Here is a 60,948-nt window from a genome sequence, read left to right on the forward strand (position 1 = left end):
CAAAATCATCAATTTTCCCTATTTTCTAACGACGTGAAAATTTACTTTAAAATTAAAATGGTTGCGTTGTCAGTAGCTCACATTTTAAAATTAATAAAAAAATAAAAATCATTGATATAGTGTAACCTTTTAAATGTCTCATTTTTGTTCTCTTCCAACGCACCTTGTCTGAGAAAAAGGAGAAGTTGTGAGCCTCTCCCCTGTTAGAAAGCACATGCTATCGTGACCCAGTCACCACCCACGGAGGACTCCAGTAAAGTCGTTGTTGCTGCTCTACTCATGGAGTTCTTACTCCTGTTCTCCATCAACCACAAAAAGCTTCCCCAGAAGAAATCGAACCAGAGGCGCGACCACCCGGGAAGAAGAAGGCATCGCGCCTGCGCCTCCAATATTGCTAGAGCTTAATGGAAACATAACCTTTCGTTGCGCGACAACGCAGCCATCGTGACGGAGATGGGACAATTGTGACTCCCGAAGCAGTCATCGCAGCGGCAACTCCTCCATACGAGATCGAAACGATGGTTGCACAAAGGTTTCACAGAGTTTTCAGTCGTGAGAGAGGGTGATTCGAAATTGAAATTGTTTCTTAATTAGTGTTATTGATTGGGGCTTTTTTTAATTATAATGCATCAATTGATTAGAACTTAACTCCATAATTGATTGGTAGCGCCATCTGTAATCACAGGTGCGTACGTGTCAGTGATGGTAGAGCATGAGCAGAGAAGCGGCACGAAGGAGAATATAAGCTACAAAGTTAAGGTGATTTTTAAATTAACTAGTGCTATACCCGTGCGTACGCACGGGTGCTGTGTATTTTTCTTTCTTTTTTTTTAAAATTTTGTAAAATAAAAAAATATTAATTATATTTGTAGTAAATAATTATTTTATACATATATCATTGTATAATATTTTTATTTATACGAATAATAAATATTAGAGTTAGATATTATTAGAAATAGGATTGATCAATGTAATTTTAATTTTTATTGTTATAGTTTTCAATGAAATAATTTAAAATTGGTTATAAATAACTTTAGATTTTCTAATAGATTATTTTAAAATTACTTACAAATAATTATATATATTTTGTTAGATGGAATAACAAAATATTATGTTTTTTTAATTGTTTACAAATAAATAAATTGGTTACAAATAATATTATAGTTATTATTATTATTGTCATATTTATGTATTAAAATGTTGTATGGTTATTGGTTACTATAATCTTTGGAGGAATATATTAATTAAAAGTTTAAATATAGTTGCAAAAGTGAAGAAATATTTTTTTTTTCTGTGCACTAAAAATTTCCAAAATTCGTTATAGGGATTTCATTTGGAAAAAATAATTTTATTTCCAAAATTCGTTATTGTGATTTCATCTTGGAAAAATAAGTTTGCTTGTATATAATATGAAAGTGCATGCGATTGGAAGACGACCGTTAATTCAATATTTATATAATTATTGTTATATTTAAATAAAAAAATTATATTAAGTGTTATAATTATGTATAATTATATATAATATCTAAATAAATAATTTGATAATATCTAGATGTAAATTTATTTGCTTTAAATTATAAAATTGATTAGTGATGTGTAATTAAACCATAAAAAAGTTGAGGTAGAGTTTACACTTTTTCATATAAAAACAAATATATATATATATATATATATATATAAAAGATATTTTAGAAATCATAACAAAATAATAAGAAGAATAACAATCACAATAATGATAATGATAATTATTATAATACTAATACAAAATAATAATACTAATATTTACACTAATACTACTAATAATAATAATTCAAATAATAATAATAATATTATGGATCCTGTAAAAAAAGAACAATAGTATGAAAATAATTAAATAATTAATCACAAGTATTCTTAGTAATAAATAATATTTATTTAAGAAAAATAATAATAATAATAATAATAATAATAATAATAATAATAATTTTTAATAATAATACTAATGTAATACCATTAATAATAATAAGTAGATGTTGGTATTGATATATATGCATGTGTACGGCTATTATTATTTTTTTTAAATTATATTAAGAAAATTAATATAATTATAAATTATATGATATTTTTTTACTAATATATAATCAAAGAATGAATGTTAATTGTGCGCACATATACGTATATATAACTTGTAATTTAATTATATGTCTTAGCCTATGAAATTATTTTTTAAAGTATACTTTGTATGATCTATATAATATTTTATGATTAGATTAGATAAATTAAAGTTAACTTCTTTGTACCTAAATCCTGTGCAAATGATTCTAAGAAAATTTCTCTGGTCAAATGTCAAAAAAATTTCTTCGATCAAATTTTATCTCGCAAAACAAAAACATTTTACATCCATATCTATCTTTTAAGTGTAATTATTACTTAGAATGTCAGGAAAATATAATAATTTTGAAAAACATGTGACTTTGTCACTTTTCTTAGTAAAATTTTTTTATTACGTAATTTAAATACACTTTATTGTGCTATAATTAGACTTTTATATTGTGATAAGTTAATCTTGAATAAAGTGTAAGTTTTTTTATTTTTGTTTTTCTCTATCATGACTTTAGTGTATTTTGCCATGATTCTGTTATTTTTTATTTTTTACTTTAACAAATATTCCATGTGATAATAAAGGAAATATAATTTCATTATGATATTTTATTTGAGACTATAATTTTATATAATTTACTATTAAATTTAAATAAAAAATATTGTAGCAAAAATTAAATATTAAATTTAAAATTTATTTATGAATTTATAAATATTAAAATAAAAATTTAAATAGAATCGAATATGTTATCCTAATTTAACTATCAGTATTATTTATATAACTTTTGCTATGTTGGCATTTTGACACGTCTCCTAATATTTCTAAGACTATTTATAATTAATGATATATAAGAATAGTTTAAACATATTAGTTTATTAGTAACAACAATATTAATAATACTAATAATAATATTATTAAGGCTAATTCTAATTTCAAATAAAATGTATACATATATGGATTGTTGTTAAATTAAGATGTAAACATATTATACAATACAATAAAATTGATGTTTACATTTTTCAATAGAAGCATATACAGATATAAACCTATAAACAATTTAAACCAGAGAAAGATGTTTAATTATTGATTTAATTATTTAGTTTTATTTTATTTTTGTCTTTAATTATTTTAGGGTTTAATTTAATTTTTCATTTTTTTTAAAAATGATATTTGATCCACATATTATTTTCGATTTAATTCAGTCCTCTTCTTTTTTTTAAAATATCCTATTTTATCTTTTTTGAATTTAAGATCAAATTATTAATTGAGTTTAATTATAATTTATATATATATATATTAAATTATTTTTTTAAAATTTATACATCAAATTACTTTAAAAAATTTGAGTATTTATGTGAAATATTAAGAATAATATAATTTTAGTATTTAAATGAAGTAATTTGATATATAAATTATACAAAATTAGTTTAACATGTATACATGATTATATATAAGCTTAATTATATTATTATATTAAGTGTTATTTTTATATTTGATTATAAATACAATATTTAATTTTAGAATAACAATATAAGAAAGTTAAATTTTAAATTTTGTGTATATTTTTATAATAATAGTCATTTAACTATAAATAAGTATTTTTCTAACATCTATTTCTTAATATTAAAGTAGTAAATTATATTAATCTTAGTAGTCATTTACAATATTTTGTTGATTTACTTGTAATTGATGCCATTAATTGATGAATGGGTGAAAATTGATGATTAAGATATTTTAGTTTCTTAAAATACTTTTAATGAATTATTATTGTGTAGTTATGGTTGGATTATTATTCTTTATTTATTATATTGTTTATTAAACCAATATTAAATAAAAAATGTGTTTCCTAAGATATTATTGCACTTATTGTTTGGTAGACCAATATTAAATAAAAAATGTGTTTGGTAAGGTATTATTGCACGGATCAATTTTTTCTGTTTTGTTTGAACGTAAGGTTAAGAAAATTATTATAATAATTATTATTTTTAAATAAATAATTTATTTATATAATTATAGTTAAGTGTAATATTTGTGTAATTATATATATATATATATATATATATATATATAATATCTAAAAAATTTCTTATTATGAATATCGTACAAAATGATAATACATAATATTAAAATATTAAAATAATTAATCATAGGTATTTTTGGTAATAAAATACTTTTAAAAAAAGAATATTATTTTATACTACTCTTTTAAATGAAAATAATAAAGTGTATATTATTATTCTTTTTTCTGAATGATTAAGATTAAAAAATAACATTTGAATATGACTTTGTTTAAATTTTAAAATTGACATATATGATCAAATTTTTAAATTAAATTTTTTAGTTAAATATTATATTAAATGAAATACTTTAGTTTTTTATTTATTTGTAAATTTATGACAAAAAAAAAATAATGTTACTGTATTAATTTAGTTTGTAAATATATTACAAAAAGATATTTAGAAATAGAGAAAAAAAAACCAAAAAATATTTTTAAGAATGAAAAGATAAGACAAGACAAATAAATGTAAGTAACAGATCATCTAATAATACAAAATTTAAACTATTTAAAATATCGTTGCATCATAGATCAATACTACAAATAATAAATAATGATAACACTATAACTTAATATTTGACAATGAGTTTGTTTTAAATTATAAATTTGACATTATAATTGATTAGTGTTATGTAGTAAAATAATATTATTATATGATTAAAATTTATAAATAAACTTTTGAGTTATATATTATATTGAAATGAAGGATGTATATGTGAGTTATCGTTAAAGTAAGATGTAGGTATGCAATATGATTTTTTGCAAAACAAATATAACACAAAAAGTTAATAGTAAAATTTTTTTAAATAGAGAATAATTAAAAATGTATTGACACATATGGAATCAGAAAAATATAAAATTAAACTTAAAATATTTTAAATAAAATAACATGTAAACGTAATAAAATCTAAATATATTGTGAAATGGATGGGATTCCTAATAAAAAAGTTAGAGTATCATGATTTTGATACTTCTTTATATTTAGAGGCCTTTGTTGTTTTTTTTTATAATTTTTGTTTTGAGAAAATTGTATTATTGTTATTACATTTATATAAATGCATTATATATATAATATTATTATATATAATATGTAGGTGTAATATAGAAATAAAAAGTTGAATAGTATAAAATAGAATTAAATAATTGTATTATTATATGCATTTTTAAATGTAAACATTTTGCATATTAAAATATATAATAATAATTAAGTAGATAAGAATTTAAGAAATTATTTTATATGATGTTGACATAAATAAATAATTGAAATGATTATTTCTTGTGATTAAAAGTTAAAAATAATAATTAAATATTTGTATTGTATTCTAAAAGCTAATTACATGTTTGACTAAGGAATTTTGAATATTATTTTTAAATTATTTGAATTGAATAGTGTTAGAAAATGATTACTTAAATAATACTAATAATAATATAAATATGAAATAATATAATAATAATTATTAAATCAATAATAATACTAAGACAATATATAAAATAATTAATATTAATAAGAGATCAACAATTATAATAACAATAATAAATAATAGATAAAAGGTAAGGAGTAAAAATAGTATGGGTTGAGGCACACATAACGCTATCCTTAGAGAGAAAATGCTCCTACTGCACATGGCTAAACAAATATAGCAATACACAATCATATGTGTTTCTTATCATATGCGTTTCTCTCCCAAGATACAACAACCCGTCAGATCGATCGAGTGCAACGAAGGATCTCCGAACCTTATGAACACCACTGTCTTAAAGATAATATAGAGTAGAAAAGAAGAACATTTCAGAGAAAACTCTAGTGTTTGTTGTCTTTGTTGTTGTTGTTGTCTCTTTTTCCATGCACCTAGGTGGTATTTATAGGTAGCAAAAAGAGACAAATGAGTAAAGAGTAATAAGAATATAGTCGTTAGCCATAAAAACCATTAACCTATAAATTAAAGGTTATAAACACATGAGTAACAGTAGAATTTTTATTTTAATTATTTTATTTTTTAAATTATATTAAAATATTTCTAACAATCCCCCACATAATTTAAAAAAATAAAACAAAAATATATTATCTTTTAAAACAAAATATTGTAGTTCAGTGTAAGGAACCTTCCGGGTCTGACCCTTACACCTAGTGCTTATAAACTTCCACCCGGGAAAATGCAGAGACTTGATTGTCTTGAATTACATCCCCTATGGTCAGGTTTTAGTAAATAACACATACAATATCGGTGTTCATTATATGTTCTAATTAGTGGGTGCATGTTACGGCCTTGTGCATGTATCTTGTTTCATGAGTGTCACTTAGAGACTTGCCTATGTCTCACAATGGCGGTCCACCATCACACTCACTAGGTAAACCCTCAAAGGGTGGTTTGTGACTCACACCCCTACAATAATTGTCATTGGGTTTATTAAGAGGTATTTTATAAAATAAGCACATACCTCAACCATTAGGTTTATTAAGAGGTATTTTATAAAATAAGCATAATAATGCACATACCTCAACCTAATTATTGCCACAATTTATAGTACACCTCGCCATAGGAATGAGACATAAAATTTAATGAAATTATTTGGTGTACTTTAGTCAACAACAACTTCGTTGTTACACATTGAACTCCATTCCATGGGATCGTCATTCATGTGGAGATGGGTGTCCATTGTTGCAACTAATTTATGGGCTATAGTCTCATTCCCCTCAACGACTCAAATATTTATTGTTGATGCATCAACCCTTTGATAAACAGATCTGCAATATTTCTTTTTGACCTGACAAAGTCAAGAGAGATAACCATGAGTAATTAAGTTTCTAATACATTTGTCTCTCATCATTATATGTCAATTATTCATTGACATTTTTTACTAAAAACTTTAAATATATCAATTTGATTAACAGGATGCATTGAAAATAGAAATAAATTATGCTTGACAAAAGAACAACTTTTTAACATATTTCCATGATAGTGCACCTCCATCTAAGGTTAAAACATATCTATAACCAATAGGTGATATTGTGCCACCAGAATCAATATCCAATTTACATTAATATATATCATTCAATAATCTCAAGAAATTGGACATATTGTCACAACTAGAAAAAACAAAAATAATATTATCATTAGATGACAAAACAGTACTAGAGGTATCACAAACAAATTTAGTCAATTTATCATTTGAAGGAAACATCTCTAGATATTTATCGGTATAAATAACCAAAGATTTTTTTTATTAAAAGGTATATTAACTTTTACAAGACACCCCCACACTTTGAAATATTTTAAATGTGGTTCTTTTTTCTTTCATAACTCATAACAAGTTTTATCATAATCTTTTGTGTTCAAAATATGGTAAGCTGAATACACAGTTTCACCCTATATGATTTCATAGGCAAAGACAAGCTAGAACTTGAAGCATAACATTTACCATATAAAAAAAATATTTTTTTTTCTTTCGTTGCACTATATTTAACACTATATGAAGATGTTACATAATGAATAATATCATGAATTTCACATAAAAACACTCATTTATAATGACATGTATCATCACTTCTCTATTCAATTAATTTTGTACCTCAAAATTTTATAATTTGAATTATCTCTAACCATAACACATGTCTAGAAATAATAATCTTATTGCACTTGGAAACCACTTCATAACCTTGTTGAGCACAAGAAATTTTCTAAATATCAGAAACATGAAAAGCTCTTTTTTTTTTTTTTAAATAATTGCTGGAAGACAAGTTTAGTTTTTACTTGACCATCCCTTCAATTTTTGTATGAAGATTTCTTCTTTTATCAGCATTTACATGATCTTAAACATGATATCAATTAAAATAATTCATTTTAATTTCATGTCATAAACAATAAATTTGAATTCATAAATTTGATAAATATTATATTTATCATCGGTCTTTTTTTTTTCATATCAATATCAAGATAATTTTTTTTTTTTTGCAAATGCAAAGTTTCACAACTCAATAATATTTTTAGTATGGCAAACATTTCACAATTATTTTCATACAAAACACTTAAAATATATACATGATATAAAATATCTTTATCAATGGTAAGAGTAGACAATATTAAATTATAAATTAATATAACAACATAAGCATGAGCTATAGACATCACAAAAAAATTATTCAATGAGCAAGAAATTTCATTTATACATAATTTCATTTATTGTTATCAATAGGAGTAGAACAATTATACGCATCAACTTTTAGGCTTAGTTGAGGATGATTTAATTATAACCATAATAAACACATTAGTTCATAAAATGTGCTTTCAGTCTTCAACTCTATATTGTTTTTAATTGTAGAAATGAATACAGATGAGTAATCAAACAAATCTAAATAATAAGATAATATTTTTCTTTCTAAGAATTAGAAAATGATTACTCAAATAATACTAATAATAATATAAATATGAAATAATATAATAATAATTATTAAATCAATAATAATACTAAGACAATATATAAAACAATTAATATTAATCAGAGATCAACAATTATAATAACAATAATAAATAATAGATAAAAGGTAAGGAGTAGAAATAGCCTGGGTTGAGGCACGCATAGCGCTATCCTTAGAGAGAAAATGCCCCTACTGCACATGGCTAAACAAATATATCAATACACAATCATATGTGTTTCTTATCATATGCGTTTCTCTCCCAAGATACAATAACCCGTCAGATCGATCGAGTGCAGCAGCGAAGGATCTCCGAACCTTATGAACACCACTGTCGTACAGATAATATAGAGTAGAAAAGAAGAACATTTCAGAGAAAACTCTAGTGTTTGTTGTTGTTGTTTCTTTACCCATGCATCTAGGTGGTATTTATAGGTAGCAAAAGGAGACAAAGGAGTAAAGAGTAATAAAAATATATCCGTTAGCCATAAAAACTATTAATCCATAAATTAAAGGTTTATAAACACATGAGTAACAGTAGGATTTTTATTTTAATTATTTTATTTTTTAAATTATATTAAAATATTTCTAACAAATAGTTATATTATAATTGTTTTTAAAATTTATAATTATTTTTTATATATTATTTCTTATAAATAGAATAGTTATACCAATTTCAATTTTTAAGTTGAAACAGTCTAACTAAAGACTTTTTTTAGATGTGAGAATGGTTGGTGTGCATTTGTGCAGATTTGTGCAAATGTGAGTTTCTCTGGCTTATCTACTTTATTATTATTGTTAGCCGGAATACTTTATACATAAATTAATCTTATATTATAGGACCAGTAATGGTAAAAACACAGTATTTGATAAAATTTCAACGTGGAACAAATAAATATCTATGATGCACACTCACTTTTTTTATTAAGTATAATATTATTGTTACTATTAATATATTTTATCGTCACAATCAAATACTTTAATTATTTTAATGGTTATATTAAATTATTACTTTTTATTCAACTAAAGGTCTCAGATTATAATTTTTAATTTCTGTGTCAAATATTTTTAATTAAATTTTTATCTGAACCTTTTCAATCAAGACATGACCACAAGTTATATACAAGTATAATTATATAGTTATAAAAAATAATAGTATTTAAATCACTTAATTCTGTAAATAAAGTGATTTAGTATGTAAATAATTTTTTTGAAATATTAATATTCAAAATTAATTGAAATATATACTGCAAGTAAAAGACATAATAAAATTTATAGATAAAATATATTACATATATATAAATATAAAATTATTTAAAGTACATTAAAGAAAATTATTTACATTTTAGAGAAACATGAGTCTGCGATGGAATTTTCAATACCATTGTTTTCATGCAATAAAATTTTGAAAAACAGACCTCCTACAACATTCTTTTCTACCGTCAAAGTCATTATGAGAGAATAATCAGTGTCACTAGCCAAATCCAACATTAGAATATCGTTACTCAGTACAACACTTGAGGGTGAGTGTTTTTGCTTTGCGTACATAGTTTTCAAAAGGAACATCAATACCAGTTTCAAGTTTAAGTAATTGATTAAACTAATCACTTGATTAGAAAAATTGATTAAAGTAATTACCTCGACAATTATTTGTACATCAATGTTCACCATCCTAAATGCTTCTGCTTTGCCACTGATTCTTACTTCATTGTACTTTTGGCACCCCACATAAATTTGGTAATTGCTACTTTCCCATTGATAATAATATTAACAATACCAATAACAATAATAATAAAAATAATAATAATAAATTTACTAAAATTACAGGTATTAATAATAATACTATTACTATGATTAATTGAAATAATATACTAATACAAATAGTGCTAGCATTTATGTCACCTCAATACTAGTTGAATTCAAACTTACTGTCTTAACCATGTTCTATTCAGAATTTTTGTCTAATCAAGAATCATGTATTGTTTAGAATCATGTATTTTTTAATAACAACAACTTCTTCCGTTTACTTTTGAATATTGCATTTCTTAAAAAAGTTTATTTTTTTATAAACTATCACGTTCAAAATTCAACAAAGTTCAACACAACGTAATTAATCTTTTCTTTTTCATTATTTCACCTAATATTTAATTAGTTTACACATTGTTATCAATAAAGGAAAATAATTAAAAATAATTTGGTTAAAAATATTGGAACTCTTGCTTTTTTTTTTAAATGAAATAATTATTTATCATCTGATCAAACCAAACATTAAACTATCTCTTCATTAAACTATCTCTTCATTATCTGATAATTTGGCTTTTGGTTGCTTACTTACATTACATTTTCTTTAACCTTTTCTCTTTCACATATTTTTTAATTATTCCAGAATTCAAATGGTAAAACACACATTAAATAATTATTTATCATTTAATTAAACAAACACATAAAACACACACATATAAAATAAAGGAATGATAAACATGATTGCTTGTATTATTAATCATCACTCCATTATTAAGTTCATCAACAACTTGATCAAACTACATACTCATTCATTCAAATTTGATAACTTGAAAGAAAAAGAAAAACTTAAGTGCTACTGAATAGGTAGAGGGTTCTATGGACATTTATATTTGTTGCCATGAGTCAACGTATCAATGTATCATTTGACACACTTTTCTTTATTTATATAAGTTCCAAGAGGAACATAATAATTATTTCAGTTAGCAATTAAAAAGAATGCCATTAATAAACAAAGGTTCTCTCACATGCATCATGAGATGTGAGAATGACTAACATTGTTAAATGTGCTTTAGATCAGGATTTTCTTTGACCACAAACAAATTTGATAAGTACTTCTGACTAATATATAATTTCAAACATAAGGTAGCTTGTGTCTTTATTCTTAAACATAATTAACCAATTCTAATCCATGTCATTTGAAAGTACACCAACCAAAATACATTAAAATAAGGTGACAAAAGTCCTGCCATTCAATAACAATAGGCCCTGCAGAGGTTATCTGACAGACATACCCTTAATTGACTTCATTCAATTATCCCCACACTGATTCTGAATTCTCCTATCAAGGCATTTATCATGCTGAACATCTTCTTGGAGCTTCAGATTGATTGCCAAGTCAATGTCAGCTACCACTTCCAATATTTCTTGCACAACAAAACATAAGCTAAATTTTGAGTACTCTATAATTTAGAGTTTTACATTGCTTATGTGAAGCAAGAATAACAAAATAGAACAGTTGTAACTTAAACACATAAAAGGGTGAAAAGGTAGAAGGCAATAGAATTAAAGTCTTCAAAAAGTCTATAAAGTGCTTTATTCACAACAATCATGAAGAGAAAAAAGCATCAAGTTAGTTTCTGGTTTTAATCAAAAAGTAATCAATTGGGGAGACGTCATTCCTCACCTAGAATTGGGAGCCATTCAACTTGTTTTCATGAATTCATGTATGTACATCTTCATTGGAATTCCATTTTTTCCAACTGCAATAGAGGTTGTATGACTGCCAGATGAAGATGCACAACACCATCATCCTTTCCTCGCACTGCAATCTGCACCATAATCTGAACCATAGAAATGACCAACCTTTAGTCATTATGAGAAGAACTCTTTTGACCGAAAGTATATTAGAAATGACCTATCTTTAGTCATTATGAGAAGAACTCATTTGACAGGAACTATGATGCACCACAAAAATAATGAACAAATTGGTTTACTTTAACCTTTACATAATGCATAAACTGAAAAACACTAATCATTACCAGAGGTAGAAAAGCCCGAATTAACGCACAGTAAAACTAAATTTGAGGTAGAAAAGTTAGGAGCGCAAATATAGAAAAAAAGTGCAATAAAATTTTAAAATAAAAAATTAGTAATAGAGGTGCATAAAACTTTGGATTAATAAGCAAAATAGAAATAAAACTAACAGTATATTTGAAAAATATGCCTACATTGGAACCTAATCTGGGATGAATCACTCCCATAATATTGAGGAATCTTTGGCATTTTGATATTTAACCACTGAGAGCTTGTCAAGAGTTTATATATACTTCTAGAATCAGTTGTAATTGTAATAATTAGTTACAACTGATTAGAAACATAAACACAACAAAAGTAGTACCAAATGCATAAAACCTATGCATAACTATTGGCTTGTAAAACCAACAATAAACCAAATTATAGTCCATGAGTAGTACCAAATGCTTCCAGTATTTTAGATATCTCAAATGATCACTTTTGTAGGAATACACTACGTTAAAAGCACTAAACGAAGTAGCAATACAACCAACACACAAAGCCTGCAACATTTCAATATTGAAATATACTGATGTTGTTATTGTGAAAAAGTCAAGATTTAAAGTAAGTTCATGCCCACTAATACCCTTGCATTAAACAACACGTGGAATTAAAGTATAATATCATCCTTTCCTCCGAGACTTGTCAACAGATGATGCAGAATTGCCAACATTCAGCTACTTCTTCCATTGGGATTTTAGTAATTTCTAAACACCACATGACCATGCATTTGATGTTGCACCACCATAACCCCTATTATTAACAAACTGAAGAGCAATTAAGATGTATAAAAAGATATATAAGAAACCATTAGATATCGCAAAGATATTGAGATGTATAAGGAACCATTACTAAAATGTCTTATTCCTATGACTGATATACTGCTATACATAGTTAGTGAGAAAATGCGCCACAACTTATTCATACGAAATCAACAAAACTACTTATTTCTTATTAAGGTCGCTCTTCACTTTATTCGAACACATCCCGTGTTTCCTCCAATATCAGTTTCTACTTGGAACTTTACAACTAATCTTGAAACATCCTCTGAATCTGCCATCCAACCAAGTTTTAACTAAACCAAATGAAACCTTAAATTCAATTAAGACCCAAATCATTAGCTTATATGAAACTCAAGTGGTTTCAAATCAAATGGTTTCAAATCTAAACAAATGCACGAATCACACAACTTCTCAAGCAATTACATTTCTAAAATAATAGTTACAGATTAGAAAATCACATTCAATAATTATACATACTAACTCCCAATTAAATCACTAAAGCTAATTCAATACCTCCAGCACATAGAAACTCCAAAATCCAATATCCCACTGGCTAACAAAATGCATCAATATCGAATGTCATGAATCAAACTTCAAGAAAAAACTGTACAATTGACAACCCAATCACGAATCGAAACACCCACAATTTGGTCTCAACAACCTATGACAAAAACCAATAGATTTAAATAACTAAAACATTTATCCCAAATTTTTACAGTTCCATCCCTACCTTGGCTACACATATACAAAATAATGAATATCGATAAAGCAAAAATATACTTAGATACTCAAACAGAACCAGGGGAGATCAAGTAGAAAGGATGCACCTGGCAAATTTATTGGTTCCGAGGGAAAAAACACAAGCAACAACAACAATACCATGTGCAACACTATGTAACCTACAGTATAAAATTAATTTGTATCATGGATCATAATTTCTGAAAATGAATGATATTCTTCACAAATATGAATGCCCAAAAATCATAAGAACCAAGCACCATGCAGATGACATAATAAAATACATATAAGATGAAAGTTACCACTTTGAAGCTTCCTCCACAAACTCTAATTTCCAGAAAATTTGAATCTGCAGCACAAGAGAAACAGGAACGTGAGTAGTACACTTAACCTAGGCCATCAATCCATTGCATTAATCAAAAGCTAATAAAAAAAAGGAATACATAAATTATGCTCTCCATTCAACATCAGAAACTCATATTTCAATTTCAAACTAATTAGTAGCCTTACCATCAATTAAATCAAACATACATTCAATAAATTTTCAGGATCTCGTTTCAAATATCTCGAAACATTCAACCCTTCAATTACATAAATCCATCAGCCTCAATCAATTCAAATTTAGTACCAAAATACCCAAAAATTAAACAAAATCATCAATTTTCACTAAATGTATTATAAAACCTAAAACACTTACCATTAAACTTCAGACGAACACCAATGTAACCATAAAAAACAGCTGTAGAAAACATTAGCACATACAGAAAAATGAAACAAAATCACAAACCCTAAAAAAATACCTTTTAGGGAAAAGTTATAGCTAGTATTCCACCTTTCTCAACAAAGTCCTATAACAATAATAGAAAGAGAAAAATCACAAGAAAAATGTAGAAGTAGAATCCACAAATCTCTACACTAATGTAAATTCACACACATACGAACAAAAATAAACACTAAAAATTATAATCATAATCAAACAGAGCTCTCGAAAAAAAAATGTATCCTTTTACTAAAAGAAAACATTGTATTTGTTTCTGATCAAGAAAACCGTAGAACAAAAATACAAACACCAATTAATAATACAAAATAAAAAGGATTTTTAGAGAAGCCAACTTAATAAATGATTTTCTGTAGCCAAAAATAAATCTTATTGGATCCAAAAACTTCAAAAATGAAAAAAAATAATCGTACGCACCAACTTGATAATAGTCGACGATCTTGATAGTCAATGATCTTCTTGGCATCGATTAAGGCATCATAGTAGTTTTGAAGGGAATCAAACTCATGATAAAACCCTACACCATCAACGAAGAAGTACCCAAGTTTAGCAGAAAACAAAAAAACACAAAAAGTGAAGTGAGGGTGAGTGAAGCAAAACCCTAAACAGTGAAGTGGGGGTGGTTAAGACCAGACGAATAGAAACCTTGTCAACGCACCACTGAAATCGACGAACAAAACATCGCTAATGCACCACCAAAATCGAAAATCCACACCACTACCCTTTCTTCCAAGTGCACGAACCACACCAAACGCAATTTCAGTGCACTCTGTTGGCTTCAATGACAATTTCAAATGGAGAAATGTAGCAGATAAATCCATAATCTTCCATTTTGAAAAGAAGTAGATATACGTCAATCAATCATAGAAGAGAATTGAGTAGCAAAGATGAGCGGGAAACGAAATTTTACAATAAACCCATTGATTAGAATGAAAAGCTTCAGGATTATGGGGGTAAAACTGAAACTAAATTCATGGACTGAAAAAAGGCAAAAACCAACTTCAGCATGAGGAAAAAGACAATAAAACCAAAGAATGGGACACGTGTAAACAATTTAGATTGGGGTGTTTGGGTAATATCCCTAGTTTGTTTTTTTAGTTTTTAAGTAAATTCTAAAAGGCGTGGACTAATACAACAATTTTAATTTTAAAATAAATTAAAGAAAAAATTGGAAATTTATTTGCCATGTGATAAATTTTAATGAATTTTAAAAGATAGAGATTAAAATCAATATTTTTATAAAATTTAAGAACCAAATAGTACACAAGTGTCATCATATCATACGTAAACTTCTTTTATTATTTAGCATATCATTCCATATTTTCAAGTGTCACCAACTTTTTCTTAAATATAATAAAGAAATATATTTTAAAGTAATAATAAAAATAACGTTTTTATAATAAATTCAAAACAAAAAATATATAAAATTAAAAATAATATTTTTTTTTTACTTTTTTAAAATATCTATGACGAATGGTGTCATTTGATATCATTCCAAATAATGGTTTGAGTACTCACTCACGTCATTTTAATATTCATTCCATTATTTTCAAAAATATAAAAGTATCAATGTAAAAGTTTTCAAAATTAAAATTATCAACATTTAAACAATTTTTCAACAAGAGTTACAATATTCATTATCATTGTTTTCAAAAATACAAAAGTATCATACATGTAAAAGTTTTCAAAGTTAAAAATTATCGATATTTAAATAAATTTTCAACAAAAATTACGTATAAGCGTTGGGTCTAAAAATTAAAAAAAAAATATTTTTGTGTTTTTTATGGCTTCATTTATATATATATATATATATATATATATATATATATATATATATATATATATATATATATATATATATATATATATATATATATATATATATATATATATATGTATATTACTCCTCTAGTCTCATTTTATTTGATGCTTAAGATTTTGAAACTTATATTTTAACCAAAATCTGTTACTGGAAACTTATTAGTTCAAAGAAAATACAAAAATAGCAAATCAAACTAAACTCACCAAGTGTGTACTAAATCTAAAACAACAAATTATCATAGCTATACAAATAAAAATCATTTAAGTCTAATATCTAGTAATTAAAATTCAATATAACAAATCTAAGAGTTTGAAACATCAAAGAAAGAAAATAGAATCTAAAAACATTACTTTGTGAGGTGAAAAACAACCAGCCAAAGTAATGATAGCAATGTAAGAATACACTACCCGAAAAACGATCCTAAAATCAACAATTAGACCTACAAAAACCCAATTTAAAAAAGAAAAAGAAAAAAGAAAACTGATAAAACAACAAATCTAATCAATGGTGAACACAACAATAGAGTTAGCATAAACTATAGCATAAACTAGATTTAAACTCAAAGTCTACAAATAAGGAATAAAAGCAAATCAACATTATAACAATGAAGAAAATTAAAATTGAAAACACCAAGACTAAATTAGTGAGAACAAAAGTCTTCTTTCACACCATCGCAAAAATGGATTAATTAGTGAATTTTAGAAACAAATAACACACCTAAAAACAAATCATATCGTCTCAACTCAGTAAAACATTCACAAAGACTTTCACCTCCATTCGACAAACTTTTACCTCCAACACCACACCACTCCTTCTTCACCTTCTCCAAAATGATGAACTATGATAAAACATAACTCACCTTCAATAAACCTTTAATGTAGAAGAGGGATTCTAAAAAACTAATGATTTCGAGACTATTCAATAAGGGTTATGGTAGATTCCTTACCTTATTGGTGTTATTGAACCTCAAACCTCAACAATGACTACAATGTGCATTGGGGATGGAAGCACAACTTCAAAAAGGGATGAAAACATGAGTTGGAAATGGAGAAAATGAAATGGAAGAGGGAAATTTTGTTTTACTTTACTCTTTCAATAACAATCCATTTCACCTACTTTTTTAATTACAACACCTCATATTACTTTGTGTTAACTGAACATCCATAATATTTATTTTTTGTTGTAAAATAACACTAATAATGGAGAAAAGAAGAGAAGGAATAATAGATAATAAGAGAATAAGGAGCAACCTTTTTTGTCTATCTTATTACTGATAGAAAGAGTCTTATTTGTAGATACAACATATAACCCATAAAGGATATGGATACAAATCAAATAGTCAATACAAATATTTATATAAAGAGCAATGAATCATATGACGATCAATCATATGAGTAACCGTATCAAATCAATGAATGACCTTAATTCATAACACTCCCCCTTGGGTGTCCATTGATAAGAGAATGTGTCTCGTTAAAATCTTACTAGAAAAAATCCTTTGGGATAAAAACCTAGTGAAGGAAAAATAGTACATTATTATATTTTTCGCCCTCATGTAAACTTACATCATTAAGATGACAAAGTCTAATCTTGTGAACCAATTGCTCAAAAGTTCTTCTTGGCAAAGACTTTATAAATAGACCTGTCAGATTTTCACATGAATGAATCTTTTGGATATCTATATCATCCTTTCAAGTGAACAATACACTATTGTCTTCATATATGGTTGTTGATTCCATCTTTGTCGGGGATAATCACAAGTTTCTTACACATGTTGAAATTATAGACCTTAAACACATTCACAACTTACCTGATGGAGACGTGACAATGAGTAAAGGCAAGGATCCACTTGAAGAATTTGGGGGACCAATGACAAGGACTAGAGTAAGGAAAGCAAAGGAAGCTCTTCAACAAGTGTAGTCCATATTATTTGAATACAAGCCTAAGTTTCAATGAGAGAAGACCAAGTTTGTGAATTGCATTATGGCCCAAATGGAGAATGACTAATGCATCACTTTGCTGCAATTTCTAAGTAATTAGTTTGTTAAAATAATGGTCCAATCCTTTGTAAAATTAGCTGACCAAATTATGTTTTGGGTTAACTAATTAATGGGCTTTAATTTTACTTTATTTTGAAGTTGTAATAAGGGCCTATTGGCAACTTAAGAATCAACCTTTGGGAGATCAAGAGGATGCATAGCTGAATGCTTTTGGGATGACTTTTGGGTTGCCAAAATTTTAGTTACAATCAACCACTAAGTAGTGGGATCATTAATAGCTTAAGTGGGATGTAATTATAATTTATGGGTCTTTTGTAATTCTAATGGTTAAAACTTCTATATAAGCTGAAGCATTTTTATCAATGAAAAAAGTTTAGTTTTGTTCAAAAATTATCTCTTCTATCTTAGTGAGAGTGATTCTCTTAAATTCTTGAGTGATTCAAGAACCCATTGGCTATATTAAAGGACTTCCCAATCCTTTGTGTGTTGCCTCTCTTGGAAAGAGTGATTCTTTCCTTTCACCTTTTCATATTCACCTTTTCTTCTTTCTTCACCTAAATTCATAAAAAAAAAACATTCTGCCCAAACTTATCTTATAGTCATAACTCTCGTTCCACTCACCCAAAATTAGTGTTTCTTAAGCCAAAATTATATTTTAGAACGTGAACTTTCACCCTGTTTTGGAATCCCGTCAATTAGAGTTCTACAACCTAAGATAGTGACGTTTCTACATTACTGGCCAGATCGGAACTTCAAACTTTTTTCTAATCGATCTTTTCACTAAGTTTCCAAGTTTCCTACAAGGTTCTAACCCTAAAGATCCTAAGTCAGTCCTAATGCAAATGGGTTCACATCATTACCTCATGTAATAATAAAAATTATGTATGATTAGACAATATTGTTGTTATGGTTATTTCATATATCATCATGAAATCATTGTGCTACCACATGTGAACAAATATCCTTGTTGTGATCAACCATTGTGACATTGTGAGGATATGTAAAATAACATGCATATGCATAACCTATTAGGTTTATTTCTGAATCATTTGGATAAATTAAGCTCATATCCGTAGTACCTTTAAGGTAACAAAGTATATATTTTACTCCAATCAATTGTCTTCTTGTAGTTGAAGAATTATATCTTGCTTAATAAATTTACAACAAATGCAATATCAGAACAAGTATAATTAGCAAGATACATTAATGTTCCTGTGACACTAAGATATGGTACTTCTGGACCAAGAAGATCTTCATCATTTCTTTAGGTCTAAGGAGAGGCTTTATCAACATCTAACGACCTCACAACTATTGTAGTGCATAATGGATGTGACTTGTCTATTTAGAACCTTTTAAACACCTTAAATATATAAGCCTCTTGATGTATAAAAACATCTTTAGTTAAATAATCAATTTATAATCTCAAACAAAACTTTGCCCTTCAAAAATCTTTCATCTCAAATTCTTTCTTTTATCAATCAATTGCCTTTGTGAGCTCATTAGGAGTTCCAACGATATTTATGTTATCTACATAAACAATAATTATGGCAAATTTATTTTCTAATATTTTCATATAAATACAAGGACAATAAGATCTTTTCTATATCATTCTTTGAACAAGTACTCAATAAGACGGTTATACCACACACGTCCTGATTGCTTTAATCAATAAAAGAGCTTGTTCAATTTTATTGAATAACCCTCTTTAGAACTTACCTTGTTAGGCAAATAAAATCCTTCAAGGATTTTCATATAAATATCATTCTCAAGAGAACCGTACAAATAAGCTGTAACATCATCCATTAGATGTAAATGCAAATCTTGTTGTGCAACTAGGATAATCAAATATTGCAATGTTGTTGCATCCAATACTAGTGAATATGTCTTTTCATAATTCAATATCAATTTTGTGAAAAACCTTAAGCAACCAAGTATGCTTTGTATATAACAATTTCATCATTCTTAATTTGTTTTTGCACAAAAATCCATATGTACCCAACGGGTTTCACACCCTTAGGTGTGCGAACTATATTTTCAAAAACCTTTCGTTTAGCAAGCAAATCTAATTATGCTTCTTTGCATATTTTCATTTTTGGCCAATCATTTCTTTGTCGACAATCTTCAATGATCATTAGTTCTTGATCCTCATTGGCACTCATAACATTCATCGTTAGATTGTATGCAAAAATCTCGTCAATGTTGACTTCATTTTGGTTCCATATTATATGATTCTTGACATAATTTATTAAGATCTCATCATTTTCAACAATATCAGGTACTTTAGGTTCTTCTGGAATCAAATCATTAATTATATCAAATGAATCTTTTGGGATTTCCACCTTTTCGATTAGGTCATCTTGCATTTTAGCCCCCTTCCTCATTCAAGAGTTTTTATCTTTGGAACCAATAGGTCTATCACACTTCAAGCGTGTCTTTGGAACTAACAGGCGTGTTATGAATTAATATCAATTATCTTCAAAGCATTAACAGTTGGTATTAGTTACCCTTTTTCTGTCAGTAAAACATAAGATAATTGATTGACTGATTTTATAAATGAATTATTCTTTGAACTTCTAGTTTACATTGTTTTGTATGAGGATCAAGACGAGATAATGATAATTCATTCCAACCAATATCTTTTTACAATTGTTTTCTTTCTCCCATAATGTTGGAAAAACTTATTCATCAAAGTGATAGTCAAAAAGTTGAATTGTAAATAAGTATCTTGTTGGTAGTTCAAGATATTTTATTATTGAGGGAGAATCATATCCAACATATATTCTCAATCGTCTTTGAGGACCCATCATAGTCCCTTTTGGTGGGAAAATTGGAACATATACACCACACGCAAAAATTCTTACATGAGAATATTAGGTCATTAACCAAAAACCAACTACATAATAGGGTATTTGTGACAACTTATTGGCTTGATACAAATCAATAATGCAACATACAAAATTGCATATCCCTAAGTAGCCATTGGAATATTAGCTCTCATAAGTAATGGTCTTGTGACCAAGTTTAGACATTTTAGTAATGATTCCGCAAGTCTATTTTAAGTATAAACATATGCTACTAGATGCTCAACTTCAAATTCAATTGAGATACAATACTCATGAAAAGCATGAGATGTAATTTAACCAGTATTATCAAAACATATTTTCTTAATCGGATAATCTGGGAAGTGAGATCTTAATTGTACTAATAATTTTGCAAATACTTGATTGCGAGTTGATAATAAACAAATATGTGATCATCTAGTTGATGCATAAATTAAAACCATGAAATATTTAGATGATCAACATAGTGGGTGTTGTGACGATAAAATAAATTCTATTTAATTATTATTATTATTATTATTATTATTATTATTATTATTTCCTACAATATAATTATAAAATTTAAAGGCAAAATTATACGATGATACCTAATTATACTTAAGATATTCACACACACACATATACATAAATATATATATATATATATATATATATATATATATATATTTAAAATACTGTATGCATCTTATATCTACATCGTTTAGTACATCTTATATTCCTTACACTACAAGAGGAAGAAGTGTTATTTATTTATAGTTTCCCCCTCATATACTGGTTTTCAAACAGGTGGAGGGAAAAGGTTATGGATAGGGTTCACTTGGATTGTTGGGGGTAAATAGAAGATAACTTTGATTTGTCCTACGATGACAATCAAAGCGTTTGGAGCAAAGATGAAAGTAATAGTAGAGTTTCTCGTTCCCTAAAATGTTACAGAATTATTCACTGCATTGGTTTGCCGTGCATTCCTCGGGAAAACAGCCACAATGTCGGCGAAGAAGGGATCATGAATGTTGGGAGTAGCCATCTATGATATGGTTATAAAATTTTGTTTTTCACACACAATCATAAAATAGGGAACTGAGACAAATATCACATAAAAAAATACAGCATATCATAATAAAATAAAATGAAATGAAAATTCTTTCAAATCCATAAAACTAAATTTTTATTATACTTTTATAAAGATGTTGATTAATTTTGTAGTGACTAGTCAAAATAAATGAGCTCATGGCCAACAAAGGAACTCAAAAACATCTCATCTTGAGTAATACTAATTCGTTTAAATCTCCAAGGTCATACCTCCAACTACAATAATCAAATCTTTATTTATCATAAATTTTATTTCACTATTAAACCATATAATTATATAAATAAAATAAAAAGATAGGATCAATGAATAATTAAAATAAATAAAAATGATCAGTACGTAACTAGAGATAAATATAAATAAGTAAATGAGATTTTAAATATCAATTGAGTAAATAGGACCAGTGCATAACTAGAGATGAATATAAATAAATAAATAAGAACGAGAACTAAATATAAATTAGAATGAGGTTAGGGATACCTCACTTATAGAGATAAAAAAATAATTATGAAAATAATCAAAGTAAATAAAATGATAGATGTCTCATCCCCTTACCTTAATTATTGTGAAAGATATATCCCAAAGCTTTGTGAACATTTCAGCTTTCTTCTTCTTTTATTTTCTTCACTGCCAATTTTATAATCACAAACTCCTCTTCTCCCTTTTTTTTCTTTGATCTTACTGTCTTGTTTTCCTTTCACAATCACCACTCCTATTTATACTACATACATAATCATTATGTTTAGTTCATTTGGTTAGAAAACACTGTTCAATTTTTTTTCTTCTTTCAAATTCTCGTTACTGTTGTTTCTTATAGATTAAGCTCTCCATTTCTTTTCTACCTTGTAATTGCGTTAAATCTCAAATGCATTGATAACGCTGTCGTTGACGTGTTCAAATTAATACTACTAAGCTATAGCAACTTCAGTATTGCTAAGATAGTAGTCAACAAAATAGAAAGGGTAAAGTAACCCAAAGTCGTCTCCCAACGAACACAGAATTGATTTTAAACAAATTAGTTCTTATAAAAACTATGCAAAAGAGTTAATCAAATGAAACAAGGAATAAAGAAATAAAATTTGAAAAAGATAAAAAAATAAAAAGATAAAAAAAACAATGATAAAGAAAAATAGATTGATTCTATTGCTTTTTCAAAATAGATCCATCATCGGTTATCTAAAGATTATTGCTCAATTAATTATTGTTGTAGATTTACAAATTAATCAATGTAAAGTCTCAATTAATTTGTTGGCGTTCTAACTTTTAACCAAAGTACAGTCTCAATTAAAAGTGAGAACTTTTAGATTATCCACAGTAAATTCAACCAAAATACAGTCTCAATCAAATTTTACTATGCCTAATCATGTCTATTCTTTTATCTCCTCATCAAATAAAAAGCTTAATTAATCAAAGTAAAGTCTCAATTAATTTTAGTTAGAGTAAATACCTTTAATCAAAGTAAAGTCTCAATTATTGGTAAAAACTCATTCAATCACATGAAAGTTTCTAAATAAAATCAAAGTAAAGTCTCAATTAAATTTAAAAATCCCTTGACTCATATGATCAACATGCATATAGATTTAAAATCATTATTTTTTATGTGATTCAAAGATAAAAGACATATATGAATGAAAACCTCAACAATAATAAAAAGAACAAAGAAATTATTTCATTCTAACCTTAGAATCCATAATGAAATTACAATGGAATCAACCCAAGAAGTTTAACAATCCATAGAATGCAAAAGTAAAATAAAAATAGAAAGAATAATAGAGAGAGAAAGGAAACAAAATTAGGCCCCCTTAAAGGGTTCCTAAACTCCGAAATCCCGAGCTTGTTCCTTTTTCTGCTTCTCCCTAGGTCTCTTTATATAGGAATTGGACTGAGTTTTTCTGTTGCTAAAACCTCTCTAATATCTTTTAAAATAAAGATAAAGATAAATATTCAAAGATATTTGGAGAGGTATAGACTATTTAACAAATATAGTTGGTTAAGAATTTATGATATAATTAAATAAATTAATTATTTAAAGATATCTGATAAATTATCACCAAATAATATTTTTATTAATTTTCTAAATAGCCCATTTTCAATTCTGTAGTCTAGTTTTGCAGAGAGATCCAAAAATATCAATATTTGTAGTTAAACCCCTCTTATTTGACCAGTCTTTGACAATATTTGAATATTTGACCAGAATTGACTATTTGACCAGGTTTGACCAGTTTGACTGTGCAATAGCAGACTGACACGTGGCAGCTCCTTCTCTCTCCAGAATTAGGGTTTCACTCTCACACTCTTCTCCAACAAAGGTGCTGCGTGATGACGGCTGCAGTTGCCGTTTTCCGACGACGAAGGCACGGTGGTGGAGGCGCAGATCTGTGTTGAAGAATGCAGTGCAGATGCGGTAATGGAGGCGTGCCAGTTTGCTTCGCGGAGGTGTGACAGTTTCCATGGCTGTTCACGGTGGTGTGTTGTGCAAAGATGGAGGTGTTACTACTGCACCGCGAACGTGGACGAAGATGGAGGTGCTATGCGTGAAGATCTGGTCGTGGGAAGAAGAAGATGGTGCGTTGCAGATGCAGCGTGACCGGAACTGGTGCAGGTGCTGTTTCGACGTTGACGGCGCAACTTCAGTGAAGGTTCGCATGGTGGCCAACGGTGCTGCAGTGGTGGCTCGCCAAGCATGGTGTTGGTGGCTGCTCGCCTTCACGTTTTCTGGTTCAGATGCACGATGGTTCGTGGTTTCTGGTAAACTTCAGGCATGATGAAAGACGCAGCTGCTCTGACGACGTGCGGCGCAGTGGCTGCCGGTGGCGGACCTGATGGAAGCTGTTAGGGTTTCCAAGAGAAGAAGTTAGTGTTGAAGATGATGACGTGGCATGCCCTGATTGGTTCACATGCATATGCAAGGATTATGCCCACGTGGCTTCTTTTGGTTGGTCAACTCAATTAGTGGAGGATTGCCACATGGCACCATTTTAGTGAATGGAGTCTAAGTGGTAGGAGAGGTGCAACTTAGTAAAAACTAGGGGTGCAGAATTGGTTTTTGGTGAGACCCATTTAGAAAGAGGGGAGTGTATAAGTAAAAATTGGGGTACAGAAGTGATTTTTCCAAAACTTGCTAATTTCAGCCTTATTTAAAAGTGTTATGTAACTCCAATCCATTTATTTTCCCACCTTGAATGAGCTTAATCTTAGTTTCAGCTGCATCAACAAACGTTAAAATATCCAAAAATAATTTATGCAGCTAAAAATCACTTTTTAAGACATTTTTATCACACAAGCTCAAATAGCCTAATTATCAAAACTGTCAATTAAATCACTCTTTAAACATACAAATTCAATTAAATACCCAGAATTAATGAGGGCAAAAATACGTACTCATCATGCATTTATTGGCATCTTATCTAATTCCGTTACGTGGAGCAATGAGCAAATAATTGTGGTGAGGGATTTCTTTTTCTCTTTTTTTCTCTCTTTTTTTTTATTACATAACAATATGTCAGTTTACCTATTATTATATACATGCATACAAGTTTATCCATAATAAATATATATACATACTTACGTAACTTAACTTATATATTGTATTTACTTTTGTTCTATTATTATAATAAAAATATTCTTTCTTATTAACATTCTAAAATATTTAATATATTTCTTATAAAATCATCAATTATTTGTATATTTTGGATATTTATAATCTTTACATTCATATGTTCATAATTTGTTATAATAGATATATTATTATTTTTAATTATATATATATATATATATATAGAGAGAGAGAGAGAGAGAGAGATTAATTATAGATACATACTAAAATGCTTATAAATAAAGTAATACATTATTTATTGATTTATGGATGTTACAGGTGTATTGGACCACAAATATCACCCTGTATTTGTTTTGAAAATGAGATTGAATCATTTCTAATTTTTCTGGTGATAGTATTAATATCAACTTTCCTTTGTGAACATATAGTACATGAGAACTCATTGGGAAGTTTTTTTTTTACTCTTAAGTGGATGTCCACATGAGTTTTCAACTATTTTTCGCATCATGATATTTCCAGGATGACCTAACCAATCATACCCAACAAGAAATTCATTTCTATTTGTAAGCTTCTGGCTTATAATGACATGCGTCTCAATTGCATTAATATATGTGTAGTACAAACCATAAGGGAAAAATGATAATTTCTATAATACACATTTATATACGATTCAATTTGAGTGATATAAAGATATTCGATATCTCATTCATTGTTTGTCTTAATATGATATTCATTTAGACGAATATCCTTGAAACTTAATAAGTTTCTATTAGACTTAGGAAAATAAAATGCATTTTTAATATGCAATCTTGTACTTCTTGGTAGAAGTACAATAGTTCTTATGGAGCCTTCAATTATATTTATAGTACCAGAAATAGTACTAACATTGACTTCTCACATTACCAAACAAGAGAAAAATTTATTACTCTTGAGAATTGTATGAGTTGTTGCATTATTAATAAGATGCATATACTCATCATTGGTGCTAGTGTCAACATTCACTCTTCATATAAACATAAATATCAATATTAGATAATATTATCTAAGAGGAGAAGAAGAAAAAAAATATTTCGAGAATTTTATTGATCAAGAGAAACTTATATATAAGCAACATGAAACATGAAACAAATATAAAGCATTGTCCTAAAATTAAGAACATAATATGAGAAAATATTTTTTTTTAACATTCTCATCACCAATGAAGTGATCAATGCTTCTATTTGATTTAGCAAAGAAAATAACAATATCAAGATGAGTATTATCCATATGGCCATAATCTAAATCACCATCTTCATAAGCAAAGTGTGTTTCTATGTTCTTCTCCTTATATTTTAAGATGCTTTGATGTACAACAAGTACAACTCAAATGGCCTTTACCACCATTATGATAACTTATATTCCAATCTTGCACCCACTTATATACTATGAAATTGATTTATCTCTAGTCGATCAGGGAGTTCCAACACATCTCCTTCACGTCGAGGTATATACATCTCGTGCGTAGGACTCGACATTAATGGATGGTCCGGTAGCGGCCCGATAGCAGATGAAATTATACGTCCAACAAACATAAATCTCACTAGGATATGCTTTAAACAATGGCTCTGATACCATGTTAAGAAATGGACTTTAAGCCTAACTCAACCTCACAAAATTGGCTTGTAAGGTGTGGTTTGCAACACATTTTTCTCCCTTTTTTTTCACATTATTGTTCTACTTCTAGTGATAAAATGTGTTTTTAAAATTTCCTTTATAACCATGTCCATAATCACTATCATGACCATGAAAATATAAATCAAATATTGTTGCATTCACTTTTAAGAATGGAGTAGAACCAATTGGACAAATTTCATGATTTTCTATCAGAAGCTCATTGCTTTGTTCTGCTTGTTAGGAATCCAAGTGTGAGTCTAAGTGCCACATTGACCAGAAATGAGAAAGTAGAGCACAATCAAGGCCCATAAACTCATTGTCTTAAGATTTTGGGTTGAGAGTGGTGTCAATGCCTTATGTGGTTGGGCTCAGGTCTCATTAGTGTTGTATCTCCCCAGTAAACCCCCTCTATAAGACCTAACAAGTGGTATCAGAGCCGATGGTTAAAACCGGCTCAGACGAGTGCAGTATAGTCCTAGTATCGAAAGTCTTCCTGACAGTGTGGGTCACATAAGCGTGTCCCGTTAAAGAAAAGAACGGCGATACAGAAAAGGACAAAAAAGGAGTACTCGTGGTTGGGAATGCTTCCGTGGGAGGGGGAGTCTACCAATGTGGTTGAAGGGACTCACCCTTGAAGGGGAGATTGTTAGGAATCCAAGTGTGAGTCTAAGTCTCACATTGACTAGAAATGAGAAAGTAGAGCACTATATAAGAATAAAGACCCATAAACCCATCGCCTTAAGGTTTTGGGTTGAGAGTGGTGTCAATGCCTTATGTGGTTGAGCTCAGGTCTCATTGGTGTTTGTTCTCCCCAATGATACCCCTCCTTATAAACCTAATAACAAGAAGGCATCAAATAAATTCAAAATATTTGTGAACTTTCTTTTGACAATATTATTGTCGTAAAAACAAATTTGTTGCTCAGATGCTTTAATTTTTTTCTTTAATGGTATCACCAAGACTCATTGCATGTAAATGTATTTTAACATTTAATATCCAATAAGTCTTCCTTATGATATCAAGGATCACAAATTCAAATTTTGCAACGTTTGACGTGTTTAGAACTAGCACATAAAATAATAATAATAATCCCATCATAATACAAATAATAATAATAAGACGAAGATGAAAATTCATAAAGTCAAACAAATCTTATCACAAGAATAAGAATATAAGATAAAATTGTAAATGAAGAAATGATTAGAAAGAGCCTGGACTGAGACATGTAGAATATTGTCGTTAGAGAAAAAAATGTTTCCACTCGTTCAATTGAGTGGAACATCGTGCTAACGTGTTGTAAAATAAAGCTAATAATGGAGAAAATAAGAGAGGGAATAATAGAGAATAAAAGAAAAGGAAGCAACTTTTTTGTGTATCTTATTACGGATAAGAAGAATCATATTTATAATACAACATATCACCCATCAAGGATACATATACAAATCAAATCGTTAATACAAATATTTATATAAAGAACAACAAATCATATGAGGATCAATCATATAATCATATGAGTAACTATATCACATCAATGGACAACCATTAATGCATAACATTTTTTTAATTTTTTAACTATTTAAATTAAGTGTTGGTTATGGTTAAATTGACGTTATACTTTTACTTTTTAATTTTAAATCCCATTTCATTGTCTAATTTTATGTCTCGAAATTTGCCTTCATTTTCATTTCCAAAATTTACTCCTTTCTAGTGATAGTTAGAATGATTCTATGGTATAATTTTTTAAATAAAAAATCCATTTTAACATCTTATTTGCCAACATAATATTCATCTTGTTATTTTTAAAATTTTATAATTCTCTCGTGAATTTAGAATGGGTTTCACCAATCTAACACTATCATTTTTTCCACCCCTAATTGTGTCTCGCTTGCCGACACAGACAGTTTCTCTTTTCTAGCACTACACCATTTAGTAGCTACAGTAACATTTACTCAGCTACATTTATTAAAAATGTTACTATAGATATAATATAGATATAATATAGTAACATTTTCTTAAAATTGTTACTACAAAGAATATTAATATTAATATTGTAACGTTTTTAAAAAATGTCACTATAGATAATTACACATTTTCTATTTTTAGTAACATTTTTATTTTCATAACTATTAAAAATGTTACTATACATTAATTTTCTAAATTATAATAATGTTTTCTAAATAAAAATTATTATGTTATATTTTAAATAAAAGTTATTATAAATTATTAATTTATATTAATAATTATATAATAATATTTTTAAATAAACACTACAAAGAATTAAATTTTACTAGCCAATTCTGTGTTAGATTTCTTTTTTTCGTTTTATCATTCTGTGTAACCGTAAAAAATAATTTAATTGTATAATTGATTTTAATCTACGAAAAAATTAATTTAGGTTACCATTTGCTCCCCCTTTCGTTTTATCTCTCATGCTTTGAAGGTATTCTACACCAGAAGCTAGGATAAAATCTTCTTGATCTAGGGTTCGACACAGAACTTCGTGTGAATATGGGCGTCAGTGTTCTCACTGGTTCCGGCATTGTTGCCTAGCGTCACGCTTCGTTGATTGCTGCGAGAAAGGTGTTCGTGATCGTTGCATTGTTTAACAACCCAAACCTCTGAATCAGGTAAAGATTCCGGTGCATCTCGACTATTTAAGCAATTTCTAGCTGCATACGAGGTTTGTAGAGGCAAATAAATGATTTGTATAGGTGATTTTATTCCTGATCAAAATACGAAGTAGAGGACTTTAAATGTATAAGCTAATTTCTGTTTTGTACAGGATCTGGGTGTTCTTCTCTTGGAGTGGGTGCATTCTCTGAAAATGGACCTTTTAGACCAAATGGGAAAGTTCGATTCCTTGATTGAATGTGCGTTTTCTTTGTGGCGAAAGGTTTTCATTTGTTTTGGTTATTAGGTTTATTTGGGAGAAGGGTATTATGCAAAGAGAACTTCGAAGCAAACTGTTGAGATTTTGCAGTGAAGAGGGAAGTCCTTGGATGCGGAGGTGGATTCCCTTGAGGCTAATATCAAGGACCTTGAAGCAGAGGCTTCGTTTTTCAATGCCACAGCTTCTCAAGTAGCGGTGAGGGTTCACTTCTTTGTTTCATTCTTCACTTTGATGATAATATGAATTTGATTTGTGTTTAGGCAATTCTGACGGTGACTTCTGTATTCTGTTTTAGAAATAGGTTGTGGTTTGATTGTTATAACCATTTAGACCATAATTTTTTACCATTCTTCTTAAACTCTGTATTTATGTTTTTGATTTTATGATAAACAAATTGCAGAGCCACTTACAGTTCTTTTTCCATTTCACACACTTATGTCCAAGCTATTAGCTTTCAGATACTACTTATGCTTATTCAAATAACTTTTATATTTGAAATTAGTCATGTATATTCTAATATAGTGTTGAGTACTAATCTCCCATGCTTTGTTTCATTGTTTCTTTCACTTTCTGAGTACTAGTCAAAATATGTTTGGATTAAATCAATTTTTTGTGTTTGTTTTACTTTTGTAGGAAGAAACCTATATGTACACTGCTTCTGAACTATCAGAGAGGGAAAAACATGTAGAATCCATTTATCCTAGTGAAAAGATTCCTATTGGTTCTAAAGAAAAACCACCTCAATCAACTATGACATAAAAAATTGAGGTATGATGCTCTTGTGACCCTGGTGAAAAGATTCCTGTTGGTTTCTCACATGCTAGTCTATTCACAATGCAGTTGTTTAACACGTTGGTTCACTTTCTAGTCTAAATATTTTAGAGCTTTGAACTTGACATCCTTTTAGAGATTTTCTTATGTGTGCTTATTACTGTGTATTGTGTTTAGTACTTGACATTATTGAGCATCTATGTAGTTGCCATGTATTGTGTTTACTTAGTACTAGTGTTAGTTTTTGGTTTGGGAGGGCTTTATGAAGATATGCTCTAGTAGAATTTTTTAGGTTTGAATTGTGAATTTTTGGAGTTCTATTAGGAATCAGTTTTTGAGTTAGTTTTTAGTCATTTTTAGTCCATTAAAACTTGTTTAGATAATTTTTTTTACTTATTTACTTTCTGTTTTAATACAGTCCTTAGTATTAGCCTACTTTTAGAGTCCTTTTTAGGTCTTGATTAGTGAAATTTTTAGTTTCTTGTAGAATTCTGGTTATGAGTTGATTTTTAGCTATCTTTAGTTATTTTAAACTTGCATGAGTAGACTTTACCTTTGTTAATTTTAAAATTTAAATAAGTTATGTAAAGTAGTTCAAAATCACTTAATGAGTCCACACACTCTTTATAAGTGTGCCTTTGTGTTGGTTTATGTAGTTGAAATTGAAATTGGTATTGTTCGTGAGCATTGTTTCTTTTTTATTATTCAACAGGTCCTAGATGTGTTCTTTCGTGTGCCAAAGGTGGAAGGCCTTTGTCTAAGCAAGGCTTCACTTGTTGCGTTGCCATAGGAGATTAAGGACTTGTTTGTTCTTTCCAGGGTTATCCTCCCCTCTCTTTTAGATGTTTTTGGTTAAATTAAGGACTTGTTTGTTCTTTCTAGGGTTATCCTCCCTCTTTTTTAGATGTTTTTGGTTAATCTTTTGGTTTCTGAACTCTGATAATTTAGCTTTGGTTGCTTAAATAAATGTAATATGTATCGGCTAATATGATAGTCCTTCAGCATATTTTAAAATTTTGGATTTTTTCCTTGTAATATGTATCGGCTAATATGATGACGTTGGGACTGTGGTTTTTGTCCTAACCAATCACGTGTGAAATTTTCTGTTATTTTTAGTAACATTTTTAACATGTAGCCTTTTTATTAAGAAAAAGTTACTAAAACTTTCTAGTAACATTTTTATAATGTCACTTTTCTATAAAAAAAATGTTACTATAAACTTTTAGTAACATTTTAAAAATGTTACATTTTTATTAAAAGAATGTTACTTAAAATCTTTAGTAACATTTATGTAAATGTCTCTATTAATAAGTATAAATGTTACAAAAAATCAATAGTAACATGGGGAATACGTAATATGTGATAAAATGTTACTAAATTCTATTAATAACATTTTTCATGATTTAGTAACATTTTTTTAGTGTTATATCTAGTAGTGTAGGCTGACATTGTAGTAGTGGCTAATTGGCTACATTCTTGTAGTAATGTATACTATTAATAAAAATTACACTAATAGACTCAATTTGATTCCTAGAAATATTTTAGATATAATTTAAAATATATAAATTAAAAATTATATTACAAAAAAGAAAACTTTAAAAATATTTTATTTGTTTCAACAAAATAGGTTTTTATAATTTCCTTTAAAACCTACTTTCGTTTTTCTTTTCGTCCAAAAATTGGACCTATCGATTAAAAGATGAAAATATATGAAAAAAGAAAAGATACATAAGAGAAAATGATTGAACAATTTCTTTAATTTCCTTTGCTTGTTAATTGAACATCTAGTGAGGGTTTGCCATGGCAACATTTTGAGTGCTAGAACATGGATGAATTTACATGTTAACAAGATGGAAACTAATTATTAAAAGACATCAATTGCATGGCATGTCTTGCCACAAGGAATTGTTGTATCCATGATCTCCCAAGTAGTTGTTTGGGAAGGCATAATACTCCTCTCCACAAGGTTCAACACACCAACTCCTATCTTCAAAGGGAGATGATGGCACCAAATCCATGTCCACCCATCCCTCACCAAACTCACCTGATGAATTACTCCAATCAATCTCTTCCATCTTCCATGATTCACTGCCACACTCATTCCTCTCAAACATTAATTCTGAACCTGTGGAGGATGCTGAATCATCATTATCATTATCATCATCTTCCATCTTATTGTTTCCACTTATTTCAGCTTCAAAAGCCCTAATCAAGCTATCCAATCTCTCATCATCACCCTCATCACTTGCTGATGGTTCTTCCATCAATGACATTAGAAAAGCACCATTGATTTGCAACCCATCATCCCCTTTCATGAAAGCCAAACCCTCACAAACTTGAGATGCCATTTTTTTGTTTCTTGTTTAGGAAAAGATGAACAATAATAGAGAGAGAGAGAGAGAGAGAGAGAGAGAGAATGTAGAATATTGGATAAGAGATAAGAAGGTTTAGATATGAATGAATTGAATGAGGCAAAGGGGGCTTTATATAAGCCCTAAGAAGGGGACATTGCACCCACCATGAGCCAGACAGCCATGTGAACATGTGCACTCAAGAAAACTATGTTATATTATTGATTGATCATGCATGTTGCATATCCATATAGCATAGAGAAATTAAAAAAAGAAGTTGTGGCAATAATTAAGAAAATGTGTGTGTATGTGCTCGTGTGCTCTGGCAATAAGGACGGCTTGAAGTAAGCAAGATCTGATGGAAAAGAAAAAGCCATAGAATCTGACCCCAAAACCTCATTTTTTGTGAGTGGGACAAGGAAACATGAAAAGACAAAGCTTTCAGTGGATGAAAATGAAACCTCTACTTGCAATAAAGTGGGGGAATAGTTTATATACAATATCACTTCATGGGTGTCTATGTGTAAGGGCATAATTAAAGAACAAATTCATAATAGATAGAATAATGATATTCCTTTTAATAATTCCTTCTACATATCTCTTAGAAAAAGAAGTGGATGAAGAAAAATGTTGTGCACTTCACAAAAAATATTAAGATTTTAAAAGGGTACACATATAGTTCTTTAACTGGAGCAAGGACTTGATCAAATATGGAAACCATAGTTGACTAGAAGGACACACATGAAATTGATTAGTTGTGGAAACTATTGGTCTACCATGAAAGCTAGATAAGAATATTGTGATCATTGAATACTAAATTGGAAGCTTCACCAGTGATAGTGTGCCAAGGTTCCAAAATGATAAGAATCATGGAAAAGAAAAGGAGAAAAGGTAAGCAGTCTTTTTTTTTTTTCTTTAGAAGGTGGAGGAGATCGATGTATACTTTATGATTATAATTAGAGTGAATTATCAAATAAAAATAATTATCTTTATGACAGTACATGAACATTTCTTATATATATAACTAAAAAATAAACTAGAGAAGATGCGATAATAATTTGCATGCTTTTTTTGTTGGTTATTTTATATAACTTATGAGGTCATAAATTGTAAATCTAAGTTGTAGGTGTATTTTCTCATAATTTTTAAAATCTTCACTTAATTCTTTTTTTTTTCAAAAAATAAACAAAAATAATGATGTATAATTTTGTTTTACTATAAAATATTTAATTCTTTTTATTTTTTTAGAAAGAATATTGCTTTTTTAAATGAAATATTTGAGTATCATTTGTTTTCTTAATAAGTTTTTATAATTTCTTTTTTTTTTCTTTAAAAGCTGTCAATTATTGTATTTATTTAGAATAAAATAATGCATAAACCTCTTAAAAGTTGATTTAATAAAGCCTATCATCATCCTTTATTGACGAAATAGGCTTAACAACTTAAAACATTTTTATCTTCCTATAATCCTTTATCAAAATATTTTTGTTGTCCAATCATGGCTTTTATATAAAAAAAGAGAATATAAAAATAATATTGATTAATACAAAAATACTTTATCACCAATATTATTTTTATATTCTCTTTGTTTCTCATTTTTTTTCTCGTTATTATTGGTGAGCGTTTATAGTTTTTTAGTTATATATGAGTAAACTTTGAAAAAAAAATTAAAATAGATAAATTCTTTGCAAAAATAAAAAATAAAAAAACTTTTAAATATACACATCCTTATTTATGTTTAAAATGTCAAGATTTAAGACATAGTGTCTTTGGTATGAAAGAACACTTTAGTGTATATGTTTTCCCCACTTGAAATTCTTTAAATTTAGATAAGGTTCGAATGCAGAAAAAAAAAATGATTCCACTTATATTGATAAAAAATCTGGACATGATCCATTTATATATATAAAAATTGAAGGCACTTAAAATGTGGTTTGCGGGGCTGTGTAAGATTTTGGGTAAGTTTTAGATTTGTGCATGAAGGATTTTGAAAAGATATGCCTCCAATGAATAGTTAAGGCATGAAAGGAACAAGAGATTGATGATAAACCATTGTTTGTGACCACCCAACTCACAATTAGATGTTTGTGGGGTTTAATTAAGATGCTTAGAATATATGACTTTAAAATAATGGATGGTGAATGAACCCACTCCCATGTGATGTGCATCATTTATTGGGGAATTAAGCATATATATTATATTTTATGTTAATGAATTGAATGTTGACAACCAATGCTACTCTTTGAAGCATGAACCCATGCTTTATTGCAAAAAGGATATTAGTCAAAAGTCATTGTAACAGGAAACATGATCATGGATATTCTAGCAACAGGATCTATACTTTGCACATTAATTTGTGCTTAATTAGTGCTCTCCCCTCACTATGCATTTCTGCAATAATCACCAAGGTAAGCTTCTCACCCCTTTCTTTAGTGTATCACTCTACTTTTCAAGAGAAATATGCCATGATATAAGAGATAGTTTTTTTTTTTTTCTTTTTCTTTTTAAAGATAATTGCTTTGATTGCATTCCACCACAATGTCCATGAATTAAAGAATGAAAGAAATATGCCATGATTTTTGTAATTTTTAAAATTTCGTAGAGGCATATGATTGGGTTAGCTTTGGACCATGAACGAAGAAGAATCAACACATGAATTGAAAGCATTTTCAAGACCTTTTCTTTTTTTGTTTTTTGACAGAATTTTTTTATTGCTTGTAAAATTGTATTTTTATTCTCAGATCTCTTAAGATAAATAAATGTAAGGGTAGCTGCTTCAGTGATTATCAATTTTCTATAATTACAATTTTCTCTTCCCTAAACCCTATATATCTTGGTAAAAATTGATTCAACTTCACTTCATTTATACAAAATTCTTGTAAACCTTCATTTATACAAAATTCTTAAATAAATTATTATAATCACACTTCTTGAATTCATAAGAGAGATTGTTTCCACTATTTTGATATAAATTTATTAGATTTAATTACTCTTTTGGCTTGTTTTTATCTAAAAATGTCAAATTGGTTCTCTAATTTTTTTTAGTTTCAATTTGGTTCCAATTTTTTAAAAAATTAATGTAATGTGGTTATTTTTGTTAAATTTTTTAAAACGGATCAATGACTTTTCATCAAAATTGAAGTGGTTAATAATTAAGGATGATTTGCATGTAATTAACATAATGACTAGGGATGTCAAAAAAATCCATACCCGCGGGTATCCGCAGATAAAATCCGCAACGGGTAGCAAATGGATATTAAAAATGGATACCCGCTACCCGCGGGTATGGATATTTTTGATACCCGCATGTTAACGGGGCGGGTACGGGTATCATAGTATCCGTACCTGTGGATACCCGTACCCGCTAAACTTTACCTTATATATATATATATATATATATATATATATATATATATATATATATTAGTAAACAACAATTAGAGATGGCAAATAAACCCGTCCCCGTGGGTATTGCCCGAACCCGTCCCCGTTTTGACGGGGAATCCCCGCATTGACTGGGTATGGGTATGGGTATGGGGAATCCCCGACTTTTTCAGTTGGGTATGGGGATGGGTATGGGGATGTACATATACCCGCCATAATACCCGTCCCCGCCATATCTCCATTCTCGTTTAAATTATTAAAATATTCACAATTAATCAAGTAACCCCTATATATATATATATTTTTTTTTTCTATTTTTTATTTCTTTTAATTATTTCATTTGTCATGAAACTCATTCTCATCTCCAATATATTTTTTATCTTATCATAACCTTTATGTAATTATGTTAAAATGATGTATGTTAATTAAAAAAAAATTATGCCTCACATTTGAATATTTATATTATTTTTTAATATTTTTATTTATTATAAATTTTTCTTTCACATGAGAATGTTTATACTCTCAATTTAAGATAATATAAAAAAAATTCTTTACTTATTATTATTATTAATTTTTGTTTAATTTGAAAAACTCTTTTGTTTCATTAAAATAATTTTCGTTATTTTTCAACCATTAATTATATGTTAATATTTGAAAAGTTTTCTTAATTCTCTAAGATATTTTTCGTCTTATCATACCTTAGTTATACATTTGATTTCCTTTGTGTGATTTTTTTCGATAGTCTCTCAAATTATTTCTAAAACACACATTTGTTAGTTTTTTAATATTTTTATTTATTTTTTTTATTTTCATCATGTAGAATAATATTTCGATATATTCTATCTAATTATTTTTTATTTTATAACTCATTATTAATCATAATGTAATTTTTTCACTTTAAATTCTGTTTGAAGTGGTTAAAATTATATATATATATATATATATATATATATATATATATATATATATATATAATGATATTTAGAAATAGTATATGATAATTCACTACAAGAAAAACATGAAATGGTGACTGATTTAGTCAGTAACCCATATCAGTCACTATTTTTCGTCATTGGTGGTAGTAGTTGATTTATTGTCTGAATCAATGACTAAATTAGTGACCGATTCAATGATCGAATCTGTACTTGATTTAGTGACCAATTTAATTACTAATTTATATGTAATTTAGTGACAAATTTTTTGGTCACTAATGATATTTCTATTTAATTTTAACCACTTCAAACATAATTTAATAATTAGTTCTGTAAGGTATTTTTCATTTTATCATACCTTAATTATACATTTGATTTCCTTTGTGCGATTTCTTTCGATAGTCTCTCAAATTATTTCTAAAACACACATTTGTTAGTCTTTTAATATTTTTATTTATTGTTTATTTTCATCATGTAGAATAATATTTCGATATATTTGATCTAATTATTTGTTATTTTATAACTCACTATTAATCATACTGTAATTTTTTCCACTTTAATTGTATAAATAACTTTTATTTACTACAATATAAAAATTTAATGTAATTGCTATGAATATTTTTTTGTCACTATCCAACATATATTGAAGTTCAAAAGATACAAAATCTATGTCAAAATTTTATTATTATGTTTATTATTTGTTCTTTGTGTCATTTTGATCAAGTGATGTATTATAACTTTTATTAGTGTATAAAAAAGAGATTCATTATAATTTAAAAAATTGAAGTAAACAAACATTTAAAATATATTTTAATTTGAATATTTGTTTTCCTTTTATTATTATGTTTATTATTTATTCTTTGTGTCATTTTGATCAAGTGATATATTATAACTTTTATTAGTGTATAAAAAAGATATTCATTAGAATTTAAAAAATTGAAGTAAACAAACATTTAAAATATATTTTAATTTAAATATTTGTTTTCCTTTTATATTTTTTTGAAATATTTTTTAATTTTATCAACTAAGTTCATCAATGTTGTAGTTTGCAAATTTAACAAATGTTTTGGTTCACATGAAATTTTATTTAGTATTCTAATATAAAATGTAAACAATTATAATTTATTTTAAGGTATTTGACATCGAAGAAAATCCTCCTAATATTGAATATTTCATAATATTATGTTTTCTTTACCGTAATTTTTTTTCTTTTATAAAAATTAATATTGAAGTAGTTAGAACACGGGTACGGGTATGGGTACGAGATTATACCCGTTACCCGGTGGGGATGGGGATGGGAAAAAAGTTTGATACCCGTTGGGTTTGGGTATGGGGATGGGGATGAATTTTTTATGCGGGGATGGGTATGGGATAGCGAAACCCGTCCCCGCCCCGCCCCGTTGCCATCCCTAACAACAATGAGTCTTCATCCAATAATGGTGGTCAGATTCTTACCCTACAAATGAGTAAATTACTTCCATATATTGTGGAGGTATTGATGTGTCTCTAAGACTGGTTATGGACCAACATGGAAGGTAATGAAATTAACACTTTTACTTAGATATTTTAATTAAGTGATTGTTAGAAATTTTTACTGAACTTCTTATGTTTTAAGGCTCTTCTAGATTAAAATTGGACAACATGAAACTTTATACAATGTTGCAAGAGGTGGACATTGATGAAATTAGTAATTTCTTTAATATTTTATTCAAAAATAAACTACAATATAAATTGGTATTGATTTTTTATTTGTTTGTTTTTCAAAAATCAATCGGAGAAAGAGGACTTGTTGATCTAAGCATTAATTATGATTAAATATTTATTTTTTTAAATATTTTTGTAAATACCCACGGATACCCGCGAATACCCGCGAATATGAAAAAATAGACGGGTACCCGCATAACGGATACCCGACGGATATGGGTATGGGTACGGGGCAAATATTTATCCAGCGGGTAGGGTACGGGGGAGCTACTACCCGTACTCTACCCGCCCCGTTGACATCCCTAATAATGACAGTATCAATTTTAATAAAAAATCATTTATTCACTTCAAGAAATTTTAAAAAAAATTAATTTGAATCAATTTTTTAAAAATCAAGACCAAATTGAAATTTAAAAAAACTGAAAAACCAACTTAATTTTTTTTTTACAAAATCAAACAAAAAAAAAGTAGTTAAACCAATTCATTAAAACCACACTTTATATATTACACATGCAACAAAACTCTTGAGAACATGTCCAGAAAAAGATACACTTTTTGAAGTGTACATCCTATAATCTTTTCAACTTAAGGGATATTGATTCTACAATACAAAACTCTTGAAGATTTTATTACAACCAAAAAGACCTCCTAAATCTACATTCGGTTACAACTTACAACCATTTCACATATAACACAAACAATCACTAAAGATACAAACCAAAATACAAACGTAATTCAAGGAAACACCAAACATAGTTATAGAAAAAACTCAAATACTATACTTTATGTTATATTTCTTAGGAAAAGTTTTACTTTGTCATCAGGAAACGAAAAAAAAAAATCTTTATCAAATTAATTTGAGACATCGGTAAATACAAAAATATTTTTTTTCGACGAATCGCCAAAGTCACCTTACTCAAGAACAATTAATGAATGAATATGCTTTTTTCTTAAAATAATTATATTCAATTTTTGTTTAGAATAAAATATACAGGACAAATTGCATCTTAACTTTTTATGACAAGCTGTGGTGTTGAGACATGAAAAGAAAATTAAAATCGTAAAATAACAAGTATAAATTAATTCAATTCAAAAGCATTTAGTTTTATTGAATATGCTCTCATTAATTTTGGGAATAACATGTACAATTAGTGATGGACACATTCACAAATTTTCTTTGGGAATACTAAATTGATTTCAGAAAACTACATCAGTTGGCCCTTGTGCCAAATAATGTTGGTCGAAGAAAACTCCATAGCTGAACTGAAAATCTTGAATATAAGTTGCATCTTCATATTCCATTGGTGCATGGTCCATGATCTCATCTCCACAAGGGATCCATGCATTCATCTCATCAAAGGGCAAAGAAGAGATGATGTTGATGTCATCCCAATGATCAGGCTCACTGTCTGACGTGGAGCAATCTTGATCATCCATTTGAGCTATTTCAGTGTCACTGATCTCTGCCTCCAATGACTGAATCATGCTCACAAGTCTATCATCACCATCATAGTACTCTTCTTCCTTTGTTTCTTCCATCAGTGACATCAAAAGAACATTGTTGGCCTCTGAGAACTCCATGGTTAACGTGCGAGAAGTAGAAGCAATTAAGGTTGTTTTGTTGCAGATATGCAGGATGAGTTTGAAAGGTGAAGAAGGAAGTGTTATATAGAGAAAGAGTGCATTACAGTAATTAATAGAAGATGGGGTAGGTTTGGTTGTTGATGCAGCATGTAGGGCAAATGAATAATAAATTATGTAGTGAAAGATAAGATAAAATAGATATAATTGTGGTGAGAGTGTTGATGGAGAAAAGTAATGGTTTGAGGCGTCGGTGTCTAATTGTCCAGCGACAAATGAAGGTATTCCAGGTATTTGGGTTGCTATAATGCACCACTAAGTAAGGGTGGTACTGGGACATCAGAAACCAGACAACGTGTCTAACTAATAATTAAGTGTAACATGCACAAGAAATTAAAAGCATAAAAGCAAACGTTTGAATGGACACACATATAAATGATTGAAATTGAAAGGAAAAATAAATAAATAAAGAAATCAGGAATTGATTCTAGTGAGTCTATATGAGAGTGATTACAAGTTATTATAGTAGTGTAGCACCAAGGGTGTCAAAAACATTTGATTTGAGAAATCCAATTTATAATTATCCAAGTTTCAAGTTTATATTATTTGAAGTCTATTATCTCAACTTAATTATGTTTTGAGTCGATAAATTTAATAAAGTTCTTTCAATTAAGTCTCAATACTGAAATATTGTTGACTTTTGGATGTAACTGTTATTTGGTATTGTCACCTCTTTTGGATATGTTACATAATATTTTGTAACGAAATACCGGTATTTTCTAAATATTTACTGTATTTAATAAAAATTACTTTTAAATTTAATTAAAATTATCAAATAAAAAATAAAAAATAAAAAATATGTAATTATAAAATTATGAAATACTAAATTATAGAATAAAAAAAGTAAAAAATATAAAATTACAAAAATTAACAAATTACAAAATTATAAAAACATGTAATTTCATAATTAAGAAATTATAAAATATATAATTAAACAATTATAGAATTATAAAACTATAAAATTACAAAATTATGAATTTATGAAATTGTGAAATTATGAAAATAAAAAATTATGAAATTATAAAATTACCGATTTGTAAATTTTTTAATTTTGATTTTTTAAAATTTTATAGTTTTATAATTCATAATTTTATAGTTATATATTTAATATTTTTATAATTTATATTTTTTTATTTTGAAATTTATAATTTTAATTAAAGTTAAAAATAATTTTCGTTACATACAATAAATATTTGGGAAAGATCTAGTCATGGCCTTTTGTAACAAAATATTATGTGACGATATTTAAGGAGGGTGACAATGCAAGCACTAGTGTAATTTTGGGATTTTGCCTCGTGTGTTATAGGCTTCGGTTATCAAGAAATCAAAGCATATAATGTCACAATGACATTTTTGTAATTTCTACCAGGTTTTCTGCCTCGGTTCCCCAACTGTTCGAGACAGAATATGTTTTTCTGTTTTGATTACAAAGTACTTGCTGTCATAAAGCTTTATAGGCTTCGGTTTCACTAACCCGAAGCAAAAAATTTCGTTGATATTTCAAAAATGCCACTGGGAGAGTGACATTTGGCCTTGGGTGGAACTGAATCGGTGCCAAAAGCCATATTTTTCCTTATTTAAAAATTGAACTGAGGTCATATACCTAATTAGGGATTCAAAAACCTCCATGGCAGCGCTCATCAAAAGCCTCATGCAAACGACGAAACAAACACCATTGAAAGCACCAACATGTTGGAAAATGGAAGTGAAACCGCGAGCTCCATTATCAACCACGTCGCTTGAAATGCAGCATAACGCAACGTTAACACAAACCTCCATTGTCGTCACTCACCAATGTTGGAATGAAACCCTAATGGGGGAGAGAGATATGGCTTCAGTTTTCAAAAAACAAAGCAGAATGAAGGGGTTTCTTCCTCGATTCACACCCGAGGCCAAAAGTTGACCCTTTTTTGCCTCAGCCTTATATGCCTTGATTTTAGAACCGGGACAGAATGACAAAATTAACCGCTGCCAAATCCCCTTCTTGCACTGGTGAAGATGACTGTCACATCACAAAATTTACAGAAACATAAATATTTAACTTTAGGGATTCAATTGAAAAGTTTTAAAATATCGAGGATTCAATAGACCATAAAATTTTATTAAGGAATCAATTGAAAATTCTCAAATTTATCAAGGACTCAAAACATAATTAAGCCTTAAATACATTACTCTTAAATTCAAATTTATATTTTCCAAGTTTATGTTATTTATGTCTATTTAAATATATTTATATTTTTGAATATTAAATTTGATTCATTTAATTGGATTTGGATTTTGGACTTTAAAAATTCGAAACCAAGGTGTGTTCAGGTCAAGATGATATGGGTTTAAGTTGGTCCGAATCAAAGGTTGAGCTAAGTCAATCAAGTTTAAGATCGAGTTGAGTTGGCCTAAGCCAAAAGACTTATTGAGTCAACCTAACTCAAAGGTAGAGTCAAGTTGGCCCAAGCCCAAGTCAACCTAAGTCGGATCAAGTTCAGGTTGAGATGAGTTAGCCTATGTCAAAAGTCGAGGTGAGTCAACTTAGACCCATGTCAGACTGATTTGGCCCAAGCTCAAGTTGAGTCGACTTGACCTAGGCTAAGGTCAAACATAGTTAGTACTTGTTCAGGTCAAGTCTAATCGACCACATGTAAGTCTCCAGAAAAATTAGAATAAAGAGAAACACAGAAAAAAATAATGTCTTGATTTTTTTAAAATTTTTATTTATTTAAATTAATTATTGTATTAAATTATGAAATAGCGGATAAATATGTGAGTGATCTAAGTTATTTTTTATTTATTTTAATTTTTAATATTATATTTAATATGGTTTATAGTGTTTATAAAAAGGTGGTGCATCTTATATCTTGAGAAATTGTGTAGCTTAGTGGTTAATGCGTATGCTTTGCATTGTAGGGGTGTGTGTTCGATCCTTGTTGGGTGTGGAAGGTAGCCAAGATCTGATATGAGTTCATCTTATATTTTGAACGAGTGCAAGATGTTTGTGTTAATGTTGTTTAAGAAAGCTCCAAGAAGATTTCCACAAGACATTAAGATAACAAAGTTATCTAGATATGAAGGTGCACTTCATACGAGCTAAAAGGAGAGAAGGGGGATCCCACTAAATGAAAGAAATGAACACAAGCCAATATACAAAAAGTAATAGGCAGAAGCATAAAATGAATGTAAGAACATAAGACTTTAAATAAAGAACAAAGATTTAAAACAAAAGGGAATGGAAGGGGCTGGGGAAGGTAGCACGCCACTTGGGGGGATGAACCAACCCAAAATGAGTGCTAGTTGCCTCCACTTGAACCAAGGTTCAAGATAAGACCAAGGGATAACTTATTCTCAAAGAGAGGCACTCAACCAAAATTGGCTACCGCAACTTTACTTTTTCATTTAAAAACCCTTTACAAGTGGGGAGTAGGTCCTCTTAAATAGGCTAAGAGAGGTGCCTCCTAACAATAATACAAAGATGATAGACTACCTAGTAAAATCACAAAGTATCTTCTAAAAACCCTAATGATGAGACAAAGGGAGGATATTCATTTGAAAATTGTAAGACCCGAGAAATTTAATTAATTAAATAAATAATTAATTAATAAATGCGGGTAGTGGGAGCCTTTATGACATTAATTATTGAGTGATTTGGTGTGGAATAATACTAACTCAAGTGGTTAAGAGTACTTGGTTATATGAGAGGACTTGGGTTCAAGTTCTGTGTATGCCATTTATGTGTTATTTGATTTATTATTATTTTAATAATATGTTTGATCATGATACATGATAATATAATGAAACATGAACTGGTTGAATGGTCATGCATTGATTTGACATTGGCATGGTTATGGGTTTGAACCTTCGTAATGTCCAATTAAAATTTCTTTTTTGCCTTGGCATGAGTTTGAGGGGACAAAAGAACCCTAGCCTATGAATATACCTCGGCGTGAGGGGGTGTGTTGGAAGTCCCACATCGACTAGAGATAAGGCAATTTCATAATATATATATATAAGTGAGGTGCAAACCTCACCTTACAAGCCGGTTTTGTAGGATTGAGTTAGGCTTTAAAACTCACTTCTAACATGGTATCAGAGTCAGGTTAGAGCCTATCCTAGCGAACTTTCTACTGCACTAAAAATTGGAGGTTGAGAGTGAATTGGAGAACAATTTCAGAATATTAGAAACAAGTTGGAAGGAGTCTAGGGTTGGAGTTTTGGTGCACAAAGACTTGAATAAATTCCAAGACTTAAGCAAGGAAACCAAGTTAGGGGAGCTGAACCCGAAATACTATGTTGTTGTGATTAATTGCATAATGTAGAAATACTATGTTGTTGTGATTAATTGCATAATGTAGAATTACATGTTTTCCTTTTGAATCAACTCGTAAATTATGGATTTCTGGAAATTTTCCAAAAACCGCCTGATGGACGATGAAGTACCACCAAGCGACTCATCCTGTTATGCATGTTTCTAGGTTCCAGAGGTGGAACCGCCTGGTGGCACGAGCCTATTCGCTAGGCGACCCTTGGCTGCCTACCCAGTTTTATGGGTTTTTGTTTGAAGGGTCTGGCGGTGTTGAACATCCGCCAGGCGACGCGAGCCTTGTTGGCTCGATTTTGAGGTTTTCGGGGTTCTGAGCCAGTTTAATCAATGGAATCGGTACTATGATTATGAATTCATGAAAAGGAGATGATTAGATGGGGAAATTTCATGGTGGAGAGAGATAAAATTAAGTGGAAATAGCTATGTATGAATTCTAGGGTTGAACATTTGGGGATTTTGGGGTTTGGGGAAAATTACGTGAGCTAACGTAAAGTAATCTAGTGTATTAGAAGTATGATGTATTGATAGTACTCACAAATGTATGACAATAGCACATTGGGTGGAAAATTTGAGAGATTGGGATGAAGTGGGGAAGTTGAATTCTCGCAGGTGCATGATAACATTCTAGGTTTCCCAGAACTGATGCATCGCTTGGCGGTAGGCTAGGTGCCGCCAGACGCCAGTGTAGAGGGAGGGTTTATGCGTGGTTCTTTTGGCTATATTGGCGGGGCTAGGTCTCTGGAGGAGTAGAATTAATTATGAAACAAATTATGGGTCATTAGACCGAGAATGAGAATGGTTTCCTTATGATATAAGGGTATTGATTCACTAAAGGTTAATTGAGATGTGGGAGAATCTTGACAATTGCAAGAATGATCATGAGGGCGTAAGTAACTTAGAGTTTTTGCTGAAGTGGAAGATAATATGCAGGTTGAGCTAAGGTCGAAGTGAGTTGATCGAGATTGAGATCGAGGCACATTGGTCGAATCAAGGTTGAGCCGAGTTAACCACTGTTTTTTATGCTAGTGGGTTTAGCGTAGGTTGAGTTGAGTAGGCTAGGCCCAAATCGACTTGAGTCGGCATGGGCCCAAGTTGTCCCTAATCTAGTTTGAGGCAACTCAATTGGACCCAATTCGAGGCAAATTGGCCTAAACCTAAGTGAAGCCGAGTCAATTGTAATCGATGTTTAGTTGGCCTAGGTCCAGGTCGAACCGAGTTGCCCCCAACTTAGGTCAAGTCGATTCCGATCTAGATAAGGTTGGGCTGGACCCAAATTGAGCTGAGTCTAGTTGAGCCAAGTCATTTTAGGTTGTTGTTATACAATACATCGTGCTTATATCGAATAGGGGCCATGTCATGATGAGAATGATTGATTTCATGTTAGGTCTATTGGGTTGATCTCACATCAAATTTAATTTAACTAAAAAAGATTCAATTTATATTTAATATAATTTAAATTGAATTGAAAAATCTAAATCAAATTGATCTACTTAAAATATATTTGAATTATTTTACTAGACTTGGATTAGATCTAGAGGGGATTTTAAAAAATCCAATCCATAATCATCTCTAGCATCAAACAATCACAAGTGAAAAAACTCTTTTAACTTGTGCTTTTTATATTAGTAGATGATGGACATAAGAGGTATCATATTTCACATTAGTTTAAAGAATAACTAATGTTATTAATCTAATAGAGAATATCCTTTTCATGCTTTGGCATGTTACTTAATCTGTTATGATCATCACTAATGTGAATATTAACATCATTCTTGATCTTGATTTTAATATTGAAATTTTTTCAGTCTCAACAAGTTCCATGAGTAAAGAGTGAGTAATTATATAAAATAAAATGTCATGCATTTGAAAAGAGTCATTGAAAAACCCATTATTGACCAATTTTAGGAAGAAAAAAAATACTCATTATAATAACCAATTTAGATATTAATTTATAAACTAAAAATTATTAATAATTATTAATAAGAGATTTTCTTATAATATTTTTTATCACGTAATAATTATAAATCTTCGATCAACTGACTAAAATAAACATCTATATCATTTCTTAATTATACCCAAAACATAATAAATTATTCTATTTGCACTTCACACAAAACCCAGTAACTAAGTTATAAATCACAATCAAGATATATAGATCATGAACTGTAATTAAATAATAAATAAAATGGTACTATTTTCATATACTTTCAAAATCCGTTGTTAAGTAGTTGAGGTCACCAAACCCGTAGTTGAATATATTTTAGACTATATTTTCAAATTACAGTAAAAATAAATTATTGGAAAAAAAAAAACAACTTATAGTGAGATTTGCAATTGGAAAGTTATAAGACATAGAAATGGGAAAAAGGTAAAGGGATGAGAGTAAAGTAAATAAATTTAAAGAAAATAATTGGTTTTATAACTGGGTGAGTACAGTCATTATTTTTCTTAGAAACAGTTGTTGACAGGCATTTTTCACAATTGAGTATTGAATTCAACTCCTTTTTCAAACAACCTTACTAACATGCTCAATCAATCATATTTTTTGTTTTTGTTGAGAATCTCTTTTCCATCATATATCCTCTAATTTTTATTTTCTAAAGCTCCTTTAAGGAATATTGTAGGATTAAATTTTTTGAGTTAATTCTGTTTACCATAGAGAAAAACAAAATTATTATTTTAAGAAAACTAAAAATAAAAAGCAACTAAACACTAAATCAGTATCATTGCTTGTATCCAATATTCAGGAAATGTGGAAAATTCATAATGTTCAGATAGGTTTGATAAATTGAGAAAGTGTAAACTAAGATAAATTAAAAGGTTTACAAATTAATTACAAAGTTATCCATCTTATCTTCTGTTTCCTTACATAATCCTTTGTTAATTATTTCAGAAAACTACATGTTGGTCGAAGAAAACTCCATAGCTGAACTGAAAATCTTGAATATAAGTTGCATCTTCATATTCCATTGATGAATGGTCCATGATCTCATCTCCACAAGGGATCCATGCATTCATCTCATCAAAGGGCAAAGAAGAGATGATGTTGATGTCATCCCAATGATCAGGCTCACTGTCTGACGTGGAGCAATCTTGATCATCCATTTGAGGTATTTCAGTGTCACTGATCTCTGCCTCCAATGACTGAATCATGCTCACAAGTCTATCATCACCATCATAGTACTCTTCTTCCTTTGTTTCTTCCATCAGTGACATCAAAAGAACATTGTTGGCCTCTGAGAACTCCATGGTTAACGTGAGAGAAGTAGAAGCAATTAAGGTTGTTTTGTTGCAGATATGCAGGATGAGTTTGAAAGGTGAAGAAGGAGGTTTATATAGGCAAATAATTCATGGTCACTAGGTGGGGTTGCTTTTGTTTTGCTTGCTGATTAGTGCATATGTAGGCCAAATCACTAATAAACTATATGTAGTGAAAGATAAGCTTAGATTCATATAATTGTGCTAAGATATGATTCTGAGATATATAGTTGTGATGGAAAAGAAAAATTAATGCTTTGACCCATTGGTGTCTATTTGTCGAGCAGCAATATATGGCATCTGGCTATAGCTAATTAATGGTCGCAACAAAAGTGGGGCATCAGAAACTAGACAATATATACCCACTTAATGGCCAATAATTAAGTAACATGCACAAGAAATTAAAAAAAAAAATTAGACCAAGAACAGCGTTTGAACCGACAAATATTTACATTATTGAAATTGAAATTGAAAGGCTATGAAAGAAATCAACTAGGAATTGATTTGGATACGTGGATTGAGTTTTAGAGAGAGTGATGATAAGTTATTGTACGCTTGATATTTACTATCCTATATGTTATATATAATTGTACTGAATTTGTCTAACATCTATTAAATCTGTCACGCTCGCATTTATAATATTGTATGAAGAATACTGTTGTAGAGAATACCTCAATTTTATCAAACTTTTAGTTCATAATTTAAATTTTAGTGAACGTCTTAATAATCATGAAATTAAATATCTATCTTCATCAAAAAGGGTCTCTTCATCTTTAGCTTCAAATTCTCTTCCTGGGCAAGTAATAGTTAGCATTAATAACATGGATTAAATTTAAAACTCTACAAAATCTAGATGACATTAATTATCAGGGTAAACTTTTTTTTCTTATCCAAATTTCTATTTTCTTTACATCAATGAAATATTATTTTCTTGGTATTTTCAAAATCAGATGGATTTGAATTAATTTTACCTTTCATATCGTAAATATCACTACTATGATGAGTTCTTACATATGATAGAGATTGAATATAATTTTTTTTTGTTAAAATACTTCGTTGATCCTCGTTTTTGTACTAAAATATCAATTTGGTCCTCGTATTTTTATTAGTCTCAATTAGGTCCACATTTTTGTAAATTAGTATCAATTAGGTTCTTTTCGTTAGTGTAGAACTAACACCGTTAAGTAGGTGCCACGTGTCAGCTCCTCATTTTTTTGAATTTTTTTGAACTTTTTTTTAAATATTTATGCCACGTGTCACGTTTGTAATGTGCCACGTGTTAACCTAATATGGTGACACGTGTCAAATTATTAGGCGCTCCAAATTTATATCAAATTTTACTTTTATATAATGTTATGATTATTTTTATTAAATATTTTAATAATATTAATTGTATTTAATATTAAATTTTAAATATATTTATTTTAATTTGTTATAAAATATGTAATAGAAATATTGTTAAAAATATGTAATAGAAATATCACTTGTAATAAAAGTATCATCATTACCTTTATATATACATTGAGAAGAAAAGAATTATTGCAAATCCTTTTAGAGTCATTGTGAGATCTTGTGAAGTTCTTCTTTTTCAACTTGGGTCAGCACATGTTCATGGTTAAAGATTTATTAAATAAAGATTTATTAAATGCTCTTCATACAACATTAAGTGTATACATCATCTTTATGCAATTCTGTGATACATGACTTGACTTATCAAGTCTAGGTCAAATAACTTTTTCCCATATTGTACTAAAGCAAAAGATTTAACAAAGTTGAATGTCTTTACAAATTGTCATTCTACCATATCTAAAAAGTTATTTATGTGGAGTAAATAGACACATTCTTCAAAATATCTTTGATATAGATAATTCATTATGTGATCATATTCTAATAAACAAAGAGACAACATTAGAATCAACATCTATAATAGTGTTTGACATGTACATGAAATGTTTCGTGTTGTCGAATGAACTATAAACCATAAATCCTAATAAGTCAATACTTTATTTATTTATTTTTTGGTTATCATGATAACCCATTATTCTAGCCAAAAGTCTTTTAAGAAATTTACCATCAGGTCAATTGGTATTTAATATACAACTCATTTACTTAAGGTCTCCGCCAGACTATTAATGTCAACTACAAAATTAGTCATTTTGTAGAATATGAGATTTATTTATAAGCTCTCAAGAGGTTAAATTTTCTTGTACTTTAGTGAGTTTTGATAGGCCAAGACATATGAGCTTGTGGGGCTTGGCCTCCAAGAAACTTAGTGTACTATCGTGGTCATACAATTTCAATGTGTATTGAGGTTACATGATGTTCGTGTATTTATGTGTCTTTAAAAATTAGACTAATAAGTAAAATACTATTGATCTAACAAGGGTCTCATCCCAATATTAATGTTTCACGGGGACCATGTAATACATATGTAATATGACATTACATTCCGTAGTCTAAAGATTGAAGGGCAAAAAGACCGAAACAACTAAATTCTTGAAGTCTTATTTTGATCTATACTAAGTGTATAATGCTTCAAGATGTATGCAATCACGTCTAAGATGGACTAGAATAAGTTTGCATTTTATAACATGACATATATCAATTGGTTGAAAATCGTTTAAATCAAGGAGCAGATAATTGATGACAAGAAGGAAGGTGAATATAATAGACTTAATATACGTTAAAGTTTGTAATTAGTATTTTATTTTGACAAATTAATAGAATTCACTAGGTTACTAAAAATATAAACAATACATAATTTTTCTCGAATAATCAAAACTAACTACATAAATGCACGTGGATCAATTAACATCACGTGTTACATATTGTCAGGTTTTACAGAGGGGGTTTCATTGGGGAGAACAACACCAATGAGATCTGAGCCTAACCACATAAGACACTAACACCACTCTCAACCCAAAACCTTAAGGCAATGGGTTTCTTAGACTCAAACTTGGATTCCTAACAATCTCCCCCTCAAGGGTGAGTCCCTTCAACCACATTGGTACACTCCCCCTCCAGCGGAAGCATTCCCAACCACGAGTACCCCTTCTCGTACCGTCGGGACACGCTTACCTGGAACCCTTAACTGGGACTCTTGCCAGGAAGACTTTCGATACAGGGACCTGCACTCGTGCTTACCTGGAACCCTTAACTGGGATTCTTGCCAGGAAGACTTTCGATACAGGGACCTGCACTCGTCTGAGCCAGTTTTTAACCATCGGCTCTGATACCACTTGTTAGGTTTACAGAGGGGGTTTCACTGGGGAGAACAACACCAATGAGATCTGAACCTAACCACATAAGACACTAACATCACTCTCAACCCAAAACCTTAAGGCAATGGGTTTATGGGCCTTGATCCTTATATGATGCTCTACTTAAATATATGAAGGTACATTTTTTACTCAGACAAAAAAATATTTTTACACCAATTAAGTTTTTTTTTTCTATATAAAATCTTAGACTAAAGTTTATTATAGAAAGATTATTGTTTGTATGCATAACAAAAGTAAATTTTTATTTGTAACTTATACAAATATATTCACAAACTACCCATTTTATCGTGAGTTTAGATCTTTTAAACAAGATTTAAAAATTGTGATCATTGCGATACAACATGACTATTGCAACAAGAAATTATTTTACATGTGAACCGATGATCAAAATAAAATATATTTATTTTAATAATTTATTACACTTTTAGTCCCTAAAATCTGGAGTAATTTTAATTTTGGTATTCTATTTTTTTTTAAAAGTCCCTCAAAAATTGAAAAAAAAAAGAAGATTCCAAATGAATTAAGGGGACTAAAATGAGGTTTATAGGGTTAACGTTAACATTTAGGATATATAGTCAAGATTTAGAAATTACAATTATTTTTAATCTTTCAAATATATGTTGAAATAATTTTTTTTCCCAAAAATTTAGGATCAAAATCAAAATTACTTCAAAATCTCAAGGAATAAAAACATAATTAAACTTAAATTTAGGCCTGTTTGACTGAAAATCAATTCAATGTTATGCAAAGATTTTTCTTGTGTACAAGTTGTTGTTTCAAAGCTAGATAGAGAAAAATGTATGAAAGTTTGTTGTAATATGAAGTTTAAGTGATCTCTATTTGGATTTTTCTTCCACGTTAAATATCTGAGAGAATCTATGAGTAAAAATCAACATTGAAATAAGTGCAACTTGAATTTGGTCACTATGAATTGATTAAATCAATGTCCAAAGTTTGGGTTTGAGAAACAAATTTGATAACCAAAACCTGCTAGAAATAGATGTCTATAAAAATTCAATGATCATCAATCTTATTATTTCATGAACAAGGTTAAGAATTCTTGAAAGAAATAAAATTATTAGGTTGATTGTTGCCTGAATATTCTATTTATAAACACCAGATTAGTTAATTGTGTAACATCTTGGTACTAGTCTGTTGGGGATTGATTAATTACGAACACAAATTATAAAATTGTTGGAAATAAGAAGCATTAAAGCATACCTTGTTGGCCACATGATCCATATATAGTTGTTGAAGCTACACGGCAGCATGCATAGAGACACCTAAATCTTTGAATAATTTGATTTTGATATGATAGAAATAAACGCAATACCTAACACATGAATTAAAGAGTTTCTCCCTAAAACAAGAAGACATATATGGCTAAGTAATCATAAATATACACATGCACAGAGATGGGACTACTCGTGCAAGTTTTGGTTTCACACCAAACCAACACCCACGTGGGTGCCTCGTGTGCATATCCCTCTAAGAACCACTTCAACGTACGTCCCTTCTCTGCATCTTCAATCAACCTTTTTTCTTCCAAAGAGATTTAACCCACCACACAACAATTATTTATTTTCCCACCACTGCCACATCCTATTCACAAACTCATGCATCAAAATTATGTCAAGATATTTATTTATTGTTGGAAAAAAACATAATAATTACTTTATTAATAATAAATAAATAAAATAAATACAAAGAAATACATATGTATATCAAAAACAATAATTTAACTTAAACTTCATAACATTCTTATTACAAGAGTATACAAAATAAAAGGCATTTACAAACTTAAAGTGTATTTGACTCTTTATGTTGCAAATAATCTAATAATGAGTTTAAGTTTTATATCTATAAAAGTAACAGAGATAAATAGCATGTAAACAAAAGACTCATAATCTTATCTTATCCTAACGAACCGTGGGCAAAGCCATGAATACGTTGTATTTGTCATGAAATATAGTTGAAAAGATAATCGTTTATGACAGATAGAGACAGGTGTAATAAGCTTTGATGCCGTACAGGACATGACTGGGTAGAACATATTGAGTTTGATTTGTAGCTTGTGCTGGTCCACTCTAATTCTAATAATTCTCTTTCAACATTCTAGCTAGTGTTTGTGGTGGAGGGTACTCAATGGTTGAGTGGGGTATTCATTCCATACACCTCTTTATCGTTTTCTATTACATTTGCATTACAATTATAATAATAATGGAGGAGTCTTTTTTAGGTACAGGGTGTCCACAGAAGAAAAGATAATTTCATTGCTAAACAGGCAACAATTTTGACATTGAAATATCCTATAATCAAGAATCAAATCGTTTCACATTCTTCTCTAACATCGTCACATTGAGGTTTCCAACCCAGAGCCGACACTCCTACAAAAGTATTAATCATGGGTGGTTCCTACAAATTCCTTTCAAAAAAATATTGCATTACTTAATTATTGGTCATTAGGTGGCCATATTGTCTGGTTTCTGATGCCCCACTGTTGGAACCTTTAGTGGGTGCATTATGGCTACCCTACCCTAATACCCCCAATGCCCTGTTGCTCCACAACTAGACATCAATGGGTCAAACAATTAATACTTTTTTCATCACAATAATCAACATATTTCCTTAGCCACAATTCTATGAATCTTATCTATTCACCTAGAGTACCAACAACAAAAACAAAACCAACCCCACCTTTAATATATATTAATTACTGTACCATCCATTATTTGCCTATATAAACCTCCCTTCCTCACCTTTCAAACTCATCTTGCATATCTGCAACAAAACAACCTTAATTGCTTCTACTTCTCGCACGTTAACCATGGAGTTCTCAGAGGCCAACAATGTTCTTTTGATGTCACTGATGGAAGAAACAAAGGAAGAAGAGTACTATGATGGTGATGATAGACTTGTGAGCATGATTCAGTCATTGGAGGCAGAGATCAGTGACACTGAAATAGCTCAAATGGATGATCAAGATTGCTCCACGTCAGACAGTGAGCCTGATCATTGGGATGACATCAACATCATCTCTTCTTTGCCCTTTGATGAGATGAATGCATGGATCCCTTGTGGAGATGAGATCATGGACCATGCACCAATGGAATATGAAGATGCAACTTATATTCAAGATTTTCAGTTCAGCTATGGAGTTTTCTTCGACCAACATTATTTGGCACAAGGGCCAACTGACGTAGTTTTCTGAAATTAAAAAACATAACAGTATCATACAAGGAAACAGAAGATAGTTAACATGGTTTTATACTTTGTAATTAATTTGTGGAGGTGTCCATGTTAATGGCAAACTTTTTATGTTTATCTTTTGTTTACTTTTTCTTCCTTTATTCCCGTGTATTACCTAGCTGAAAATTAATTACAAGAATATATATATATATATATATATATATATATATATATATATATATATATCGTAGTGATATTTATTTCCTTAGTAGTAGATATAGTTTCTTTATGAATTAATCATAATTCTGCAAATCACATAAAACATTATATTAGTTATTCTCAGTGACTTGTTAGTTTTTATATTTTTAGTTCATTAAATTTATAATTTGTGTTTTCTTCGCTCGAAAATAGAATTAAATTGAATTAAATAATGTTAGAACGAATCATTAAAGAGCTTTTAAAACAAGAACAGTCTGTAATATACTTTGAATTTTAGTTAATGCCTTAAAGTGAAAACTTTTCTCTTAAGAAAAATGAGAATTATAAAAGTTAAACATACAACTATATAAGAATAATCAAAATTAAAAGTTTATTGGTATCATATGGTAATCTTAAAAAAATATGATACGATCCTATCCAGGAAAAAGTATGATTATTTCTGAATTTGAATCCTCAAGAGGCACGACACGAATAAATCAGAGAAGAATGTGGAATAAGACAGAGATGAAGAATGCCACAATCTAACCGTTTGATAAGTCAAGTGAAGATTCACCACAAAGATATTAATCTTTGATGAGAACCAGATGTCTAAACCTAGAACAAAGAGAATTCTTTCTTTAATGACTAAAAAGTGTCCATATCAGTTTTTGATACCTCTATTTATAGGCACATAAGTTTAAGAAAACTTAAGAACCCTAAAAGAAGGCTCAAGCGCAAAACATGAAAACATAAACTAATTTATAAAAGAAAGCTCAAAGTCCAAAAATATAGAACATAACTAATTTCTAAAAGAAAATTCAAAGGTTCATCCTCAAATTCTTCTTGTATGGAATATCTTAGAATAATACTTTATCAAATTATGTGTATATTTTTGTTTTAATCTTAATAATTTAAATATTATTTAATATTTTGAGATCCCATTTGCTTGTAAGAAGAGTGATGATTTGATACAAGGAAAAGCATACCCACAAATTGTATTTGTCTATGGTAGAAAACACACGTAATTAGGGGTAGAAAAGCATATTTACCAATCAATCTATTAGCTACAAAAGGGATTGGATTCATGATTTAACTTATCTAAGAAGGACGCAATCGAAGAGATGAGAGAAAATAAAAGTTATAGTTCAGTTAATGAATAGTTGAATTGAACTATAAAATAGATCAATTTTTATCAATTTTTTTCAGTATAATATAGTGCAGTTAACTATAGTTCAATGTAGTTAGATTAATTTTGCCTATCCCTTTATGAACAAGAAATCTTATGAAACCTTTATTTTTTTATTTTTATGTAGATCTATGTTAGGGGAATCACATGTTTATTTGTACTCTCAAATTCAACCATTATTGACACCTATTTTATGAAATTTATGAGTAATTAAGTATAAAAATGAATATGAAATTTTAGACCGGTCAAACCCGCTATGATCTTGTTCCATTTCAATCTATGATGCATAGATACGATACGTGTATCGAATACAACACGTATCCGATACGTCGATACATTTATTTTCAAAATAATAGGATACGATACGTGATATATACGTGATATATGAATATTGAAAATTGTACAATAATTCTTACAGACATAATAAATATATGATTGTTAATGTGTGAATCCAAATTTTCTAACTAGAGACCAATTATTTTGGTAGCCAAAACCTGATAGCTAATGTTAGTGACTAATTTAAAAACCAATTCATAAATGAAACTATTATAATTATCAATTTAGAGACCAATTATAATTTTTTGGAACTATTTTAGTTGTCAATTTGATCACTTTATAGTGACTAATTTTTTTTTCACTAAAATTGGTCATCATTCAAAGATTGTATTGTAGTGTACTACGACTTTATAAATTAGATGCCTCATTGATAAATATTGTTAAAGTATCCTAAAGTATTTGACACAATACGTATTTGACACAGATATGTAACCCAACTTGAAGTATCGGTGTATCATAGATTTCAATCCTTATGAATAATTTCATGACTTAAAAAATAAATAATTTTGAATTCAACCTAAAATGTACTTATTAAATTGGGTTAGATATATTTTTGGTCCTTTAACTTTTAGAGAAAATTGGAATTAGTACTCTTAGAAATTTTAGCCTAATTTATTCCCCAAACTTTAGAATTTAGTGGATTTAGTCCTTTTAACCAAATTTTGTTAAATTTATTTGACGTTTCAAATGTGTTTCTTGGCTAACATTAAACAAAAAATATATGAAACATTGTAAACAACTCAAATGCTATAATAAAATGTATTTGAAACATCAAATAAACTTTAAAAAAATCTATTAAAATGACTAAATTCACATAGTTCTAAAGTTGAGAGACTAAATTGAACTATAATTTCGAATAGAGACTAATTTCAATTTTCACTAAAAGTTAAGGAACCAAAAATATATTTAACCCTTTAAAATTTTTATACTCTCTTCCCTCACTACAAAAATATAAAATCTTAGTAGGGGTTTATTAACAAGGGTTATAATAACCTCTAGAAGGAAATGGACATAGGAGAGGTTTTGAAAATCCTTGTTAAATACCAGGGGTTTTCTTAATAACCCCAATAAAATTTAAATTCCCAATGTTTATTTCATTTTCTGTTTTCATAATTTTTAAAATTTGCACTTTGTCTCTGAATAGGGACACGTGCTCTGGAACACCATTCCTAAACAACATTTCATAACCTTATCAACCTAAAAACACTTGGTCTCTGTTTTCGTGGTCCACATGTTTCAGAAGCTCTCTTCGTTCTCCTTCATCACTCTTCCGTTCTCATCAAATTTCAAGTCCCAAGTAACAACCTTTTCATTCTCCATGCTTCCTCTTTCTATTTCATCACTATTTCTCTTTCAATTTCATAATTATTTCTCATTTTGATTGTATCTCATGTTTTCATCTTCCGCATCACTACGTTGTATCCTTGATTTCAAGTTCGATTTTGCATCCCTTGCTCTTTCGTTTTCAAGTTTCATTTCATCTTTTTGATTTCATCTCACTACCCTAACTCACTATTTATTTTCCCTATTCTAACTCAGTTTTGTCAAGTAGCAGCGGTGACCGCAAACACTGCAATCGGATGTGATCTCGTATATCAAAATAGGTATAATTTTCAATTCAGAAACCTATTTAGCTTCTCACAATATCCAGTTTGCACTAATCCCTAATTTTTCTTCAATATTTTTCTAAATAATCTGTGTTTTTGCTTTTGCAAAAGGTAAAAGGGGTATGAGTTTGTAACATCCCTGGCTACCCCTCCTCGAGCCCCAGAGGCTGTCAGGTTACTACAGCCCAATGCACCCCAACCCCTCACCCTTCTCCGTCCATTCATACTGGGTGGGTTGTTGCCAGTGGGAATCGAACCCCCAACCTGACCTTTAACACCTCTGGCTCACCAGCAGATGCTACCAGTTGTGCTGCGCAACTGGTAGCATCTGCTGGTGAACCAGAGGTGTTAAAGGTCAGGTTGGGGGTTCGATTCCCACTGGCAACAACCCACCCAATATGAATGGACGGAGAAGGGTGAGGGGTTGGGGTGCATCGGGCTGTAGTAACCTAACAGCCTCTGGGCCCGGTATGAATGGACGGAGAAGGGTAGCCAGGGATGTTACAGTAAGGATGGGGTTGAGTAGTAGGAAAGGGGAGCATAGGAAGAGAAGAGGATGGTGCATTGGGGAGTTTCGTAGGGTCTTGGCGAGAATGCCTTTGAGGTATAGCTATGGCAAGTTCGTTGATGATATTGGGGAACATGGCTTGTTTTACAAAGGTGGCAAGATTGTCTTCTGTGATCAATCATGAAACGTGATTTTTTCACTTTAGTCTCTATGATTTTAAATCTAATGTATTTGGTTTTACACTTCTCAAGATTTTATTTGGCTGAATTCCAAGCTCGTGAAGGAAGGGTTCTTTTTTTCTAAAGTTGGAGGAGACATTAACTCCCAAGTGAACATGGCATGAAATTCAATTCCAAAGACATGAAGGAGATGGTGAAGTTTGAGTGCAATGATATTTTGCTGTTAGGGGTTGGGGGCTACCATTATAGGTTGCCGACATGTGAGAAAGCTTCTAATGGAACTTTGAACTCTTTATTCACCATGATATCGATTTGGTTGAAGGAAAAAAGTTTCAAGGTGGAGTTAAGAGATCTTATAAAGGTTCAATTGACATGTTTCGGAGTTTCATGTTGTTTGTGATAAGTGAAAGTTTTTAAGGGAAATGAGGGATAAGTTTTTAAGATTGTGGGGATTTTGTGTGAGCTCGACACTTGTGAAATTTGGATTCACTATTATATGTTGTCCTGTATACTGCTAGTAAATGCTTTCCTAAGCCCTCATAAACCAGAAAATGGAGAGCAAACAATAGCCTTAAAGATTTGCAAATATTTCCATGCAAATATTCGTACATGTGCCATTGTTGTTGGCATTGCTGCACTTATTACTACCATTGTTTGTTTTTGCTGATGTGATGGAAATTTTTGGATCTAGCCTTTTGTTGTGAATGTTTTTTATTTCAGCTAATCAATTAGGCATAGAGTTATTATGAAAGACAAATTTTCTTACAATCAACTAAAGTTTGATTTATGCAGTGCCAATACAATACATGCAAATGGTAATTCAATAAGATCAAAACATCCCTTTTATTGTTTTGTATAACAGATGATTGATAGTGGTTCTTATCGGGTGACAGTTGTACTTATAATTTCAGATTCCTAATCAACCTTCAATATTAGAGTTTTGAAATTTCATCTTATGGTGAAGTCAATCTTAGTTTTGTATGTTGTTAGATGAAGCTTACAAATGGCTATTTTTTTTGTTGTTTTATGCAGGATCTAACATATTTCTGGACAGCTATCCTTCCTGTATCTGTAAGTTACTTAGTTATGTCCTTCATTTTCGTTTTAGATATCCTAATTGCATCAAATGATAGTGTGGTGGATAAACTAAACTTTTAAACTTTTGTTCCAGAACTATTTAGATGAATGGCAAATGGTTAGTTCTTTGTGAAACAGTATTCATATTTTTTGTCTTCTCAGATTTCTTTCAAATTTTAAAGTATACCATTAATTATTTAATGTTTTTTTAGAAAATAAAATATTTAATTAATGTTATGTTTATCACTTACCAGTAACTTTTTTTAAAATAGAATATTCTATACATTTCTTAATTACCTCATGTGTTTGATGCGACTTTTGAAGATTCACATGAATAATTGAACTTTTTTCTTTTTATCTTTGGAAAGGTTTTTATAGATTTATGTATGTAGGGTTGGTATGATATAGAAATATAAGGAATGAATTCACATACAAAAGGCAATTTTGGTTTGTGATAATTGTTTTGAGGACATTGTCAACCATGAAAGTGGGATAACAATTGATTGGTGTGTGAACCATGTG

At 29.3% G+C, this 60,948-nt stretch overlaps 4 protein-coding genes and 2 long non-coding RNA genes across 6 annotated transcripts; 3 read left to right on the top strand and 3 right to left on the bottom strand.

The window, feature by feature from the left end:
- The first annotated feature begins 133 nt into the window (after window positions 1–133).
- LOC146886389 (uncharacterized) lies at window positions 134–918 on the top strand. The gene is made up of 2 exons (XR_014995296.1): window positions 134–562; window positions 686–918. It is a non-coding gene; the product is annotated as an uncharacterized LOC146886389 (long non-coding RNA).
- A 29,111-nt stretch (window positions 919–30,029) lies between these two features.
- Window positions 30,030–32,382, top strand: LOC114185720 (uncharacterized). Its single transcript, XR_003604886.2, has 4 exons — window positions 30,030–30,249; window positions 30,405–30,707; window positions 31,146–31,280; window positions 31,996–32,382. It is a non-coding gene; the product is annotated as an uncharacterized LOC114185720 (long non-coding RNA).
- Window positions 32,383–33,012: 630 nt separating this feature from the next.
- On the bottom strand, window positions 33,013–33,751 carry LOC114183986 (uncharacterized). Its single transcript, XM_028071208.2, has one exon. It carries the CDS (start codon window positions 33,629–33,631, stop codon window positions 33,158–33,160), a length of 474 nt encoding a protein of 157 aa, XP_027927009.1. The 5' UTR covers window positions 33,632–33,751; the 3' UTR covers window positions 33,013–33,157.
- Window positions 33,752–40,737: 6,986 nt separating this feature from the next.
- On the bottom strand, window positions 40,738–41,312 carry LOC146886390 (uncharacterized). The gene has a single exon (XM_085673564.1). The coding sequence runs from the start codon at window positions 41,233–41,235 to the stop codon at window positions 40,852–40,854; it is 384 nt and encodes a 127-aa protein (XP_085529690.1). The 5' UTR covers window positions 41,236–41,312; the 3' UTR covers window positions 40,738–40,851.
- Window positions 41,313–48,349: 7,037 nt separating this feature from the next.
- On the bottom strand, window positions 48,350–48,999 carry LOC114183875 (uncharacterized). The gene has a single exon (XM_028071036.2). It carries the CDS (start codon window positions 48,854–48,856, stop codon window positions 48,497–48,499), a length of 360 nt encoding a protein of 119 aa, XP_027926837.2. The 5' UTR covers window positions 48,857–48,999; the 3' UTR covers window positions 48,350–48,496.
- Window positions 49,000–54,900: 5,901 nt separating this feature from the next.
- On the top strand, window positions 54,901–55,470 carry LOC114185769 (uncharacterized). Its single transcript, XM_028073674.2, has one exon. The coding sequence runs from the start codon at window positions 54,974–54,976 to the stop codon at window positions 55,355–55,357; it is 384 nt and encodes a 127-aa protein (XP_027929475.2). The 5' UTR covers window positions 54,901–54,973; the 3' UTR covers window positions 55,358–55,470.
- Window positions 55,471–60,948: the final 5,478 nt, after the last annotated feature.

This window comes from Vigna unguiculata, chromosome 5 (assembly GCF_037176805.1).
Source record: "Vigna unguiculata cultivar grain cowpea cultivar isolate G323 ecotype 2 chromosome 5, ASM3717680v1, whole genome shotgun sequence".
NCBI classification, from domain to species: Eukaryota; Viridiplantae; Streptophyta; class Magnoliopsida; order Fabales; family Fabaceae; genus Vigna; species Vigna unguiculata.

Excerpts from the sequence above, each read along its gene's own strand:
- LOC114183986 (XM_028071208.2), bottom strand. The coding sequence starts at position 33,631 with ATGGCATCTCAAGTTTGTGAGGGTTTGGCTTTCATGAAAGGGGATGAT.
- LOC146886390 (XM_085673564.1), bottom strand. The coding sequence starts at position 41,235 with ATGGAGTTCTCAGAGGCCAACAATGTTCTTTTGATGTCACTGATGGAA.
- LOC114183875 (XM_028071036.2), bottom strand. The coding sequence starts at position 48,856 with ATGGAGTTCTCAGAGGCCAACAATGTTCTTTTGATGTCACTGATGGAA.
- LOC114185769 (XM_028073674.2), top strand. The coding sequence starts at position 54,974 with ATGGAGTTCTCAGAGGCCAACAATGTTCTTTTGATGTCACTGATGGAA.